This window comes from Bufo gargarizans, chromosome 3 (assembly GCF_014858855.1).
Source record: "Bufo gargarizans isolate SCDJY-AF-19 chromosome 3, ASM1485885v1, whole genome shotgun sequence".
Lineage (NCBI taxonomy): Eukaryota > Metazoa > Chordata > Amphibia > Anura > Bufonidae > Bufo > Bufo gargarizans.
Genome location: NC_058082.1, coordinates 184,608,403 through 184,680,491, shown reverse-complemented (window position 1 = coordinate 184,680,491; position 72,089 = coordinate 184,608,403).

Below are 72,089 nucleotides of genomic sequence, written 5' to 3'. Positions count from 1 at the left end.
TTTTAAGGTGTTTACTCCACTGCAGTTCATGCTTTGCATGCAGGTGCCTGGTCATGCAGGTTGTGCTCAGGTTCAGAACGTTAATGCCTCGCTTCAGGCTCTGATGGCACAGCGTGCAAACCACTCGGGTCTTGTCGTCAGCACATTGTTTGAAGAAGTGCCATGCCAGGGAACTCCTTGAAGCTGCCTTTGGGGTGCTCGGTCCCAGATGGCGGCGGTCAGTAGCAGGCGGAGTCTCTTGGCGGCGGGTGTTCTGCTTTTGCCCACTGCTCCCTCTTTTGCTACGCTGTTGGCTCGGTCTCACCACTGCCTCTTCCTCCGAACTGTGAAAGTCAGTGGCACGACCTTCATTCCATGTGGGGTCTAGGACCTCATCGTCCCCTGCATCGTCTTCCACCCAGTCTTGATCCCTGACCTCCTGTTCAGTCTGCACACTGCAGAAAGACGCAGCAGTTGGCACCTGTGTTTCGTCATCATCAGAGACATGCTGAGGTGGTATTCCCATGTCCTCATCATCAGGAAACATAAGTGGTTGTGCGTCAGTGCATTCTATGTCTTTCACCGCTGGGGAAGGGCTAGGTGGATGCCCTTGGGAAACCCTGCCAGCGGAGTCTTCAAACAGCATAAGAGACTGCTGCATAACTTGAGGCTGAGACAGTTTCCCTGGTATGCATGGGGGTGATGTGACAGACTGATGGGGTTGGTTTTCAGGCGCCATCTGTGCGCTTTCTGCAGAAGACTGGGTGGGAGATAATGTGAACGTGCTGGATCCACTGTCGGCCACCCAATTGACTAATGCCTGTACCTGCTCAGGCCTTACCATCCTTAGAACGGCATTGGGCCCCACCATATATCGCTGTAAATTCTGGCGGCTACTGGGACCTGAGGTAGTTGGTACACTAGGACGTGTGGATGTGGCAGAACGGCCACGTCCTCTCCCAGCACCAGAGGGTCCACTAACACCACCACGACCATGTCCACGTCCGCGTCCCTTACTAGATGTTTTTCTCATTGTTATGGTTCACCACAACAACAAATATATTATTTGGCCCAATGTATTGTATTCAAATTCAGCGGGATATAAATTTGAGGCCTAGTATTTAGGCGCTGGGTGACCGGTATGGATTTAGTGACAGAATTAGACTTGGAAATGCACAGAAGCGTGTGTGTGAAGTTATTCTGAATGACCCTATGTGCACCTTCAATATGATCTACCCTTTTAGGGATAGATTTCAAATAGCTCTGATATAGCAGAAACGACTAAATTATGAAATTGCTAAATTGGGAATTGTATTTCAACCCAGAACAAAAAATGTGCTTTGACGGACACTAAATAACTTTCCCAGCCACAACAGGACAGCGGTAACGAGAGATTTAGCGGGATATAAATTTGAGGCCTAGTATTTAGGCGCTGGGTGACCGGTATGGATTTAGTGACAGAATTAGACTTGGAAATGCACAGAAGCGTGTGTGTGAAGTTATTCTGAATGACCCTATGTGCACCTTGAATATTATATACCCTTTTAGGGATAGATTTCAAATAGCTCTGATATAGCAGAAACCACTAAATTATGAAATTGCTAAATTGGGAATTGTATTTCAACCCAGAACAAGAAATGTGCTTGAACGGACACTAAATAACTCGCCCAGCTACAGCACTAAGGACAGATTTAGCGGGATATAAATTTGAGGCCTAGTATTTAGGCGCTGGGTGACAGGTATGGGTTTAGTGCCAGAATTAGACTTGGAAATACACAGTAGCGGGTGTGTGTGAAGTTATTCTGAATGACCCAATGTGCACCTTGAATATTATATACCCTTTTAGGGATAGATTTCAAATAGCTCTGATATAGCAGAAACCACTAAATTATGAAATTGCTAAATTGGGAATTGTATTTCAACCCAGAACAAGAAATGTGCTTGAACGGACACTAAATAACTCGCCCAGCTACAGCACTAAGGACAGATTTAGCGGGATATAAATTTGAGGCCTAGTATTTAGGCGCTGGGTGACAGGTATGGGTTTAGTGCCAGAATTAGACTTGGAAATACACAGTAGCGGGTGTGTGTGAAGTTATTCTGAATGACCCAATGTGCACCTTGAATATTATATACCCTTTTAGGGATAGATTTCAAATAGCTCTGATATAGCAGAAACCACTAAATTATGAAATTGCTAAATTGGGAATTGTATTTCAACCCAGAACAAGAAATGTGCTTGAACGGACACTAAATAACTCGCCCAGCTACAGCACTAAGGACAGATTTAGCGGGATATAAATTTGAGGCCTAGTATTTAGGCGCTGGGTGACAGGTATGGGTTTAGTGCCAGAATTAGACTTGGAAATACACAGTAGCGGGTGTGTGTGAAGTTATTCTGAATGACCCAATGTGCACCTTGAATATTATATACCCTTTTAGGGATAGATTTCAAATAGCTCTGATATAGCAGAAACCACTAAATTATGAAATTGCTAAATTGGGAATTGTATTTCAACCCAGAACAAGAAATGTGCTTGAACGGACACTAAATAACTCGCCCAGCTACAGCACTAAGGACAGATTTAGCGGGATATAAATTTGAGGCCTAGTATTTAGGCGCTGGGTGACAGGTATGGGTTTAGTGCCAGAATTAGACTTGGAAATACACAGTAGCGGGTGTGTGTGAAGTTATTCTGAATGACCCAATGTGCACCTTGAATATTATATACCCTTTTAGGGATAGATTTCAAATAGCTCTGATATAGCAGAAACCACTAAATTATGAAATTGCTAAATTGGGAATTGTATTTCAACCCAGAACAAGAAATGTGCTTGAACGGACACTAAATAACTCGCCCAGCTACAGCACTAAGGACAGATTTAGCGGGATATAAATTTGAGGCCTAGTATTTAGGCGCTGGGTGACAGGTATGGGTTTAGTGCCAGAATTAGACTTGGAAATACACAGTAGCGGGTGTGTGTGAAGTTATTCTGAATGACCCAATGTGCACCTTGAATATTATATACCCTTTTAGGGATAGATTTCAAATAGCTCTGATATAGCAGAAACCACTAAATTATGAAATTGCTAAATTGGGAATTGTATTTCAACCCAGAACAAGAAATGTGCTTGAACGGACACTAAATAACTCGCCCAGCTACAGCACTAGGGACAGATTTAGCTGGATATAAATTTGAGGCCTAGTATTTAGGCGCTGCGTGACAGGTATGGGTTTAGTGACAGAATTAGACTTGGAAATACACAGTAGCGGGTGTGTGTGAAGTTATTCTGAATGACCCAATGTGCACCTTGAATATTATATACCCTTTTAGGGATAGATTTCAAATAGCTCTGATATAGCAGAAACCACTAAATTATGAAATTGCTAAATTGGGAATTGTATTTCAACCCAGAACAAGAAATGTGCTTGAACGGACACTAAATAACTCGCCCAGCTACAGCACTAGGGACAGATTTAGCTGGATATAAATTTGAGGCCTAGTATTTAGGCGCTGGGTGACCGGTATGGATTTAGTGACAGAATTAGACTGGGATATGGCCAAAAAATAAACAGACTATTGCTGGTTAAATGCACTTGGTGTGACAGCTTCACCCTGATGTAGGCTTTAGCCAAAAAACAACCACACCATTGAGGGTTAAATGCACTTGGTGACAGGCGCAGCTTGCCCCTGATTTAGTATATGGCCAAAAAATGAACAGACTATTGCTGGTTAAATGCACTTGGTGTGACAGCTTCACCCTGATGTAGGCTTTAGCCAAAAAACAACCACACCATTGAGGGTTAAATGCACTTGGTGACAGGCGCAGCTTGCCCCTGATTTTGTATATGGCCAAAAAATGAACAGACTATTGCTGGTTAAATGCACTTGGTGTGACAGCTTCACCCTGATGTAGGCTTTAGCCAAAAAACAACCACACCATTGAGGGTTAAATGCACTTGGTCGCAGCTTGTGCTGGCGCACCACAAGACACAAAATGGCCGCCGATCACCCCAGAAAAATGTGACTGACAAACGGTCTGTGCAGCCTAAAAACAGTGAGCAATTGAGGATCAGCAGCTCAATGATCCACAGCTGCAGATCGATCAGTTAATCAAGTCCTTTGGAGGAGTTAATCTGCCTAATCTCGCCCTACTGTCGCAGCCGCAACCTCTCCCTACGCTAATCAGAGCAGAGTGACGGGCGGCGCTATGTGACTCCAGCTTAAATAGAGGCTGGGTCACATGGTGCTCTGGCCAATCACAGCCATGCCAATAGTAGGCATGGCTGTGATGGCCTCTTGGGGCAAGTAGTATGACGCTTGTTGATTGGCTGCTTTGCAGCCTTTCAAAAAGCGCCAAGAAAGCGTCACAAAAGCGCGAAGAAAGCGACGAACACCGAACCCGAACCCGGACTTTTACGAAAATGTCCGGGTTCGGGTCCGTGTCACGGACACCCCAAAATTCGGTACGAACCCGAACTATACAGTTCGAGTTCGCTCATCCCTACTCGTTAACCCTTTTCCACAGAGCTTGTAAATACAGTGATAACAGGATATATATCACAACATATAAAATGCAGTTACACAGTATTAAACAGTGCACGTTAGGCCTCCTGCACACGACAGTATTTTTTAACGTCCCGCAAAACGTGGTTCCGTTGTACCGTGATCCGTGCCCGTTTTTTCTTCCGTGGGTCTGCCGTGATTTTTGGAGGATCCACGGACATGAAAAATGAAAAAAAAATCTAAGTCAAGTTTGCCATTGAAATGATAGGAAAAAACGGACACGGATCACGGACACGGATCACGGACGCGGATGACAATCTTGTGTGCATCCGTGATTTTCACGGACCCATTGACTTGAATGGGTCCGTGAACTGTTGGCTGTGAAAAAAATAGGACAGGTCATATTTTTTTCACGGCCAGGAAACACGGATCACGGACACGGCTGCCAAACGGTGCAGTTTCCGATTTTTCCACGGACCCATTGAAAGTCAATGGGACCGCAGAAAAACACGTTAAACGGGACAACGGCCACGGGTGCACACAACGGTCGTGTGCAGGAGGCCTTAACCTTTTCAAATGAAATAAAGTAAGAAGTTTATAACTTTGCATAGGGGAAATAGACAAATTTCCACAAATGTCCAAACATCAAAGTACCCCCTCCTCCAAATCTGTGCTGGGCAATAGCTGCTGACTGTACTCAGTAATATCTTACTCACTAAAAAGCGGAGAAGAGCGGGTGGCACAATTCACTTGCCTGACTGAAGGAGCAGAAAAGGAAAAAAGGCAGGTTCAGGACAGGTGAGGTCACAGAACTTGTTCCTGGGCTATGCCAACTAAGTGTGGTGTCAAAGGAACCCACCGGCTCCTGGCTGTAGGTATCTGATGTCACTTGAGATGATGTTGAAGATAGAGTCAACAATTCAATTCCAGGGCAGCAGGATTGGTCGACAAAACACAACCACTCGATGACACTGGCAACTGTGGCACGTTACTTTGGCTGCTGCTACCATCACCCCTTCTTCTGCTGCTACTTCTGCATTTTTCAATTTCCTGTTCCTTTGGATGGCCCTGGCACCTGTTTGTTGGACTAACAGTTATATTACACTGTTCATTCACCCCAATATGAGAATCAAGACCTAATGGAATTGCTTGTCTATCAAATCAGGTGAAGAAAAGGTTGAATGGCACTCCTCAACATGTGTGGGGAGGTGCTCAGTGGTACACAAAGTTCATGTATTTGAAGGAAAGACCACGGCACTCTCTTTTTGTTGTTACATCAAATGCTTATTTTTATTGTCTTATTATATCCATCCAAAAGTTTTTTTGAGCCGCTGGCCAAAGTTTCGGTCAACAATAGACCTTGATCACGGCCGTAGTCATGGTGCTGTGTGGTGGAGTCGGATGGCGTCCAAATCTGATGGACACCACTATAACAATTTTATTACACAGGTTATTCACCCCAATTTGAGAATCAAGGAGTAATAAAATTGCTTATCTATTAAAGAAGGTGGGCACCACAATAAGGGTCCATTCACACTTCCGTCGAATGGGTCCGCATCCATTCCACAATTCTGCGGAATGGGTGCGGACCCATTTATTCTCAATAGGGACAGATACAATGCGGACAGCACTGTTCGCATCCGCATTTCCAGTCCGTGGCTCCGTACTTCTGGTCCACGGCTCCTGAAAAAAAATAGAACATGTCCTATTCTTGTCCACAATAGCGGATAAGAATAGGCATTTCTATAGGGGTGCTAGCCCAGTATATTGCGGATCCGCAATACACTACGGACATGTGAATAGACCATAACAGTTAGATTATACAGCTTATTCACTACAATTTAAGAATAAAGGTGTAATAGAATTGCTTATCTATTAAACAAGGTGAGAACCACAATAACGGTTATATTGCACAGCTTATTAACCCTAATGTAGAGTTAAAGCATAATAGAATTGCTTATCTATTAAGCAAGGTGGGCACTGTTCAATTAGATAGCTCTGTACCCTACACAGGGGATCGATGCAAACGCCACTGTCTCTTATGTATCCCTTCAGCTTACAGAGCATGCATTGAGCTGCAGTCTCCCTATGCTCTCCATATGCCCTCCCTCTGAAAACTCTCACTATGATCTCCCTACACTGACCCTGCACTGTTCCTATCCCAGATTATACTATTAAATGCTTTGTAAAACATTATTCCTGGCACTTGTCACCAGGAGAGTTGCTAGAGTCTCAAAAGATCCAAAGAATATGGCCCAGTTCTCTAAGTCCCCTCCCCCCACACACCACATTTTGCTGTACTTGTTATACAGTAGCACATACCTCTCACATCAAGTGCCTCCAGGTGATGTCTCCTCTGATGTAGATCTTCTCTGTCATCATCTTCTCCATTCAGTCTGGACAACTTCTTTCAGCCGCACCTCGTCTCTACAGAGTTTGACACTGAGGCATCTTAGCTTCCTCACATTTCTATCATTATCTCCCAATTTGGAGTCCCCACAGTGTTATCCTGCTGCTCACTGTGCTCCCCAATGCCCCTAAAGACTATCCTGAAGAAAAATTTGTGCCCCCATTGTAATAGTACCCCTCATAGTCCCACCAATAGTAATTCCCTTCTAGAATGCCCTCATTAGTAATACTGCCCTCTACAGTGCCCCCAACAGTAAGAACGCTCCCCAAGAATGCCTCTATTAGTAATACTGCCCCTACAGTGCCCCCAACAGTGATAAGTATGAAGCACGGACAACTCTAGATTTCCCTCGGAAATAAGGGAAAAAAGAGAAAAAAGAGCGCACAATAGGGTAGTATGTTCAAAGCACCAAATAGGGATATCAGGGTGAGAAATATCCAAACTCACCTTATAGGGTTGTGCTCCGGCAGGCACAACACTACTGTATACTTGATAGAAATAAGACCATTTGAACCAGGGTTGCAGCCGCAGATTTTTGGGATCTTTTGGCTGGGATGTCCAGTCCCTCCAAAAGAATTCATAGGTATCCAACAGTGATAATGCTCCCCAAGAGTTCCTCCATTAGTAGAAGAGCCCTCCAGTATTAACCCTTTCATGACCAAGGGTCATTGATGCCCCAGTGTCCAGGTCAAAATTTACAAATCTGACATGCGTCACTTTATGTGGTAATAGCTTTGGAACACTTTTACTTATCCACGCCATTCTGAGACTTTACCAAAAATTAGGAAAAATTCTCAATTTTCCAAATTTCAATTTCTCTGCGTCTAAAACAGAAAGTGATACCTAATAAAATATTTATTACTTAACATTCCCCATATGTCTACTTTATGTTGGCATCATTTTGGAAATGTCATTTTTTTTTTTTAGGGCGTTAGAAGTTTAGAAGCAATTCTTACAATTTTTAAGAAAATTTCCAAAACCCACTTTTTAACCCCTTAAGGACCAGGCTCATTTTCACCTTAAGGACCAGGCCATTTTTTGCAAATCTGACCAGTGTCACTTTAAGTGCTCATAACTTTAAAACGCTTCGACTTACCCAGGCCGTTCTGAGATTGTTTTTTCGTCACATATTGTACTTCATGACACTGCTAAAATTGGGTCAAAAAAGTTAATTATTTTGCATAAAAAAATACATTTTTTACCAAAAATTTTGAAAAATTAGCAAATTTCAAAGTTTCAGTTTCTCTACTTCTGTAATACATAGTAATACCCCCAAAAATTGTGATGACTTTACATTCCCCATATGTCTACTTCATGTTTGTAGCATTTTGGGAATGATATTTTATTTTTGGGGGATGTTACAAGGCTTAGAAGTTTAGAAGCAAATTTTGAAATTTTTGAGAAATCTTCAAAATCCCACTTTTTATGGACCAGTTCAGGTTTGAAGTCATATTGTGAGGCTTAGATAATAGAAACCTCCCAAAAATGACCCCATTCTAGAAACTACACCCCTCAAGGTATTCAAAACTGTTTTTTCAAACTTTATTAACCCTTTAGGTCTTCCACAAGAGTTAATGGCAGATGGAGAAACAATTTTGAAATTTCTATTTTTTGGAAAATTTTCCAATATAATCAATTTTTTCCAGGAGTAAAACAAGGGTTAACTGCCAAACAACACTCAAAATGGGTTGCCCTGATTCTGTAGTTTGCAGAAACACCCCATATGTGGTCGTAAACTACTGTTTGGCCGAACGGGAGCACATAGAAGGAGGGGAACACCATATGGGTTTTGGAAGGCAGATTTTGCAGGACTGGTTTTGTTTATACCATGTCCCATTTGAAGCCCCCTGTTGCACCCCTAGAATAGAAATTTCAAAAAAGTGACTCCATCTAAGAAAGTACACCCCTCAAGGTATTCAAAACTGGGTTTACAAACTTTGTTAACCCTTTAGGTGTTCCACAAGAGTTAATGGTAGATGGAGAAACAATTTTGAAATTTCTATTTTTTGGAAAATTTTCCAATATAATCAATTTTTACCAGGAGTAAAACAAGGGTTAACTGCCAAACAACACTCAAAATGGGTTGCCCTGATTCTGTAGTTTGCAGAAACACCCCATATGTGGTCGTAAACTACTGTTTGGCCGAACGGGAGCACATAGAAGGAGGGGAACACCATATGGGTTTTGGAAGGCAGATTTTGCAGGACTGGTTTTGTTTATACCATGTCCCATTTGAAGCCCCCTGTTGCACCCCTAGAATAGAAATTTCAAAAAAGTGACTCCATCTAAGAAAGTACACCCCTCAAGGTATTCAAAACTGGGTTTACAAACTTTGTTAACCCTTTAGGTGTTCCACAAGAGTTAATGGTAGATGGAGAAACAATTTTGAAATTTCTATTTTTTGGAAAATTTTCCAATATAATCAATTTTTACCAGGAGTAAAACAAGGGTTAACTGCCAAACAACACTCAAAATGGGTTGCCCTGATTCTGTAGTTTGCAGAAACACCCCATATGTGGTCGTAAACTACTGTTTGGCCGAACGGGAGCACATAGAAGGAGGGGAACACCATATGGGTTTTGGAAGGCAGATTTTGCAGGACTGGTTTTGTTTATACCATGTCCCATTTGAAGCCCCCTGTTGCACCCCTAGAATAGAAATTTCAAAAAAGTGACTCCATCTAAGAAAGTACACCCCTCAAGGTATTCAAAAATGGGTTTACAAACTTTGTTAACCCTTTAGGTGTTCCACAAGAGTTAATGGCAGATGGAGAAACAATTTTGAAATTTCTATTTTTTGGAAAATTTTCCAATATAATCAATTTTTTCCAGGAGTAAAACAAGGGTTAACTGCCAAACAACACTCAAAATGGGTTGCCCTGATTCTGTAGTTTGCAGAAACACCCCATATGTGGTCGTAAACTACTGTTTGGCCGAACGGGAGCACATAGAAGGAGGGGAACACCATATGGGTTTTGGAAGGCAGATTTTGCAGGACTGGTTTTGTTTATACCATGTCCCATTTGAAGCCCCCTGTTGCACCCCTAGAATAGAAATTTCAAAAAAGTGACTCCATATAAGAAAGTACACCCCTCAAGGTATTCAAAACTGGGTTTACAAACTTTGTTAACCCTTTAGGTGTTCCACAAGAGTTAATGGCAGATGGAGAAACAATTTTGAAATTTCTATTTTTTGGAAAATTTTCCAATATAATCAGTTTTTTCCAGGAGTAAAACAAGGGTTAACTGCCAAACAACACTCAAAATGGGTTGCCCTGATTCTGTAGTTTGCAAAAACACCCCATATGTGGTCGTAAACTACTGTTTGGCCGAACGGTAGCACATAGAAGGAGGGGAACACCATATTGGTTTTGGAAGGCAGATTTTGCAGGACTGGTTTTGTTTATACCATGTCCCATTTGAAGCCCCCTGTTGCACCTCTAGAATAGAAATTTCAAAAAAGTGACTCCATCTAAGAAAGTACACCCCTCAAGGTATTCAAAACTGGGTTTACAAACTTTGTTAACCCTTTAGGTGTTCCACAAGAGTAAATGGCAGATGGAGAAACAATTTTGAAATTTCTATTTTTTGGAAAATTTTCCAATATAATCAGTTTTTTCCAGGAGTAAAACAAGGGTTAACTGCCAAACAACACTCAAAATGGGTTGCCCTGATTCTGTAGTTTGCAGAAACACCCCATATGTGGTGGTAAACTACTATTTGGCTAAACGGCAGGACATAGAAGAAGGGGAACGTCATATGGTTTTTGGAAGGCAGATTTTGCTGGACTGGTTTATTTACACCATGTACCCTTTCAAGCCCCCTGATGCCCCCCTAGAGTAGAAACTCCATAAAAGTGACCCCATCTAGGAAACTACGGGATAAGGTGGTTGTTGTTTTGGGACTATTTTTGGGGTAAATTTGATTTTTGGTTGCTCTATATTACTCTTTTTTGAGGCAATGTAACAAAAAAATTAAATTCTAAAATTGTTTCTACATTCGCTATTTAGTTTTGTGGAACACCTAAAGGATTAACATAGTTTGTAAAGTAACTTTTGAATACCTTGAGGGGTGTAGTTTCTTAGATGGGGTCACTTTTTTTGGAGTTTCTAGTCTAGGCTACATCAGGGGGGGCTTCTAATGGGACATGGTGTAAAAAAAAAAACTGTCCATCAAAATCTGCCTTCCAGAAACAGTATGGAGTTCCCTTCGTTCTATGCCCTGCCGTGCGGCTATATAGCCATTTACGACCACATATGGGGTGTTTCTGCAAACTACAGAATTGGGGCAATAAATGTTTAGTTTTGTTTGGCTGTTAACCCTTGCTTTATTACCGGCAAAATGGATTTAAATTTAAATTTTGCCCAAAAATAGGTGTTTTGGCACCGTTTTTATTTTATATTTTTAACACCGTTCATCCGAGGCGTTTGGTAAAAAGTTATTTTTATAGCGACGACTTTTACGCACGCGACGATGCCCAATATGTATGGCTCTCAGACTTTGGAGACACTAAGCAGGCATCCTAAAACTGCGGCCCTCCAGATGTTGTAAAACTACAATTCCCACAATGCCCTGATGATGGCTGTAGGTTGTCTGGGCATGCTGGGAGTTATGGTTTTACAACATCTGGAGGGCCGCAGTTTGAGGATACCTGCACTAAAACTAATATTTTTTGGGGAAAGAAAAATTGTTTTCGTGTCTCCAAAGTCTGAGAGCCATAGTGTTTTATGTTCTCTAGTGAACTGTTGGGGATTATAAAAATTTAGTACTCCATGGAAGTGTGATACTCCCTGAAGCAATCGATAATGCAGAGGCCCGGATGATCGGGGCACGTGTCACATTGAGTGGTGGTGTCCTTCCGTATCCCCCTCTTGTGACACACTCTGCACTTTTTTTGGGTTTGTCCCTTCTTTCCAGTATGGGGGACCACACCTGGAAAGTGTTGGCCAGGGACGATCCGGGCGCCTCCAGTTCCCGAGGTACTCTGGCCTGCTCTTTCCCGGTCCGAAAAGATCAGGTCCTTGAGGACTGCCTCATAGAATTGGAGGAATGTCCCTGTGCTGCCAGCGCTTCGGGATAGTACAAAAGAGTTGTACATGGCAACCTGCACCAAGTAGACCGCAACTTTTTTGTACCATGCCCGGGTTTTGCGCATGGCGTTATATGGCGTGAGGACTTGATCAGAGAGATCAACTCCTCCCATATACCGATTGTAGTCGACGATACAATCGGGCTTGAGGACCGTTGCCGCGGTACCTCGCACAGGGACTGGGGTGGTGCTGTTACCGTGGATTGTGGACAGCATAAGGACATCCCTCTTGTCCTTATACCTGACCAGCAACAGGTTTCCACTGGTAAGTGCACGGGTCTCACCCCTGGGGATAGGTACCTGGAGGGGGTAGGCAGGGAGGCCACGTTGATTTTTCCGCACGGTCCCACAAGCGAACGTGGATCTGGCGGCAAGGGACCTGAACAAGGGAATGCTGGTATAAAAGTTATCCACGTACAAGTGGTAACCACTATCCAGCAGTGGGTACATAAGGTCCCACACGAGTTTCCCGCTAACACCCAGAGTGGGGGGACATTCTGGGGGTTGAATACGGGAATCTCGCCCCTCGTACACACGAAATTTGTAAGTGTACCCTGAGGTACTCTCACAAATTTTGTATAGCTTCACGCCATACCTCGCCCGCTTTGTGGGAATGTATTGGCGGAAACTGAGTCTCCCCTTGAACGCAACGAGAGACTCATCAACCGCGACCTCCCTTCCAGGTACGTAGGCCTGCTGAAATGTGGCCCCAAAGTGATCGATGACCGGCCGTATCTTATACAGCCGGTCATAGGCAGGATCACCTCGGGGTGGACATGCTGCATTATCGGAATAATGCAGACATTTCCGGATGGCCTCAAACCGGTGACGTGTCATGACCATACTGTACAGTGGGGTCTGGTACAGGACGTCCCCACTCCAGTATTGCCTGACACTGGGTTTTTGGACTAGACCCATATGCAGCACGAGGCCCCAAAATGTCCTCATTTCGGCTGCACTGACCGGCGTCCAGCCACCGGGTCTAGCCAAAACTGAGCCTGGGTTTTGAGCGACGAACTGTTGGGTGTACAGATTCGTCTGCTCCACCATCAAATTCACCAGTGGGTTACTGGAAAAAAAACTAAAAAAGTATATTTCAGTAAACCCCACTGTGGGAATCTGGATTCCAGGATTGCCAGCGAAATCCGGAATCTCAGGCTCAAAGTCCACTGGGGGACACCAGCTAAGTTCATCGGCAGGGGGCTCCGGTGGACTTATTTGGTGGGCCGGGAAACCAGTACGAACCCCAGGGCGGCTCGTACTAGGGTGGGCCACAGGATCCCTAGCATGTGCGGCCCCTGGCTCCGCCTGGCGGCGTCTCCGCCGCCTTGGTGGCTCATCGTCATCCGATGATGATGAGGAGGATGCGGATGATAAAAGGAATGTGGGGTCATCCTCATCCTCACTGGGGCTCTCGGAGTCGGAGGCAATCTGGGCGTATGCCTCCTCGGCCGAGAACACCCGGCGGGCCATGGGTGTGTGTGCGTTTAGGTGTGCGTGTGTGGCAAACTTTATTATATGTGCGTGTGTGTGGGGGCAACGGGTGTTCGCGTACTAGAAAAGGCAAGAAAAAAAGGGCAAGTGATAGGAAAAAAAAAAGTTAAAACTTGCTAATCAGCGGTACAACACTGATCAGCGGTGGGGCGGGCGATGCGGACAGTGGACGGACGCTAAAAAGTGCCGGCCAGTCAGCGCACGCAGAAAAAAAAAGTGGTGGTGAGGGGGGGGGGCTGGTGGGGCGTGGGGGGCTGGTGGGGCGAGGGGGGGCTGGTGGGGTGGGGGGGAGCTGGTGGGGGTGCAAGTGGCAGGGGGGGCCGGGGTTAGGGTTAGATGGATAGATGGAAGTTTGGAAGTTTGGAATAAAAGTACTTTTTTTTTTCCTAACTTACTTTTCCCTTCTTTCCCTCCCTAACTGTGCCTCTCCCTCACTGACCCTAACCTACCTGGGTGGCGATGGGTGCAGGAGGGTGATGGATGGCGATTAGGGGGACACAGGAGCTGGTGCTGGACGATGCTGCCGGGTGCTCGTGCAGAACAGGAAGAGGAGGGGAGAGAGGAGCGCAGGAAGTTTGAATCTCGCGCCTCTCTCCCCTGCACCAATCAGCACCCTGGACAGCAGTGTTCAGCACCAGGGCCAGCACCGCCTCCTCAAATCCTCGGACTGCGATTGGTGGTGTAAAATTACGCCACCGATCGCAGTCTTTTTCCGGTTCATCGGGTCACAGGACACCCGAATGGACCGGAAACGCAGAAAACCGCAGGTCTGAATTGACCTGCGGTTTTCTGCGATCGCCGATACGGGGGAGTCCAATGACCCCCCCCTGCATTGTTACGGGATGCCGGCTGAATGATTTCAGCCGAAATCCCGTTCCGATTAACCCCCGCGGCGCCGGAATTACATTTTTAAGTCAGGACGTACCGGTACGTCCTCGGTCCTTAAGGACTCGGGAAATAGGGCGTACCGGTACGTCCTATGTCCTTAAGGGGTTAAGGACCAGTTCAGGTCTGAAGTCCCTTTGTGGGGCTTACATAGTGGAAACCCCCATAAATGACCCCATTGTAGAAACTAAACCCCTCAAGTTACTCAAAACTGATTTTACAAACTTTGTTAACCCTTTAGGCGTTCCACAAGAATTAAAGGAAAATGGAGATGAAATTTAAAAATTTCACTTTTTTGGCAGATTTTCCATTTTATATATTTTTTTTCTTTAACACATTGAGGGTTAACAGCCAAACAAAACTCAATATTTATTACCCTGATTCCGCGATTTACAGAAACACCCCACATGTGGTCGTAAACTGCTGTACGGGCACACGGCAGGGCGAAGAAGGAAAGGAATGCCATACGGTTTTTGGAAGGCAGATTGTGCTGGATTGGTTTTCTGAACGCCATATGTTTTTTATTTTTCTGCCGATCGTCTTGTGCAGGGGCTCGTTTTTTGCAGAAAGTGTTGAGGTTTTTATTGGTACCATTTTTGGGTACATAGGATTTTTTGATCATTCATTATTACACTTTATGGGGCAAGGTGACCCAAAAATTGGCTGTTTTGGAACAGTTTTCATTTATTTATTTTTACAGAGTTCATCTGAGGAGTTAGGTCATGTGATAGTTTTACAGAGAAGATCGTTACGGACGTGGCAATACCTAATATGTATACTTTTTCTTATTTATTTAAGTTTTACACAATAATAGCATTTCTGAAACCCAAAAAATGATGTTTTAGTGTCTCTATAGTCTGAGAGCCATAGCTTTTTTATTTTTTGGGCGATTGTCTTAAATAGGGTATCATTTTTTGCGGGACGAAGTGACGGTTTGATTGGTACTATTTTGGGGGTCATAAGCCTTTTTGATCGCTTGCTGTTGCACTTTTTTTTATGGTGTTTATCGGACGGGGTCCATCACGTGATATATTTATAGAGACGGTCGTTGCGGACGCGGTGACACCTAATATGTGTATTTTATTTTTTTATAGGAAAAGGCAATGTCTTTTTTTTTATTTACATTTTTCTTTATTTATTGATTTATTTTTACTTTTATTATTTTCACTTTTTTTTATCAGTTCCCTCTTGGATCTTGAAGATCCAGTGGGGCTGATAGTTGTACTATACTTTGCAATGCTCTTGCATTGCAAAGTATAATACTTCCAGACTGCCTGTAGGTGGCAGCACTGGACGCCTTTGCCATGGCAACCGGACGCTTTTGCAAAGCGTCCGGTTGCCATGGCAACCATCGGGCGCTGCGATGACAGCGCTGCAGCCCCGATGGTGGAGAGAGGGAGCCCCCTCCCTCTGTTAACCCGATGGATGCCGCAACCGCAGCATCTATCGGGTTACAGGAGAGTGTCAGCATAGAGCTGACACTCTGCTGATGGCGGCGGCTCAGGAATGGAGCCGCCGCCATCACACACAGAATCGGGAATCGGGGGGTAGGGACAATATTGAGGGAGGCTGGGGTAGGAGGGGGCGGCCAGAAAATTAATGCAGGGGGCGGGGAGGGGGCGGACCGCATGCCAATCAGGGCAGGAAGGAGATGAGCACCGGCTGGGCACAGATCAGCGGGGCACAGATCGGGGGGGGGGGGGGACCACAGAGGGGCACCAAAGGCTTGGAGGATCGGGGGGCATGAGGAACACTATCGGCTTTCAGGCTCTGATCTGCAGAGTTAACCTACAACAAGGCAGCTCTGTCAATTAAGACAGCTATAATGACCACTTGCACCAATTCAGAGTAAACTAAAAACCAACCAAGTGGAGTATTGTATCAAAAAAATTTCATTTATTATAAAATATAAAAGATGGAGAACAACGGGATGTTATGATACAGTACACGGAGAAAGCACAGGGTAAGCACATTCAAAAAGAGCACCATGGACCTGCACAAATTGGTGTGCAGTAAGGTACGGTCTAAAAGATAGGATAAAGAGTGAGGCTCTGGGGACCCCAGAAGGTATCTGATATGATGGTCACCCCAATAAGGGTATGGTACACGCGGCACCACAGATACAGGGTGAACCCTGGAGTCTCAGCTAGTATACCCTAATAATGTGGGCATCACTGTCAGTCCAATGTTATAATAGAAAAGTAACAAAAGATACAATAGGTGGACGCCTGAATGTATGGAACCTGGTGAGAACACATACAGAGGACCCCACATAAATCTAGCACATGCTAATGCAGACCGTACCTGAGGACATGGCGGCAGTTGAAGTGACAGACCCTGGGCGCGGGACCTCGACGCGCGTTTCACCTCACGGCTTCGTCAGGAGGTACTTTGCATTGTATGGACAGGGTATATATAGGACGTGATGGGGGTAGGGCAATGGATAGAAATTACCTTGATTCGGCACATCTGTGGACCACACGAACGGGTGCGGGAGGCTCCATGATAGGCAGCGCCATCTTTCAGCGCGTCCACGTCTGCGCACCGCGCATGCGCGGCGACAAAAGCAGACGAGCCGGAGCGCATCGAGATGGCGTCACCCAGCGCATGCGCACCCCGCGACCCCCGTGGAACGCAGGTGAGCCGCGGTCCATGTCTCAGCCAGAGACAGGAGAACGGGGCGTAATCACGCAACTGCCATAATACTACAGGTACACACTGTCGTGACCTCACCAGGCCCCATACCCACAGGAATTGTCATGTAAAAGGAAGAGACATCAGTAAGCCTGTGACATTAGAACAATACGTAATAACCATGACATAATCATGAGTATAACCATTAGTGACGTGGCTACCTGATGTGCACATATAGTGACACATCATATAGCAGAGATAATAAGAAAGGTGACATATAAGGGGTCCGTACAGGTGAAGTCACAATAGTGACTGCTATAATGAGACCCTATAGTTGATACATAATAGCAATAATAATAAACGTGTAATGTGCTGAAGGTTCATAGCAGTGGAACCACATTATAATCAGTGCCGTGCTCATACATTTAAATAATAATATTGTGCATAAGAAAAAAGGAGAAAAAGGAAGAAGATTATATCAATAAAAACATTACGTATATAAAATAATGCTCTCAGTCATATTTATAAAATCATTAGTATACGTGATCCAAAATGGATCTAATCCGGTCATATGAATCAACATTACCAGTGAAACCATAATGCACCCATCGGATATGCATAGCAGTGTAATCTCTCGAGTTACAGGAGAGTAGTCCAAAAGACAGAAGCATAAAGGATATGTGGATCTCAACGATGGGTGCAGTAAGGCGGTAATGCGAATAGAAACAAACATCCACTGATGTTCCTAAGAGAAATAATATTGTATAAAAAGACTTTCTCCGTGTACTGTATCATAACATCCCGTTGTTCTCCATCTTTTATATTTTATAATAAATGAAATTTTTTTGATACAATACTCCACTTGGTTGGTTTTTAGTTTACTCTGAATTGGTGCAAGTGGTCATTATAGCTGTCTTAATTGACAGAGCTGCCTTGTTGTAGGTTAACGGTATTTATATATATTCTTAGGCAATTCCTCATACATGGATTTCCGAGCACGTGACAAAAATTGGTTGTCACAACTGGGAACAGTATTTGGGGATACAACGGCACAGGACACGGAGAAACGTGATAGCAAGGAACTTAAGCTTAAGATCAGAGAGGCCTTGAAAAAACGGACCAAGTTGTGGTGGAACAAGGCCGCATTAGAAAACTACCTAAACAGGAACATTATACCACGAGGCCTTAGGGTCCAAATCTTTCCCACATTGGAGGGGGAGGACCCCATCCTTACCACTAAATGGGAGGAAACTCTCACTAAGTGTTCCCAAACCCTCATTGAGCTCCTTATTGGGGCGGACCGTAGATCTTTGGAGGCTGTGGAGAAGGACATTGACGGCCATAAAGACGGTATCCAGTTACTTCTGACTAAAGAAGAACTGGAATCATTTGATAAAGATTTGGAAGAAGATCTTGCCAAGTGGGAACGTGAGATTCAGTCTATTAAAACCAAAAAATTCCAGAGAGATCTGGGGGATTACCAGCAGAATAAAGTATTTAAGTGGCAACGTACCAACCCCAGACCTGAATCTCGCTCAAGGTCCCAATCCTTGGCGTCCTCAACATCTGAAGAAGAATGTGGCGTGCCTTTTTTAGAAGGACGCCCGGCCGTGGCACACGGTCCGGATCCCGAAAGGGGAGGATACAATCTACGCACCCCAGTACACAAACGGAAACACTGGAGAGGGAATGGCCGAGGGAAGAGAGCACAGAATTGAAGGTAATTAACCTTTCTACCATCAGTCTTACCTTGCCACAACAACAAGTTCTGCAGAAGGGGTTATCATTCTCCCCTGTAGGCAGATTTGACTATTTTGAGGTAGTTAAAGATTTAGAATTGTTTGCTCGGAAGCTTCTATTTAAGAAACATTTCAGTCGTGGTCACGATGCGTCTGCCTCGATGTCACCGGCTGAGAGGCAGGCGATTCGTGACCTGGAATCACTCTTAGAGGACCAGATGGCCATTGTGCCCAGTAGATCCCCCGTACATCTGCACAGGCGCTCACGTACATTCCCCCCCAAAACACTGTGCCCCGCGGTGGATGTCTTTGTAAAACTAGTAAAACAAGATCTAAATATAGACCATGTACATATTGGTAAGGACAATCTGACTCGTTTACAGAGACAGGCACTTCGGGAGCTACAAGATCTGAGAGATGTGGTGATTAAACCCGCCGATAAGGGGGGAAATGTCGTGATATGGCCTGTGCAGATGTACGAAAGAGAGGCCTTTAGGCAACTGAATAACAAGGAATGCTACCGTAGAATTGAGAGCGACCCCACTACACTTTATAAGAACGAGTTGGATGATATCCTTGCAGAAGCTTGTGATCAATGTATTATCACGACCAAAATGATGGAAGGTTTGAGGGTTGACTTCCCGGTCAAATCCACTCTATATCTGCTCCCGAAGGTGCACAAGAGTCGTACTCACCCTCCGGGGCGTCCGATTATTTCGGGCATCGGCAGCTTGTGCACCAATGTGGGAAAGTTTATTGATTTCTTTCTCCAGAAAAGCATAGAAACCCTTCCTTCTTTTGTCAAAGATACCACCGACATGCTGAGACGACTCAACGGGATTCATGTCGATCCAGACGTGGTCCTTGTCACATGCGACATCGAATCGTTATACACGTCTATATACCATGACCAGGGAGTGCGGGCATCTAGATCCTTTTTGACCATGTCAGATTATGACAATGGTATGATTGAGTTTATTTTGACACTATTAGAGTTTATGCTCACGCACAACTATTTTTTATTCAAGGACCGCCTCTTCCTACAGCTCCAGGGGACAGCTATGGGGGCATCTTGCGCCCCCTCTTATGCCAACCTGTTCCTGGGGCTGTGGGAGAGAGAAATTGTCCAGGATACTCCGGGATACGATGCCGCACTCCTATGGTCTAGGTATATAGACGATGTATTTTTCCTCTGGCAAGATACCATTCCGGCCTTAGAGGAATTCTTGGCCCGTCTCAATCAGAATACACGTAATATCCGACTTACTTGGAAATACAGCCTTAGTAATGTCGAATTTCTGGACATAATGATTATCAAGGGATCTGACGGCTATTTGTCCACCGATCTTTTCAGAAAGTCTACTGCCGTCAATGCCCTTCTCCACGCCTCCTCTGCTCACCATCCCAACACGATTCGGGCAATACCTACAGGGCAGTTCTTAAGAACTCGCAGGATCTGCTCCAACGATAAACAGTTCGAACAACAAGCCGGCGTGCTGACACAACGATTCCTCGAAAGAGGGTATCAGTACAATACCACACAGCGGGGTTACGAACGAGCTAAAAAAACATCCAGAGACTCCCTGCTGGTGAGTAAAGTTCAGAAAAGGGATAATCGGGACACATGTGTGAGATTTATCACCCCTTTCAATACGAAATGGAGGTTTATTCAGAACATTCTAAAGAGACATTGGTCGGTTCTTCATACAGATGGTGACCTGGCGGTATGTCTTCCCACATATCCCCAGATCACGTGGAGGCGATCGCGTAATCTGCGCGATATCCTCACTAAGAGTCATCACGTTCCCTCACCTAGGGGGAGTATCTTTGGCAGCAAGGGTCCTAAGTGGGGATCTTTTTCTTGCGGATCATGTGCCGCCTGTAGGTTCATGATTCGTTCTACCGCCTTCAGTGACTCCTCAGGCCGAAAAGATTTTAAGATCGTACACTACATAAATTGCAACAGTGTGGCTGTAATATATCTTATCACATGCCCATGTAATCTCTCTTATGTCGGTATGACAAAGAGAGCTTTGAAGACACGAGTTTTGGAACATGTCTGCAGGATCCGAGCAGCGGCGGGCACTCCTGAGAAGGACTGGGAGTCACTGCAGGCGGTTCCACGACATTTTTGCAGGTGTCATGGATCCGATCCAGGGGGGTTGACGGTAAGGGGTATCGACAGAATCCATCTTGGGTCCAGAGGCGGCAACATTAAAGTGGCTCTACTCCGCAGAGAGACCAGGTGGTTTGTCAACCTCGATACCGTCACCCCATACGGCCTCAATGAATCCAACAGCTTTTCTTCCTTTCTATGAAATATGCGCGAATTTTATTACAGGGTATATAATATTATTTCTTAGGTTTTATTTTATTATACTGTATTTCTTATAATACTGTAATTTTTCTCTTCTTCTTTTTTGAGATCATTATTCATCTCTGTGTGTTATTGGTGACGATGGATAGAGTTACCCACCGGGACGATATAACCTCCACAGGAGAGGATGCTCGTGAGATCTCCAAGCAACATATCCACAGGATATTTACCATCTTCGATGGCGGGGCACCATATTGGGCTCCGCTAATATTATCTTTGTTGTGATGTTGTCCTCCGTAAGTTCTTGTGGGGTCGTGGGGGCTCGGATTGGCCCTACATATGGCTTTTTCGGCGCCTGCGGTGTCGGTCTGCCTGCCCCGGTTCCACCACCACCATTGTCTACATTGCTCCTGGTGTTGTTCCCTGCCTTGGCGGCGGGGGGTGTCTCGGTTGACCCCGCCGGCAGCCTTTGCTGCCGGTGGTGCCACCCCGGTCACCCCTTTCCCGGTTTATGATCGTTTGTGCACCCTTGTGGTGTTCCTGCTGGGTGGTTGGTTGGGGGCGCCTTGGGTGACCCCCCTGGCTGCTTGTTGTTGCCCGGGGTGTCGCCCCACGCGCCCCCATCGCCTCTGCAGCGGGCCCACAGGATAAAGTCTTTTTATACAATATTATTTCTCTTAGGAACATCAGTGGATGTTTGTTTCTATTCGCATTACCGCCTTACTGCACCCATCGTTGAGATCCACATATCCTTTATGCTTCTGTCTTTTGGACTACTCTCCTGTAACTCGAGAGATTACACTGCTATGCATATCCGATGGGTGCATTATGGTTTCACTGGTAATGTTGATTCATATGATCGGATTAGATCCATTTTGGATCACGTATACTAATGATTTTATAAATATGACTGAGAGCATTATTTTATATACGTAATGTTTTTATTGATATAATCTTCTTCCTTTTTCTCCTTTTTTCTTATGCACAATATTATTATTTAAATGTATGAGCACGGCACTGATTATAATGTGGTTCCACTGCTATGAACCTTCAGCACATTACACGTTTATTATTATTGCTATTATGTATCAACTATAGGGTCTCATTATAGCAGTCACTATTGTGACTTCCACCTGTACGGACCCCTTATATGTCACCTTTCTTATTATCTCTGCTATATGATGTGTCACTATATGTGCACATCAGGTAGCCACGTCACTAATGGTTATACTCATGATTATGTCATGGTTATTACGTATTGTTCTAATGTCACAGGCTTACTGATGTCTCTTCCTTTTACATGACAATTCCTGTGGGTATGGGGCCTGGTGAGGTCACGACAGTGTGTACCTGTAGTATTATGGACAGTTGCGTGATTACGCCCCGTTCTCCTGTCTCTGGCTGAGACATGGACCGCGGCTCACCTGCGTTCCACGGGGGTCGCGGGGTGCGCATGCGCTGGGTGACGCCATCTCGATGCGCTCCGGCTCGTCTGCTTTTGTCGCCGCGCATGCGCGGTGCGCAGACGTGGACGCGCTGAAAGATGGCGCTGCCTATCATGGAGCCTCCCGCGCCCGTTCGTGTGGTCCACAGATGTGCCGAATCAAGGTAATTTCTATCCATTGCCCTACCCCCATCACGTCCTATATATACCCTGTCCATACAATGCAAAGTACCTCCTGACGAAGCCGTGAGGTGAAACGCGCGTCGAGGTCCCGCGCCCAGGGTCTGTCACTTCAACTGCCGCCATGTCCTCAGGTACGGTCTGCATTAGCATGTGCTAGATTTATGTGGGGTCCTCTGTATGTGTTCTCACCAGGTTCCATACATTCAGGCGTCCACCTATTGTATCTTTTGTTACTTTTCTATTATAACATTGGACTGACAGTGATGCCCACATTATTAGGGTATACTAGCTGAGACTCCAGGGTTCACCCAGTATCTGTGGTGCCGCGTGTACCATACCCTTATTGGGGTGACCATCATATCAGATACCTTCTGGGGTACCCAGAGCCTCAGTCTTTATCCTATCTTTTAGACCGTACCTTACTGCACACCAATTTGTGCAGGTCCATGGTGCTCTTTTTGAATGTGCTTACCCTGTGCTTTCTCCGTGTACTGTATCATAACATCCCGTTGTTCTCCATCTTTTATATTTTATAATAAATGAAATTTTTTTGATACAATACTCCACTTGGTTGGTTTTTAGTTTACTCTGATCTGCAGAGCGCAGATCAGAGCCTGAAACCGGCATTTTTTCACTGCCGCGATCCGATTGGTTAGTCTGCACAGACTAACCAATCGGATCGATTGCCGGCAAGGGGCCACTCCGATTGGTCCCTTGCCGGCATTACTGCACTGTATGCTGTCCGTGACAGCATACAGGGCAGGGGCAGAAGCTTTAATCCAAGCGCTTTGCAGCGCTTGGATTAAAGAGCTGCCAGAACGTATATATACGTGGTAGCTGCACGGGGTATGTGCAGCTATCACGTATATATACAGATTGCAGTCGTGAAAGGGTTAATAATGCCCTTACAGAGCCCCCAGTAGAAATAAGGCCCCCTATTGTTCCCCCAGTGGTAATAAATCTATCTACAGACCCTCATTAGTAATAAGGCCCCCATAGTGCTCTTAGTAGAAATAAGTCGGATCTGGATTTATAATACCCCTACAGTCCCGCAAGTATTTATACTGCCCCCCTACTGTTATAATGCTCACCCTGTAGTGCCCACCGTGTTTATAATGCCCCCTGCAGTTATATTACTCCCTCTATCATGCAGTCCCATATAAATAACATCCCTCTCCTTCTACTGCCCCCTCCAAAATATAGTCCCATGTAAATAATATAAACTCCTCCCCAGCCGCCTTCAAATTACAGTCCCAAGTGCAATCTTATGTAAACATCACCCCATAAACATTCAGTCCCATGTAAATAACATGACTCCCTCCCTCAGACCCCTGTAACATTCAGTCCCATGTAAATACTATCCCTCCCACACCCACCATCAACATACAGTCCCATGTAAATAACATCACTGCATCCCCGGGCCCCTCTGACATACAGTCCTATGTAAATAACATCACTCCCTCCCACAGCCTCCTTCAACATACATTCTTATGTAAATAACATCACCCTGCCCCAGCCTCCTCCAATATTCAGTCCCATGTAAATAACATTATTCCCTCCCACAGCTGACATAAACATACAGTCCCATGTAAATAACATGACCCCCTCCCCAGCCCCCTCCAACACACAGTCCCATGTAAATAACATCACTCCCTTCTTCTTCCCCCAGGACTTCTCTTCACTGCTGTCCTCTCCTGCACTGGTCACATGATGGTGACATCATCGCAGGTCCTTCTCAACCACCGCCTGTTTTACTGGTCACTTGACCAGTGATGTCACCACAGGTCCTTCATCTCTTCCAGTGCATTATATTCAATTGTATTGCCCTCCTGAAAGGCAGGACATTAGGGGCCTGGGATAAAAAACAGGGGCCCAGGCCCCAATTGTTTTAACCTAGACACTCCCCTGCTTATCACATCTGTCCCTGTGCTCAGTTTACTGTAAAATGGATGAGAATGGGCAGGATGAGGCATTTTATAGGGCTGTGACATCACAGGAGCTAGCTAATTGCTGATTGGCTGACTGCACAGCATTATGGGTGATCCCTCTTTCCCACGCTTCTTACTTTCACTTTGTATCATGTTCGGGAGAGATTTTAGAAAAAATCTGATTCATTACCAACAACTGCGAGGAAATTCTGATTTTTGGTAAATCAAATTTTTTCGGAAATTCAGATCGAATTACACTTCTTTAACTTCAATTCGCTTAACACTAGTCACCATACTGTGTGTTCAAGAGGAAGAGGTAAGTAATTTTTTTTCTGCATAAAAAAGCGGCACATTATTAATGCTGGGGACCACTCTGGGGAACATTATTATTAGTGCTGAGCAAATCAAAGTTGGCGGAGTGTACTCCGATCCGAATTTCAGGAAAAATTTGATTTAATACAAAGCCCAATTTCCTCGCTCTTTGTGGTAACTAATCAATTTTTCGTAAATGGTGGTAAAAAACTTTAAAAAAACATACCTCATCCATTTGCTCACGGAGAGCCCATCCTAGCCATCTTGATTGAAGAAAAAGAAAAAGTGCCAAATCTTGTGCAGCTGACATGTGATGTCACTATTTCAGTGCGCTGGCCGGGTACGATGAAGTGAGTATGTATTTTTTTTTTTTTTTTTACCCCCGATTAATGCCTGAAAGACCTCAATGTGATTGTCAGATGCTATGATCAGCATTGAAGGGGTTTAGCATCTGAGAGGTTCAATGATGGGGCTACACAATCGCCGTTCCCTGTCTGTCACGCCCTGCCCTGTGAGTAAGCTGAGAAGATCTGTCAGACTTGCTGCACGTGAATCTATCTGACAGGTTGCTTTGTTGTGGCTTTGGGCAGGATCCCACCCCCTCACAGGTTCTACTCATTAGTTTGTTAGTGATGCTATTTATACCTGCCTCTCACTATAGTCCTTGTGGTTTATAGTTTCTCCTGGAGTTCTCTGCTGGTGCTTGGTCGATATCCTGCTTCCAGTTCGTCTTCAGTTAAGTCCTCCTTCCTTCCCTTCTGTTGTTTGTACTGGCTAGGACTTAGGTAGACACTGGTTCCTTCATCTTGTGCAAGGAACCAGTTGTCTTTTTGCCTGCTCCCTAGCTAAGGGTTTGTGTCAGTTGCAGCAGGGCTTAGGTTGGCATGCATGAACATTTCTACCATCGAGATTTGTTCATGTTAGTAGCAGTCAGGAAAAGGCTCAGGGATTGTCAGGAGGTGACCTTTCCCTGTTCCATAGCTGTGGGGCCTAACCTGCTGTTTTGTTTAATTTTGTTGTATTTGGTTTGCTTCCTTTCCCTCACCTACCGTGACATTATAAACCGCCCATACCGTAATTTTTTTTTTCCCCTTGCTCTGTGCAAAATGGAAGCTGTTGATGCACTGGTGGATCGCATGCATGGTTTGTCTTTGGAGGTTGCTGACCTCCGCAATTGGGTTGCAAAGTGTCAGAGATCTCTGGCGTCTGGCGCCGCTGGTGGGAACCAGGTCAGCCTGGAACCAAAGGTCACTCTCCCAGAATAACTGTAGACAGGAGTCAACTGATAAGTCACCATTTTTTGGTGCATATGATTTTCACCCTCAGTTTGGACCTTTTTTCGGACTGAATCTTCTGGTATACATGAAGAGGAGAGATTCTCTTCTTTGTTGTCTTCTATCTGGCGAAAGATTCAGGTTAATTTGAAAAAAATGGGCGAAAGATACAAACGGATGGCTGACAAGAGATGTGTGACTGGTCTAGACCTGTGTGTGGGTGATTTGGTGTGGTTGTCCACTAAGAACATTAAGTTGAAAGGACCCTCTTGGAAGTTGACAACTTTGTTCGGTTCAGGGAGTCTTGTAAATTATATTTTCGTCTGCGTCCGATTTCATCTGGAGATGAAAATCAAAGAGTGGGGATGATCATTTCTCTGGTAAAACGTGATCCACAGTCCTGGGCTTTTTCTTTGTCGATCGGTTCGCAGTCCCTCCGATCCGTGGACGAATTTTTCAGAGACCTGGGCCTGGTTTATGATGACCCAGACCGGGTGTTTCTGGCTGATTTTGGCTGATGGGGTGGTGGTATCCGCTCTTTATCCCGAACTGGAGGTGGAAGTGTTGGGGGCTCAAGGTGAGGCACCTGATTCCTGTCCTCCATGGAAGTTGTTTGTTCCTTCAGAACTGCAACACAAGGTGTTCAAGGAACATCATTATACTGTCCTTGCGGGACACCCTGGGAGTAGATCCACGGTGGATCTTATTTCCCGGAGATTCTGCTGGCCAGGTTTGCGTAAATGTGTTGAGGGCTAAGTAGCAGCTTGTGAGACCTGTGCATGTGCTAAGGTGGCTCACAATCGGCCATCAGGATCTCTTCTTTCTTTGTCCATGGACTTCATCACTGATTTACCAAGTTCCTCTGGCAAAACTGTGATTTTGGTGGTGGTGGACCGCTTCAGTAAGATGGCTCACATTGTACCATTATCAGGTTTGCCCAATGCTAAAACTCTTGCTCAGGTGTTTATTGATAACATTGTGAAATTACATGGCATCCCCTCTGATGTGGTGTCTTATAGGGGACACAATTTATCTACAGGTTTTGGAAGGTGTTTTGTACTCGTCTTGGTATTCAGTTGTCTTTCTCTTCAGCTTTCCATGCTCAGTCGAATGGACAAACTGAGCGCACTAACCAGAACCTGGAGACTTATTTGAGGTGTTTTGTCATTAAGAATCGGGTAGAATGGTCCTCGTTTTTGTCCTTGAATAACTGTAGACAGGAGTCAACTGATAAGTCACAATTTTTTGGTGCATATGATTTTCACCCTCAGTTTGGTACTTTTTATGGGACTGAATCTTCTGGTATACATGAAGAGGAGAGATTCTCTTCTTTATTGTCTTCTATCTGGCGAAAGATTCAGGTTAATTTGAAAAAAATGGGCGAAAGGTATAAACGGATGGCTGACAAGAGATGTGTTACTGGTCTAGACCTGTGTGTGGGTGATTTTGTGTGGTTGTCCACTAAGAACATTAAGTTGAAAGGACCCTCTTGGAAGTTGGGCCCAAGATTTATTGGTCCTTAAATTTTTTGGCCATTATTAATAAAGTGGCGTTTTGTCTGGAACTTCCGCAGGCCTGGAAAATCCATAATGTGTTTCACAGGTCCTTGTTGAAGAAGTATGTTGAACCTGCTGAACCATCTTCTTTACCTCCTCCTCCTGTCTTGGTAGATGGTAATCTGCAGTTTCAGATCTCCAGAATACTCAACTCGCGTGTTCTTCGGGGTTCCCTTCAGTACCTGGTGCATTAGAGGGGATCCGGTCCTGAGGAAAAAATGTGGGTTCCGGCTACTGATGTCAATGCTAGCTGCCTTGTGAACGCCTTTAACAAGGCACACCCAGATAAAGTTGTTCCTGGGTACCCGGAGGTCATAAGTATTGGGGGGGGGGTACTGTCACGCCCTGCCCTGTGAGTGACTTCAGGTCAGACAGGACTGCACGTGAATCTATCTGACAAATTGCTTTGTTGTGGCTTTGGGCAGGATCCCACCCCTCACAGGTTCTACCCATTAGTTTGTTAGTGATGCTATTTATACCTGCCTCTCACTATAGCCCTTGCGGTTTATCATTTCTCCTGGAGTTCTCTGCTGGTATTTGGTGGATCACCTGCTCTCAGTTCATCTTCAGTTAAGTTCTCCTTCCTTCCCTTCTGTTGTTTGTGCTGGCTAGGCCTTAGGTAGGCGCTGGTTCCTTCATCTTGTGCAAGGAACCAGTTGTCTTTTTGCCTGCTCTCTAGCTGAGGGTTTGTGTCAGTTGCAGCAGGGCTTAGGTTGGAGTGCATGAATACTTCTACCATCGAGATTTGTTCATGTTAGTAGCAGTCAGGGAAAGGCTCAGGGATTGTCAGGAGGTGACCTTTACCTGTTCCCTAGCTGTGGGGCCTAGTCTGCAGTTTTGTTTAATTGTGTTGTGTTTGGTTTGCTTCCCTTCCCTCATTTACCTTGACACTGTTATTGTGCCTAATACATTCAATCGAATGCAAATCATTATGAAGTAATGCGTAACCAATCAAATTTCTTTGTGAATTTAGGCAAAGCAGCCAAATTGAATTTTTGATAACTTCGCTCATCTTTAATTATTACTGCTGGAGGCCACTATGGGGGACATTATCACTTGTGTTGAGCGAAGAAATTGAAGCGAACTTCAGTCCAAAGTTTAGGAAAACTTTGATTTGCACCTAATTAGAATTTCCTCACGCTTAGTGATAACGAATCTATTGTTCCTAAAATGGCGGTTGCATGTGTTACAAAGTGAAAGTTAGAAAGCCGTGAACACGAGATCACCCATAAAGCTGTGCAGCCAGCCAATCTGCAGATAGTCATCCCATATATCACAGCCCACAATAAACAATAAAAATATACTCATGTGTAACCCACCTCATAATTGAATGTTATGTTCCCAAGGGACCAGCAAATACCTTGACGTGCATTTCGCTCACACCAGCTTTATCAGGTTGTCTTTAGGTGGGTTACACTTGTAGGTTGCATTCATATTTTAATTGTATATTGTGGAGCCTTTTCAGAAATATAGTAGGTATAACTGGGACATCCCTCCTTGTGTAATTTGTAGTGAGGACAATATGGGAGCCCCTGTCTAGTATTATTATTTTGTTTGAACTCTTTTTGTATCTCACCTGTGATTATATCATATGTGGTACATGTTATTGGAGGGCATGTGTTTTCTTTGGGCCTAATACTCGATGTAACAATTGTCTGATGTTTTTTTCTGCCTTTATTATGTTTTCTAATCATGTTTGTTTCATTATATTTTTAATAAACTTTATTTTTTGAATGTATTGTTTTGTGGGTATCAGAGTATAAATATATTTGGTTTCTACACTTTTGTAGGCCCAAGAGAGACAATTCTGTTAGTCTTAGGTAATGCAATGCCCTTCCGCACCTTTACCTAAATTAAATATTTCTGGGCTCTGGCCTGGGTGATGTGCTGGGATTATTGGCCTGTGTTTGTCAATTGGGTTGATATTCTAACTCCATTGAGTTATAATTTTTGGACGCTTGGTCCCCCAACAAGCCACTGTCTTTTTCTTATAACACTGTGTGTGTCTAAACCAGCCCCAATGAGAAGCAATTTTTAGAAACTTCATAATATGAAAAAACATAACACATGCCATGGCCCAGTGTGTTTTTAAGCATGCTGCTTGTTAATGCTGTCGCTATTGTAAGGGACTGTGTACTTGCAGTGGGGTCGACAATGACAGAACCTCAGATTCCTGGGGTTAAATTTCTGAATAGCGCTTTATTAGCTCTTCAGTGCAGCACAATTCATGGCATCCAGGTTAACAGTCACTTGGCAGAAGGCACAGCAAATAACACAACAAAACATAATAAACCCCTGCCTGTCTGGGCTCTAGTACACATGTGGTCCCTATCTCACAGTGCAGATAACACAGGGGTAATCAGGCTCAGACAACTAGCAGGTCAGCTGGATTACCAGGCTTTCTGACTCTGACTAACCATCTGAGGCCTTATTTTATTTCCCAGTAATGATCCCAGCAATCTTTTCAGAAAAATTGAGTCCTAGGAGATTAGAGGGTGTTCTAATAAAAAAATTGGTTTAAAGTTTTTAGAAAATTCAGCAAACCTGAAACAAACCAAATCTCTAAAGGTTTGCTCATCTCTACATTGTGATTTCACAACTAAAATAAAGATTAAATAAATATATTAAAAATAGGAAAAAAAAGACCCCAGATTACAAGTGCATTATATTACATTTGTACTGAATGCTTAAATTCCAAAATCTAAAAAACATAATGGTAAGGTTAGGAAATATCCTGCATTCAACACTGTAAGCATGCTGTAAATGCCATTGGAAAGAGAAATTGGTGAAATAAAAGTACCTGTTCTGCCTGCAGCAAAAAAAATATAGAAATAAAATAGTGACTGGCATGAAAATATTATCATATATGCTCCACACATTTATTAAATGAGCTGAAAAATAAAGGAAATAAACTGAATGTATAAACCATCACTACCTCTCAAAACTTCAATTTGCTGGAGTTTATCATATACATGCTTTTAAACTCACATTAAATTCTGCTCGTTCGCGATTTGCGGAATATGCGAACATATGGCGATGTTCGCATGCGCAATATTCTTTTGCATTGCGCCGAACTTTGACCCATGACACATCCATCAGGTCAGACAGCCAACTGAGACGTTTCAGCACATGGACACACCCCCCACCCTATAACAGAACCTGATCTGGCAGCCATTTTACATTCTGTGTTTTGCCAGTGTAGGGAGAGGTTGCTTTGTGGAGCAGGGACAGACTGTTAGGGACACCAAACGTTAGCTAATAGGGCCACAAAAGTCCTTTTAAGGTGTGATATGCTGAGGGGTGTTATATACTTATAATATACTTTCTAACATAGAAAGTATATTACAGTTAGAGATGTCGCGAACATAACATTTTCCGTTCGCGAGCGCAAATTTTTGCAAATGTTCGCGAACGGGCGAACTGTGCAAACCGCCATTGACTTCAATAGGCAGGCGAATTTTAAAACCCACATGGACTCTTTCTAGCCACAGTAGTGATGGAAAAGTTGTTTCAAGGGGACTAACACCTGGACTGTGGCATGCCGGAGGGGGATCCATGGCAAAACTCCCATGGAAAATTACACAGTTGACGCAGAGTTGGGTTTTAATCCATAAAGGGCATAAATCATCTAACAATCCTAAATGTTTTTGATTTAAAACATCCAGTGTGTGTATACGATCAGGTATGATGTTGTATCGATCAGGTAGGGTAAGGGTTACGCCCGCTTCACAGACATTGACAGACCAAACTCCACTTTTAATGCACTGCAAACAGTCAATTTGCCCAACCGCAAACTCCCCATTTGCACAAGGTTGGATACCAAGCTAGCCATGTCCAGTTGATGGCATTGAAGGTTTCTTCCTCCACCCAGCCACGTACAACACCAAGGGTTCCTGAAAGGTGAATTGAATTGATTTTTCGAACGGGGAGAAAGTTAAAAAAAAACGCTGGCTCCCTCCCCTTTGTTTGAATCCACGGTCACTGCGTCTGCGCTGTGCAATTTACTGTCACACCCGATATGAGTGGTATTTTCTGTAGTTCTATTCTCATCAGTTTAATCCCTGTTACGTCCCATATCAGGGATTGCCTTTTGTGGAAAAAAAATTTAGGCCGGGTACCTTCGACTGCCTTCACAGTGACAGACCAAACTCTGATACACCAAATTGAATTCATTTTAGGAACCGGGAGATGGAAAAAGCAGCTTGGTCGGTCCTCTTACTCCCAAGTTGGGGCACTGCGCGTGCACGGAGCAATGTGCTGTGACACCCTATATGAGTGGTGTCTTAACTAGTACTATTCCAGTTTAATCCCTGTTACGTCCCCTATCCGGGGACGTGTGTCGAATTGATTAACCATTGTCGAATTAACAAACAAATACGACATCCTTAAATAATTTAGTTCTGAGCTCTGTACTTGCTTTGTATTGGAATTGATGGGGATTTTTTTAATTGTCTGCATTATTTTTAATAAACTATTAAGAGACTTTATTATGATTTTTTTATTTTATGTATTAAAAACCCATACAACTTTTAAAAAAAAATGTTTTTTTCTATGAAAAATTATCCAGCCGATCGCTTTTAGTCTGATCATAATGAAGCAACGGCCTTATCATCTGGGGTGTGGCATCATTGCCAACACACTCATAGAGGTTATGATCGCTTCATTGTGATACGCAAGCCCCTTCACCACAACAAGGTACCGATCACGAAGGGGAATTGACACATGTATGTGCCTTTTTTTGTTTGTTTTTGCAGCCACAGTGCAGCACCAGAGGCCAGAAAAATTAGGCATGTACACATGCCTGAAAAATTAGGTATTGTTGCAGCCGCTGCGGTAGCAGCGGACGGGAAAAATTGATGTTTTAAAGGCAGAAAGGTGACTAAAATATTGCGGCTTGAACCCAAGTTGGTGGCGGAGAATTCACGAAAGTCATCCGGTATGCAGACATTAAATACAGCAGCGTGGGGAACATTTTGAGGCCAAGGCATGTCATCAGGCCTTTTGTTAGTCAAACGTATCCCCCACTGTCAGTCCCTTCGGGATCCATGCCTCATTCATCTTAATGAAGGTGATGTAATCAACACTTTTTTGACCGAGGCAACTTATTTTGTCTGTGACAATGCCTCCTGCTGCACTGAAGGTGCCTTTCTGACAAGACACTTGTAGCAGGGCAGGCCAGAAGTTCTATCGCAAACTGGGATAGCTCAGGCCACAGGTCAAGCCTGCACACCCAGTAGTCAAGGGGTTCATCGCTCCTTAGAGTGTCTATCTGCAGTTAAGTCGTTCTCTAAGGCTGGATCCCGAAGGGCTGTGGCGATGTGTAGGACTGAAAAAGCTCTGCATGTCCTCCATCAACAACACATCTGTAAAGCGTCCTGTCCTTGCCGTTGTGGTAGGAGGAGGATTACTTTCACCTCTTCCCCAGTTAGCTTCCTGTTGTGCTGTGACATCCCCCTTATAAGCTGTGTAAAGTATATTTTTTAGTTTGGTTTTGAACTGCTGCATCCTTTCTGACTTTTGGTAATTTGGTAACATTTCTGCTTATACCGGGGGTCTAGTAGCGTGGCCACCCAGTATAGGTCGTTCTCCTTCATCCTTTTTATACGAGGGTCCCTCAACAGACATGACAGCATGAAAGACCCCATTTGCACAAGGTTGGATGCCGAGCTACTCATTTCCCGTTCCTCCTCCTCCTCACTGATTCGTCATTGACAGTCTGTTCTTCCCCCCCAGCCACGTACAACACCACGGGTCCCAGATAGGTGACAACAACGAGCACCCTGGGATGCCTGCTGTGGTTGGTTTTCATCCTCCTCAATGCCACATTCCTCCTCTGACTCCTCTTCCTCATACTCCAAGGCTGTTTCTGGTGGTGATGGTGACCACAACTCTTCCTCTTCACGCTCATCTACAGCCTGATCCAGCACTCTTCACAGGGCACGCTCCAGGAAGAAAATAAATGGGATGAGGTCGCTGATGGTGCCTTCGATGCGACTGACTGACTAGGTTTGTCAAAAGGACGCATGAGCCTACAGGCATTGCGCATAAGCGTCCAGTAACATGGCAAAAAAAATTCCAAGCTCCGTAGAGGCAGTCCTAGCACCCCGGTCATACAAATACTCGTTGACGGCTTTTTCTTGTTGGAGCAGCGGTCGAACATTAGGACTGTTGAATTCCAACGTGTTGGGCTGTCGCAAATCAAGCACCTCACTGGCATGTTGTTTCGGCGCAGAATGTCTGAAAAGTGCGCCATGGCCATGTAGGAACGCCTGAAATGGCCACACACCTTCCTGGCCAGCTTGAGGACGTCCTGTAAGCCTGAGTATTTAGACACAAAGTGTTGTACGATGAGATTCAACATATGTGCCATGCACGGCACATTTGACAACTTGCCCAAATTCAATGCCGCCAACAAATTGCTTCTATTGTCACACACCACTTTGACGATCTCCAGTTGGTGCGGGGTCAGCCACTGATCCACCTGTGCGTTCAGGGGGGACAGGAGTGCTGGTCCGTTGTGGCTCTCTGCTTTCAGGCAAGTCAACCCCAAGACAGCGTGACACTGTCGTATCCGGGATGTGGAATAGCCCCTGGGGAGCTGGGGGGATTCAGTTGATGTGCAGCCAGATGCCGCTGCAGAAGAGGACTCGGCCAAGGAGGTTATGGAAGAGGATGGAGTAGGAGGAGTAGAGGAGGTGGCAGTAGGCCTGCCTGCAAGTCGTGGCGGTGTCACCAACTTCCGCTGCAGAGCCACGCATTCCATGCTTGGCAGCCATCAGCAGGTTGACCCAATGCGCAGTGTAGGTGATATACCTGCCCTGACTGTGCTTTGCAGACCAGGTATCAGTGGTCAGATGGACCCTTGCCCCAACACTGTATGCCAGAGATGCCATGACTTCCTTTTCAATCACTGAGTAGAGGTTTGGGATTGCCTTTTTTGAAAAATAAAATTTATCCGGGTACCTTCCACTGTGGTGTCCCAATAGCGACAAATTTTTTGAAGGCCTCAGACTCCAACAGCTGGTATGGTAAAAGCCGGTTGGCTAAGAGTTCCGTCAAGCCAGCTGTCAGACGCCGGGCAAGGGGGTGACTCTGTGACATTGGCTTCTTACGCTCAAACATTTCCTTTACTGACACCTGACTGTGGGCAGATGAAATGGAACTGCTGAAGGTGAGAGGCGGAGTGGCGGGTGGTTGAGAGGGGGCAAGGAGGACAGCAGTGGTTGATGTGGCTGAAGATGCTGGACCAGGAGGAGGATGGTGGCTTTGAGTTTGTGTGCTGCTGGTACTCATGTGTTGATCCCATTGGCATTTGTGATGTGAGATCATGTGCCTTCGTAAAGCAGTTGTACCGAGGAGGGTGTTGGACTTCCCATGACTCAGTTTCTTTTGGCACAGGTTGCAAATGGCATTGCTGTTATCAGAGGCAGACACACAAAAAAAATGCCACACTGCTGAGCTTTGCAATGACAGCATTCTGGTGGTGGCAACAGCATGCGTTGATTGGCGTGCTGTCTGGCTGACCCCGGGTGCCGATACATGCTGTCTGACTGTGCCACTAGCTCCTTGCGACGACCTCCCCCTGCTTCCAACTCGTCTCCTCCTTCTCTCTGTCTCCCCTTCTGAACTTTCCCCCTCTTCTTCTCTTCGAGCAGGCACCCACGTGGCATCCACGGACACATCGTCATCATCAACCGCTTCACTTGTATCTGACACCTCAGCAAAGGAAGCAGCAGCGGGTACAACATCATCATCATCATCACACTGTACGTCCATGTGTGTAATGCTGCCTGACTTAGACATATCCCTGTTATCTACATCCTCTGGCAATAATGGTTGCGCATCACTAATTTCATCCAACTGATGTGTAAATAACTCCTCTGAGGGATCAAGTGAAGCGGCTGTGGTGGTGGTGGTGGCGGCGGGCGGCAGAGTGGTAACTTGAGAGCAGGTGACAAAAGCTGAGCTGGAGGAGGATGGTGCGTCAAGGTTCTTAGCATAAGCTGTTGAAGATTGGGTATCCTGTGTAAGCCAGCCAACTATTTTCTCCAAATTTTTTGGGTTCAGGGTACGTGGCCTCTGAACACTGGGAATTATTCCAGGGCCAGTGGAAATCACAGCACCACGACCACGACGGCCCCTGCGGGGTGGCCTGCCTCTGCCGGTCATTTTTTTTTTAGATAAGTGGTACTATGCGTGCAAGGTACTGTGCCACCCTATATAAGTGTTGGGCAGTGGGCACAGTACAGTCTGTGTGGGCCTGACACACACTGGCTTGCAACTGGGATTATATCACAGAAAAATATTAGAATTTTATTTTTTCTGCAAAGTATTTGTGAGTGAGTGACACCCTGTAAAGGTATGAGTGGAGGCCTAGCCAGTGACCACAGTACAGTCTGGGGCCAGACACACACCGGCTTGCAACTGGGATTATATCACAGTATTGTCTGTGACACCCTGTATGAATGGTGTGCACACAGTACTGTCTGTGACTGAGCCTACAGCCTCTCACACACGGGCAGCCAGGCAACTGCAATATACATATATATATATATATATATATATATATTTATAAAACACACTGATGTACCAGCCCTGAAAAGGGCTTTTTGGGGTGCTGTCAGGACGCTGTCCTTACAGCAGATGAGTCTGTGGACACAGAACAATGCCCTAGCTAACGCTTTCCCTATTTGATCAGCAGCAGCAGCAGCACTGTCCCTCCTCTCACTGAGAATGCAGCTTCCGAATGAATCTAAAATGAGGTGGAAGGGTCTGGGAGAGAGGGTCTGCTTCTGATTGGCTGGAATGTGTCTGCTAACTGTGAGGTACAGGGTCAAAGTTTACTCAATGATGTATAGGGGGCGGACCGAACATCGCATATGTTCGCCCGCCGCGGCGAACGCGAACAAGCTATGTTCTCTGGGAACTGTTCGCCAGCGAATAGTTCGGGACATCACTAATTACAGTGCATTTGTATTGTGCAGCAGTTGTGTGCAGTTCTACTGCGATACTGAAGGTATAGAGAATGACAAGCGTTATTTGAACAACTATTTGCAACGGGTGCAATATACCTGTTGCAATATACCTGTTGCCTCATAAAATTCTGATTGAGGGGTGTGATTTACCTGCTTCCACAAAATACTGATTAAGGGCTTTGATATACCTGCTTCCACCAAATATTGATTTAGGCCTGCGATATAACAGCTTCCACAAAATACTAATTAAGGGGTGCGATATACCTGCTTCTACAAAATACTGATTGATGGGTACATTATCCCTGCACCTACAAAATGGTGATTATGGGGTTCTAAATACCTGCTTCCACAAATTTCTGATTGAGGGGTGCGATATACCTGCTTCCACCAAATATTGATTCAGGGGTTCTATATACCTGTTTCCACAAAATACTGATTGAGGGTGCGATATACCTGCTTCTACAAAATACTGATTGATGGGTACATTATCCCTGCACCTACAAAATGGTGATTATGGGGTTCTAAATACCTGCTTCCACAAATTTCTGATTGAGGGGTGCGATATACCTGCTTCCACCAAATATTGATTCAGGGGTTCTATATAACTGCTTCCACAAAATACTGATTGAGGGGGTGCAATATACCTGCTTCCACCAAATATTGATTGAGGCCTGCGATACACCATCTTCCACAAAATACTGATTGAGGGGTGCGATGTACCTGCTTCCACAGAATATTGATTATGGAGTTCTATATACCTGTTTCCACAAAATGATTGAGGGGTGCAATATACCTGCTTCCACAAAATATTGATTAAGGGGCTTGACATACCTGCTTCCACAAAATGCTGATTGAGGGGTGCGACATACCTGCTTCCACCAAATATTGATTGAGGCCTGCGATACAACGGCTTCCACAAAATACTGATTAAGGGGTGCAATATACCTGCTTCCACCAAATATTGATTCTGGGGTTCTGTAAACCTGTTTTTACAAAATATTGATTGAGGGGTGCGATATATCTGCTTCTAAAAATACTGATTAAGGGGTACCCTGTACCTGCGATACACCGGCTTCCACAAAATACAGATTAAGGGGTGAGATATACCAGCTTCTACAAAATAGTGATTAAAAGGTTCTATATACCTGCTTCCACAAAATACTGATTGAGGGGTGCAATATCCCTGCACCTACAAAATAGTGATTAAGGGGTTCTAAATACCTGCTTCCACAAATTACTGATTGAGGGGTGCAATATACCTGCTTCCACCAAATATTGATTAGGGTATTCTCTATACCTGTTTCCACAAAATACTGATTTGAGTGGTGCTATATACCTTCTTCTACAAAATACTGATTAAGGGGTTCTATATTCATGCTTCCACAAAATACTGAGTGAGGTGTGCGACATACCTGTTTCCACGAAATATTGATGGCGATGTTCTATATACCTTTTTTTTTTACAAAATACTGATTGAGGGGTATCGACATACCTGCTTCAACAAAATATTGATTGAGGGGTGCGATATACCAGCTTCCACCAAATACTGATTGAGGCCTGCAATATACCTGATTCCACAAATACTGCTCTTCTCTAGGGACGTTGGCACAGGGTCATTTTGAAAATGACAGGCAGAGGAACAAGTTGGTCCGCAGAGGTGGTAGAGGTCGGGCATGTGCACCAGGTCGGAGCCTAAATGGGAAGTTGGAGAAGGTGGGTGCGATTAAGGCCTCATGCACACGACAGTGTTTTTTCTCGGTCCGCAAAACTGGGTTCCGTCCGTCCGTCATCCGTGTCCGTTTTTTCTTCCGTTGTGCATCCGTGTGTCCGTGTGTCCGTGTGTCCGGTTTTTTTGGCGGACCGTCAAAAAACAAGGATTTGAGAAAAAAATGAAATTTTACTATCTCCACCCAGGATACTGGTATAAATCAGGGGCACCTGAGTATGCATTTGTGGCCATTTTCTGTAGTCTTTCCAGAGTACAGAGGTTATTTTGGCTGCTCTCTTTGCTGTATCACCATGTCTGATTCTGAGGACGAGGTCGTGCTGCATTGGCTGGTTTCTCGGCGTTGGGGACAGCGCACTCCTTTGATGGATGAGGAACCGTGTAGAAGACGACGATTTTGGGTCCATCCGATTGTTTCACAACGTTACCGGAAAGGACACTTCCATGCCCTATACCAAGATCTGCGGCTGCATCCAGAGAAGTTCTTTTCCTTCTGTCGGATGTCAGTGGGTACATTTGATCGATTGCTGTCGTCTCTACGTACTGTCCTTACCTTTATGGACACCAATATGAGGCGCAGCATTACTCCTGAGGAAAGGCTCATCGTCACGTTGAGGTAAGCAATATTTTAAACTTAAATTATCACCAGTATAATATGCACTGCTTCTGTCAGGGATAACATGTGCTACAAAATGGCTGCCGTTAGACATGTGCTTCTGCTTGCTGAAGTAATTTTTCTTTGCCCCTAATGGTTTCTGGAAATATTTATCTGGGTTTTGTTTTATACCATTAATCCCTGCCACATAACCTCCCTAAATTGTTGGTTTTTTGTTTGAAAGTCCAAATTTCCAAATTGAGTTCATCTAACAGACTCCAGACACTCTGCACTAGTTTTCCCAAAAATTGTGTTTTATTCGTTCAGACAGCCATGTTACAGCAGGCTGTAACCTGCCTGTCTGAGTGAATAAATATTCTTTTTGGAACTATTACTGGTGAGTGGAGATGATTATTAAAGTGTCTGTGACAATTGGGCCCCTCAGTCAGGATCCCTATCTGCATGCACCTCCCGCACCGAAGCCTAGATACAGGTCTGTACACTATTTAGGTGGATTGTGGTGCTGCCAACCCCCTTGTTTTTTAGTTCACAACCTCCTCATGCATAATGTTCCCATAAACTTTCAATCTGTCTTATTACTTGGAGCAGTCCAAAGGGGCTTAAGTCACTTGTTGTCCCTTAGACTTGTGGTAGTACTGCCCACACCCCAGTATTCGGAAAGTGTTTTCCTCCAAGCCACCCTTTTTTTAAAAGTATTTATTTGTGTCTATAAACGCCAATGGTCAGTGGTGGGGATCAAATTCAAAGCTGAGTTTCTCCAGTATTACCAAAAACACTTTTTTTTTAAATACAAAAGTGACAAAATGGCAATTTTCAGAGAATTTATATAGTCCAATTTAGTTTATATTCCATGTATTAGATCATTGTGCTATATTAGCCTGCTTACATGCAGTGCTGTCTGTCCCGATCCTAGTGCGCCCTGCGCATGTTTTTTTGGCAATCTTGAAGGTAGATTGTAAAACTGAAGACTTTTTCAAGTGTGTGGGTGCCCACAGAGAGGGCCCCGAGTGCTGTCTCTGGCACCCGTGCCATAGTTTTGCCACCACTGACATATGGTGTCTAATATCATGTCTTGTATGCAACATTATAAGTGTTTCATGAATCTTGTTTTTTCAATTTTGATGTCCTGCTTATTATTATTTTTTTTGTCCAACAGATTCCTTGCCACGGGGAACTCATTTGCATCCCTGCATTTTGAGTTTCTTTTGGGAACCTCGACGATATCTCGGATTGTCCGACACACTTGCCAGGTCATCTGGCAGCAACTCCGAGAGACGGTGATGCCGCAGCCCAAGGTGGACGACTGGGTTCGGATTGCTGAGGGCTTCCAAATTTCTGCGCAGTTTCCAAACTGCATCGGGGCAATGGATGGCAAGCACATCCGTGTGAAGAAGCCGCCACACTCAGGGTCCCGATACTTCAATTATAAACAGTTTTTCTCGGTAGTGCTGATGGCTGTTGCTGACAGTAACTACCGGTTTATAATGGTAGATATCGGGTCCTATGGAAGCACTGCGGATGCTCGCATCTTTAGTGCTTCTAGAATGGGTGAGCGGCTTCGTGCCAACCAGCTTGCCCTGCCAGAGTCCAGAAGACTGCCCGGATATGCAGGTCCGCCGGCTCCATTTGTCATTGTGGCGGATGAAGGGTTTGCATTGACTCCCCATGTTATGCGGCCCTTTCCTAAGCGTGGTTTGGATGACCAAAGGCGTATTTTCAATTACCGGTTGACTCGTGCACGTCGGTATGTTGAGTGCGCTTTTGGGATACTCTCTAGCAAGTGGAGGGTGTTTTTGTCATCCATACAGATGGATCCGGAGAATGCTACCCTGGTGATTCAAGCTTGTGTTGTTCTGCACAACTTCACCAGGATTCACGAGGCTTCCTCTTCTGTTGACCTGGAAGATGTTCCAACGTCATCAGATTTGGGTTTGGAAAGGACCCTGCGTAGACGACCTGGGACTGCAGGCATTGCACTTCGGGAACTCTATGCAGACTACTTTTACAGCCCAGAGGGATCCTTGCCATGGCAGAGGGACGCTATTCGTGGCAGTTTTTAATTTCTTCTGGGCTCTGTAGTTTTTTTTTATTTTCTAGATAGATTAATGACATTTATTGCAGTAGTTGAGTGTAGGGACTCGCAAGAGACTGAGGACCCTTGACGTGGGCTTGCGGGCTGAGGTTTTTTCACCATCAGATTTTTTAAAGTACATATCCATACTAATGATGTTTGAATGGAACTGTGAACCCCATTCACATCATTAGAAATTTATGTCATTGGCCAAAAAATCTTCTAATACCTCATGTACACATAATACCCTTTACCTAATCTGTCCCTACCAAATAAATATTCTGTTCATTGAGACCTTGTGTGCGTCTATATGTCTGTATGAATTGCATTTATGAACTGTCAATATTGTTTGGTTAAATATAAAATCAGACGAGGAAATAAAACATTTTGGTTCATTTTTTTTATTGAACACATATCTCGAACCCATAAAGAATAAGGCATTAATGAAACATACACATAAAAAAAATTACAGATCAAACAGTTCTCTGGTAAATGGCCCAGGATGAAAATCAGCTTGTGGCCGCACATGGCCAGGATCACTGGCCCGAGTTGCCATCCTAGTTTGACTACTGGATGTTGTTGGCCCTTGGAACCGCTGGTAGGTCGGTTGCTGTGGGAATGATGGGCCAGGCTGTTGCATGGGAGTCTGGTAGTAGCCTGGGTCACGAACTTGAGGAGCAAGATTTAAGACTCTCCGCCGGAGCTCATTAAGTTCTGTCAAGAGGTCTCCTTCATAATTTGATGAGTACATATGGATTACCATAGCCAGTGCTGTCACGCATTCGGGTTGTTTGGCCAAAGGAACTTGCCTTGCCAGAAAATATTTCCTAGGCCCCTCAGCGTAGACCCCTCAATGCCGTCACTCCTCCTCTGGGCGAAAATTCACCACTCAATGCCTCCTCTGAGTCTTCGGCCTGTTCCAGACTGTCCACAGTACTGTATAGGAAAAAGACAGAAAACATTTTTTTGCAATTTTGACAACTCTGCAATGGCATTTTGACAAGTTATTTGCAAACCCAATATTTTATTTGGGCTTATATATTTTACAAGGCCAATTAGCTTACAATGGCAAATTCCAAAGTACTGAAACCTATGATTGCCTGTGGAATTGGAGAAGCACAAAAGAAGGTCTACACATTCATGGACCAAAATCGGTGCTGAAATTCAGTCCGCCTCATCTATATATAGGGGCTGCTTTGACCTGCCTACCATCTTGATGTAATGCTAATTGTGGAATTCCAAAATTGTGCAAAACAGTGCAAAATTGCAAACTTTCACGCAGAACAAGGCCATTTTGGTAGTAGCAGCTACAATTCAGCAGTACGAACACTGTGGGGGCATCATTATGCTCTTTTTTTATAAAGTGGCTTTATTTTTTGGCTTTCTCTTTAATAAAAATTTAGGGGATAAAAAATATAAGCAGAGTGTTGGATCTTATACCCCAAAAAAAAAAAGGAACTGTCATTTAAGCTCCACAGAGGTACTTGCATGTATGTCCCATGAATTTCAAAATATCCACCAAGCTTTTCAAAAAATTGCTACGATATTCTGTGCCTCACAAAAACAGGCATCTTGTTCAAATTTTAACATTAAGACCAATATACACAGGATAACTACCCCTGATTTTTGGGGTCCATGAAAAATAACCAACCACCATGACGAACAACTGAATGAGGAGACAATGCGTGCAGGGTGCATGGGCCATCTTCATTCCCGATTCCTGCTGTAATTGGCAGAGATCTATGTGAGCTTTGCTGAAAAATGGTGCCACTCTGGGAAAATGAAAATACAACAGGTGGCATATGCGCTGTGCACATGTCGTGTCATCATACTTCTTCGTCATCGATGGGGGATGGTGTTACTAACCCACACCAAAGAATAGGTTCGCACACACCATGGCAAAAGTTCGACAATTGTTCAACGTCCATGGGCGTTACTCTAGGGCAGTGGTGGTGATCCTCTGGCACGGGTGTCAGAGGCGGCACTCCGAGACATATCTGTGACACTCGGCCCCTGCCCAAAGAATATGGGGTATCAATATGCCTTTTAAGACTTTTCACGCCATACATCTGCGCCGGGCACGCTATGAACAGCACAGGCAGAACAGTGAATGCAGGCAGGCTATTCCAGCAGAATGATAAAGTCCATGGGAGATATACTATATTGGACTGCGGCATTTCTGCGAAAATGACGTGTGGGTAGTTTGTATAAAATAATGGGTTTAGGGTTGCAGATTTTGCACTCGGTCTGGAAAAGAATCACCATCACTGCTCTAGGGGGTGCTGAGGTACCAGTCACTTATGGCCCCAGGAGCCTGAGGTGGCTGAAATACACTTGGACCACATTAGAAAACACAATGCACTGAGGGAGGTGGGCCAAAGCTGAACTCTTGCACCAGGCCACATGAGCCGTTAGATATGCCCCTGGCAGTGCCACAATACTCATTTTTGGGTCAAACACTATGGCTTAATTTTAAATTAGGTAGTAATAAATAGCTGGAGAAACACTTTTTAGTAACATCAACCAGACTTACGGCCTCAAATCCATGACCGGGCGAAGAAACATTAACTGCTGGGTGTACAGATATGGCCGTTTCTTGGAACCACCTTCTCCACTCCGGCCCTGTGAATTGATTTCACGCCGAAACTGGTCCCTGCAGCTGTTCCAGCGCGTTTTAGTTTGCTTGACTAAAAAAAAAAAAAAAAAAAACAATTGGTGGTAACAAAAGCCAGGTTCAACTTTTAAAAAATATCATGCGAAATAGAAAAAGGCACAAATTAATATAATTAATAAAGGAAAATTAGAAAAAAAGGAAGAAAAGGACCAATATTTAAAGCACATGGTACTGTACTGCAGGTGTAGGGATACTAATGAACAATAAGTTCAGGAAGGAGGAGATGAGTTGTTCAAGCCATTTGTCCTTCATGAATTTCGAATATGACATTGAGACAAGTAAATAAGATGCTCAATTTAAAAAGGGACATGAAAAAAAAAGTGCACAGACAGGATTGTGACAGGAGTACTGTTTGCTGTAGCAAAGGGAGACTCCACCATTTAACCGAAAAGATATGGGGTATAGCATTTAGTGCACGACAGATCCATAAGCCCTGTTTATGTTGGAAGCCAAATGAAGCTGGACCACAAACTAAAATTTAGGCAGAACGCATGGAAATTATAACATAACTTTATAAGGACAGACTAGGCAAGGACAGTACAATGACATTGCTGGCACTTACCTAAAGATGCACGGCCACGGCCATCTGCTTTGGCCCATTCGTCACGCCTCATGTGACGGGCCACCTGCTCCCACGCAGCATCTTTGCGGACACGGTCCTGGTAATTCCGGGACCGTGTGTCCCACAATTCTGGCCTCTCCTGCACCAGACAGATTAGTTTGTCAACATTCCACCTTGGCATATTGGCAAAAAGCAAAGAGGAAAATGGCACCAAAGATAAAGGACAGTAGACAGACAGATATGTCTCCACAGTCTGAAAATTCTCCTCAGGTGCCTAGCAATTTGCATATCCTGTTTATTAAGCTTCCTGTATCTGTTTTTTTTTAAATTTATTGGCACAAGTTTTGGTTGACAATTTTGCCATGGCCAACATGAGAAATAAAACGGACACGGACGCGGACGCGGATGACAATCGGATGGGCTTCCGCGTTTTTTCACGGACCCATTGACTTGAATGGGTCCGCGAACCGTTGTCCGTCAAAAAAATAGGACAGGTCATATTTTTTTGACGGACAAGAAAATCGGTTCACGGACGCGGATGCCAAACGGTGCATTCTTCGAGGTTTCAACGGACCCATTGAAAGACAATGGGTCCGTGGAAAATGACGGAAAACGGATCAACGGACACGGAACACAACAACGGTCGTGTGCATGAGGCCTAAGTCAAAGAACGCACCAGAGTTGGTTGAGTGCCTTACTCAGCCTTCCGCTTCTGCACCCTATTCATCCTCTGTATCTGCACTCTTTTCACTCTCTGCTGTGTGCACCCTCCTCCACCACCATAGCCCCTCCACTCGAATCAGAGGAATTATTTTCCCATCCATTCCCAGACCTTACCGATGCGCAGCCATTTTTGGCATCGGATGAGGAAGAGGAGGTAGCAACGGCCACCACCCAGTGGTCTGACGACAGTACCCAGATCAGCCCAAAGAGGGAGGTTCCTACTGTTGCCTACTCCGAGATCTCTAATGTCAGTGTTGGTGAAGGTGACGATGATGACGTGTCGATGGACGTCACATGGGTGCCCACAAGAGAGGAAGAGGAGGGGAGTTCAGAGGGAGAGACGGAGTAGCAGATAGCGAAGAAAAGAAGGAGAAGCAGGCAGAATTCACAGTGCACAGGAGGCAAAAGGCAGACTACAAATCCATCTGGAGCGAGCCATCCACTATGCACAGTCACATCTTGCGCTCCCAGGACATGGCACATGGCTCCGCAGTGTGGGCTTTTTTTTTTATGTGTCAGCTGCTGACAATAGTGTTGCCATCTGCAGCCTGTGCTGTCAACGCATAAGTCGTGATAAGCCCAACACTCACCTAGGGACGACCGCCTTAAGAAGGCACCTGGCCTCCCATCAACAAGCCGAATAGGAGCAACGCTGTCAGAACCCACAAAGCCACACTCCTCCGCCGATCTGATATTGATGACCTATCCTGAGGATAGGTCATCATCATCAATAGAAAAATCTCTGAGAACCCCTTTAAATTCTAATACTTGTATTTTAAAAAGTTGAGAATATATGCCTGCATTTTCATCCTACAGCGCATGTTGGAGAAGGGATATGACAAAACCCGGTCCCACGCTGACAAGCGACATATAGTGAGGAGCATCAGAGATAAGTTGTGGAGGAATCATGATGGCCAGCACAAGAGGTTGGCCATCCTGAAGAAATGGTCCGATCTGAAGAGGTGGAATTCTGATAGGATTGGAGAGATCAGCGACAAAATTTGTTCTGATACAATGCTTACATAACTTTTTTTTATCTTTCACCAACACTCTGTAATGTATATGTACAGTCATGCTTTAAGAATTGCTTTTATAAATTCTGAAAATTGTGTCATTATAGATGTATCTGTTCCCTGCGTCTGCCGCAGGACCTCCAGAAAGGCAGTGGCGGAGGCCACTTCTTCAGAGGAGAATGAGGAGCATGCCGGACCCTCTAGGTAGCAGAATGCCCCTACAGTAGGGGCGTAACTATAGGGGAAGCGGCTGCTTTGGGGCCCATCCAAGATTTTGTCAGGGCCCCCTCAACAGTATTACACAATGAAATTATAAACAGTGACCATATAGACAGCGTAGAAAACATATGGAACAGCTGCCGGGCCTGGTCTGAGAGAGCGATCATTACTAGCCACAGGAATGGGAGCAGCATGAAAGGAAGGGGTTGCGAAAAAATTACTGGGGGAGGGGGCCCCATTCAAAAACATGCTGTGGGGCCCAGTCATTTCTAGCTACGCCACTGCCCCTACCCCACCTGATGTGGGTTAAGTGATGGAGGCTGAGGAGGCCGGAGCCTCACACCACCCCGCTTCACCACCCCCAGCTTCTCACGAGGAGGATGAGGAAGAGGTTGCGACAACCCCCCTGCCAGGAGAGTAAATATGCGCTGTGATTGTTTTAACTCGGTCACTGTTCACACACACACACAGGTGACAGTTTAGTCTTCACCACAGGCATAGTTTATTGCAGCAAACAATAATAAACATGTTCAAACTTTACCTTTAATCTTTCTTCAGCCCACACATATTGGATAACATAAAGTCCCACACTTGAGTTCAGTCCAAGCAGGGTACCAAAACAGTAGTATCTCAACACTTTTTACAGTCTTTCAGAGATCATGTTCCTCTCTCAACTTTTTAAGCGTTTAGATCACCTTGTCCACACTTTATCTCCCCAACCATTTTAACCACACCTTTATGAAAACCCTGGATGGAGTATGAGAGGGACCTGTCCCATCCATTGTCTCTGATCATGCCTAAAACCCAGACCCAAAATCCACTTTAATGATAACGTCCCAGTAATCTACAGGGATTAATTTTATTATTGAACAACAACCATGTTCTCAATGAACCCAAAAAACTCATTAATATCAAAGCTGAATATTTTTGGAAGTAGTTTTTAGTTTGTTTTTAGTTTTAGCTATTTTAGGGGGATATCTGTGTGTGCAGGTGACTATTACTGTACATAATTATTAGGCAACTTAACAAAAAACAAATATATACCCATTTCAATTATTTATTTTTACCAGTGAAACCAATATAACATCTCAACATTCACAAATATACATTTCTGACATTCAAAAACAAAACAAAAACAAATCAGTGACCAATATAGCCACCTTTCTTTGCAAGGACACTCAAAAGCCTGCCATCCATGGATTCTGTCAGTGTTTTGATCTGTTCACCATCAACATTGCGTGCAGCAGCAACCACAGCCTCCCAGACACTGTTCAGAGAGGTGTACTGTTTTCCCTCCTTGTAAATCTCACATTTGATGATGGACCACAGGTTCTCAATGGAGTTCAGATCAGGTGAACAAGGAGGCCATGTCATTAGATTTTCTTCTTTTATACCCTTTCTTGCCAGCCACGTTGTGGAGTACTTGGACGCGTGTGATGGAGCATTGTCCTGCATGAAAATCATGTTTTTCTTACCTTGCAGACTTCTTCCTGTACCACTGCTTGAAGAAGGTGTCTTCCAGAAACTGGCAGTAGGACTGGGAGTTGAGCTTGACTCCATCCTCAACCCAAAAAGGCCCCACAAGCTCATCTTTGATGATACCAGCCCAAACCAGTACTCCACCTCCACCTTGCTGGCGTCTGAGTATCGGACTGGAGCTCTCTGCCCTTTACCAATCCAGCCATCTGGCCCATCAAGACTCACTCTCATTTCATCAGTCCATAAAACCTTAGAAAAATCAGTCTTGAGATATTTCTTGGCCCAGTCTTGACGTTTCAGCTTGTGTGTCTTGTTCAGTGGTGGTCGTCTTTCAGCCTTTCTTACCTTGGCCATGTCTCTGAGTATTGCACACCTTGTGCTTTTGGGCACTCCAGTGATGTTGCATCTCTGAAATATGGCCAAACTGGTGGCAAGTGGCATCTTGGCAGCTGCACGCTTGACTTTTCTCGGTTCATGGGCAGTTATTTTGCGCCTTGGTTTTTCCACACGCTTCTTGCGACCCTGTTGACTATTTTGAATGAAACGCTTGATTGTTCGATGATCACGCTTCAGAAGCTTTGCAATTTTAAGAGTGCTGCATCCCTCTGCAAGATATCTCACTATTTTTGACTTTTCTGAGCCTGTCAAGTCCTTCTTTTGACCCATTTTGCCAAAGGAAAGGAAGTTGCCTAATAATTATGCACACCGGATATAGGGTGTTGATGTCATTAGACCACACTCCTTCTCATTACAGAGATGCACATCACCTAATATGCTTAATTGGTAGTAGGCTTTCGAGCCTATACAGCTTGGAGTAAGACAACATGCATAAAGAGGATGATGTGGTCAAAATACTAATTTGCCTAATAATTCTGCACGTAGTGTAGTGTTACTGGCGTATTGATTCCTGGGAATTATCTCAATGAGGCATGCATTCTCATGGAGACATACTGACCATTCATGATTCTCTCCTTCGGGCTACTAAAGTGCACACAGCAATATTAATCTTTATCTATAAAATGGTAGAAATGTTATTAGAAAAAAAAAGGGCAACGATGAAGGTAACAAACACTCCAGTAATATAAAACAGTAACACTATACACTAATTAGTTAATCTACATAAAAAACATTAACTGAACTACTAAATAACACTAGACGTTAATGAACTTTTCCTAACTAAACAACTATAAAATTAATTGAGATGCAAATTATACACTAATCACTAATTTGCTTTTAATATGATCTGAAATTAATAAAAAAAAAATTTTTACACAGTACTAATAAAAAAAATAATAATAATATATATATTATATCTTACAGCTGCAGTGGGAGCACCACCAAGATCTAAGGGAGCTACGGGAGCACCAGCTGCCGAAGTTGCGGGAGCTGAAACTCCAGTTTTCACACAAAGTGATGAAGCTGGAGAAGAAGCACAGTAAGGCCGTGGAGGTGCTGTTAAACCTCCATGACCAACTTAAAGATTTGCCAAAATAACCGATATATACCCCAACCAGGGGATGATTACTTAGAGAAGCAATTGGCATAAGGCCTATGGCATACTACCGCAATATATAAACCTACACAGAAAATGCCAGACCACTTATAATGAATTAATACTTTATTACAAAAATCACAAATGTTTGACAAACATCATTAAAAGAAGAGTATGGTGCAGGAGATAAAAACGACATCACTGGAGGAAACATACAGCGGATTCAAGTCCATATGACAGTCCACAATGTATTACATGAACAAATAAAGTGCTGATGCAAACAATTCATCTATATCAAATGACATCGGACAATTACCCATGCTGTGTCTCCTCCAGGATGGCGCCAACCCCAACGCGCGTTTCGGCGTATGGAGGAGACACAGCATGGGTAATTGTCCAATGTCTTTTGATATAGATTAATTGTTTGATCAGCACTTTATTTGTTCATGTAATACATTGTGGACTGTCATATGGACTTGCATCCGCTGTATGTTTCCTCCAGTGATGTCGTTTTTATCTCCTGCACCATACTCTTCTTTTAATGATGTTTGTCAAACATTTGTGATTTTTGTAATAAAGTATTAATTCATTATAAGTGGTCTGACATTTTCTGTGTAGGTTTATATCATTAAAGCTTTGCCATAGTTTTAATTGTAAATATAATGCTTTTTGATCATGTTAAATGTTAATATAAAGATTTTCTAGTTTAACTTATGACTTTTTTAAAATAATTTTATGGTTTCTGTTTTATTTTAACCAATAGGGTTAGCGTAAGGAACCTTTAGTCCAGCCCAAACTCGTCATTATGACATAAAGCAGCCGCAGGTACATAGAAATGGTGGAGTATAAGGCCTACACATAACTCTGAAGGATCGTTATAATAGCAGCAGTGATTGGTAACAGTGGAGTATAAGGCCTACACATAACTCTAAAGGATAAGGATAATAGCAGCAGTCATTGGTAATGGTAAAGTATAAGGTCTACACATAACTCTGAAGGCTCATTATAATAGCAGCAGTCATTGGTAGCGGTGGAGTATAAGGCCTACACATAGTGCTGAAGTATCAGGATAATAGCAGCAGTCATTGGTAACAGTAGAGTATAAGGCCTACACATAACTCTGAAGGATCATTATAATAGCAGCAGTCATTGGTAACAATGGAGTATAAGGCCTACGCATAACTCTGAAGGATCAGAATAATGGCATTATTCATTGGTAATGGTGGATTATAAGGCCTACACATAACTCTGAAGGATCTGAATAATAGCAGAAGTCATTGGTAACGGTGGAGTATAAGAACTGCACATAATTCTGAAGGATTAGGATAATAGCAGCAGTAATTGGTAACGGTGGAGTATACTGCCTACAAATAACTAAGAAGCATCAGCACAATAGCAGCAGGCAGATGGTTATTTAATATTTTAGTTTAAGGCCTACAAATAGCTTGACCTAACTCAGCAGGATCAGACAGCAGCATGTTATTAGTTTGCAGCAGGAGTGTGATCCCAGGAATGTTCCCCTGGCATATGGGGTAAATAACTATAAAAAAAAATTATACTACCCCAACAGTCGCATCTTTGTTTTTCGGTTACATCAGGAGTGTTCTCCCACGGATAAAAACTAAAATATTTTTCACATGAAATTTTTTTATCTAATTTATTTGTTTAAGATTGTAAAGGCCAATCTAAAATAGTCCAATATATCAGATAACATAAACCGAATACACCGTACGTTCAAACAGAAATTGTGTGCTTATTAAACAGTAGGTAACTTTTTGTTCAACACAATGGGACATTTCTCAAGTAGTGACCAAAGCGAATAGTGCCAAGTTCAAGGTTTTAATACCAAATACGTGCATCACCCAAAATTAAAATGCTTATAAAATTTTCGATAAATAAAATATAATTTTAAAGAACATTTTATACTAGTATTCATACAGTTAACAGATTAATAACTTAACTAACACTGTGTATTAATAACATTAGCTTTATTCATCTGAGTAAGAATTTTTTACAATATTTGAAAAAAAAAAGTGTCATAACAAAAAAAGCTGTTACAAATGAAAAAAAAGTAACGCGTGGGCTAAGAACTAACCGGCATGGATCTGAGATAGCGTCCCGTCTTATTAAGTATGCATGTCGGAGCATAGCTTCCGCCTCTCAGAGCAATAAACATGTGATGCAATGAGTATAATCACTCTCAAAATGGAGACATGGCTTCAAAAACATTATATAGTCCACAGTTTATACTGCTAAGTTTAAAGCTGTGTTTATGTGAAATTAGCATGTGCAAATTATCATGACATATTTGGCAATAATTAACATTTGTGGTTGTGGCAACCAAGAACGTACCCAGTCCTACCTAAGATACCCTACCCCTACACGGTTAGAGTTGTCCCGCAACCGCGCCGTAGTAGGGACGCCTGAAAGAGGGCAAAAAGACACACTGATTAGCAGGAGTAATTTTATTACAACGTAATTACAAAACCAGACTTTGGAAAGCCATTGACATCTCAGTTTTGGGGTGAGGTATGTAACGGCTAAAACATGTGGAGCGCCAACGCCCTAACCTCTGAATGACATGCGCTGGTACCTGATTTTTGGAGGCCGCGGACGCAGCACCTATGCGGAACGAATGTCCCGAGATTGTGGCGGGGTCGCCGCCCAAACTGGCCACTAGGGAGCGTACATGGGACACTAACTGATGGGTGGTGAGTGGTACCATCCCAAAGGGCAATAGTGGACTATTTGGCCCGAACCCAGCTAAGGCTGCTTGTAACTGACGGAGAACTGTGACGGGGCACCATTGTTGAGATGTAGGAAAATAGGATACCGGGACTGGGGGGCCCACCTGTGAGGTCTTGGACGTCCTCAGTAGTAGCACGTAACGTTTTGGACCAACTGGCCGACTGTGAGAAACCTGCTACTACCAGGAGAACAAGTAAACTCCCCAGGTCTCAAGAACCCATAGAAAGCTAGATAGACAGCGGATTTAAGTACCAGGCTAGGTAGAACCCCGAAAGGATTCCTATCCAGGATGTCAGATAGTTTACGGAAAAGGAGCCCGGTGACAGCTTGTCTACGCACTTGGCCTTGGGGCCCACATTTGCTCAAACCCCTTAGCGTGGCTTTGACAGCATGCATGGAGAACACCGATGCCCATTCGGGATGACTGACGGAGAAGAAATGCTGCACTCCCGACAAGTATGACTTCACCGTGTTGTGGGAGAGCTTGAGTTCCGAGTGGCAGTAGCCAATGAACGCCAGGATATACTCTACAAAACTGGATTCTCCCTGAGGATACTCCCCCTGAAACCTGCAAAACGCCTTCCACCCGGTGTTATATGCCCTGGTCGTGTTTGGTGAAAGGGACTTGGATATCAAAGCGTGGGCCGTTTCTAGGTGACTGGCTACGCTAGTATTAACGACTCGTGAGGAGGGATGGTAGCGCCCGCTACATCTGCCTCTGGCATGACCTGCAAGAAAAGGGAGAAATTAGCCCTCGATAAGGCGTCAGCAGCCACATTTTGCGAACCTGGCACATGCGCACTAACATGGAAATGGTAATGTAGGGAGAGTTGCACTAACCGTCTCAAGAGACACATGACATGAGATGACTTGGATAACCCACTATTTACAATATCTACCACCGCAGTATTATCAGTCACAAACAAAACAGAACGATTTACCCAATGACTGCCCCACACATGGGCGGCTACCACAATGGGGTACAGTTCGAACAGAGCCGAAGTTTGGAGGAAACCTGGGATCTGTCTCGCCTCGGCAGGCCATTCGTCTGCGACCCAGTGGGTGCCAAAAATGGCAGCAAAACCTGAGCTCGCAGCCGCATCTGAGAAGACTACAGGAGATTGACATGACAACTCAGGTATAAAACAAGGACACCCCATTCCACTGGCAAAGAAAGTGGTCCCACATGTGTAGGTCAGCTAAGGCCTGACTATCCAGACGCACTGGGCTGTCTTGTTCCGGGGCCGTGACCAGGAGCGCCAGCAAGCGGGAGATGCGCATGGCGAAATTCAACATACCCAGTAGCGACTGTAAATCAGCCTTAGTGACCACGGTTGTGACTGTAAACCTATGAATGACTTCTCTGATTCTAACTAGTTTGTCCAAAGGTAACCTGGCTAACATGTCTCGTGAGTCTAGTTTGATGCCCAGGAAGGTGATGACTGTGGACGGGCCCTCTACTTTCTTGGGGGAGACCGGGACGCCTTACTGGGAGAAACACCTCAACAACTTCCCCAGCCCTAGGGGGGCTGCCCCTGGCCTCTCGATCAGCAGAAAGTCATCTAAGTAGTGGATGACAAATTCACAGTGAATCTTGTGTTCCAGAACCCAATGGAGGGCCTGAGCCAACTGATCGAAGAGCCACGGGCTGCTCTTGGAACCGAAGGTGAGTTTTGTGGAAAAATAGTATTGGTCCTTCCACTTAATGCCTTGCCATTGCAACTTAATGGCATCCGATATATCGGCCTTGGATAACATCGACCCGGGTCCTTACTGCATGATGATGGCAATGGCCTGATAAATTGAAGAATACCTCATGCCCACTTCTTCTGAAGGAATGAGGGAGTTAAGGCTAGGGACCTGGGAACCGTGTGGGGCTGACAAGTCGATGATGAGTCTCTCCTTTTTGCTGAATTTGCCCGTGACCACCCCCACAGGACTGACTCTCCACCGTTGAAAGGGGGGCACTTTGAAAGGAACGATCAAGAAACCTTTGACCAACTTGGACTCTATTAGTATGTCTACGGAATTAGGATTCCTCTCGGCAGACTGAAGGTTCTTGCACTTGTACGTGTGTTCTGGAGTCGTGATTAACCCCGTATGAAAGCCCTCGCGAAACCCTGAGACCAGAAACTGCACAAACCCTGGATTATGGTGACCTCGCAAGTACTCCTGTAAACAACTGGTATTGACCACACTCATGTAATTTTTTTACTGATTTTAATAAGCATGCGACTCTGGGATGGGCCCTGAAGCAGTTGGTACAGATGTGTAATAGACGGCATTGCCCGAAATTACAAAACGCATAATTGTAGTTATTACAGATCTGGGCCCTACCCAGCTGAACAATGGGCCGGCCTAACTTATCAACAGAACTAGGAGGTCTGAAGACATCGAGTGGCCCAGCTGATGACGATGACGATGTACTGGCGGCTGATTTGTGGCACCACTCTGCGGAGTGGAAGATGGACTGACATGCGGAACAGGAGGGAGCTTTCAGACCCGCAAAATGCCTGCAAAACAGTTCTGTATCTAGGTTGGACCAATCTGTAACATGTTGGAACTGAGTGAGAGCTGCTGCTGCCTTGGCTGCAAAAGAACAATGATAATCATAAAACGAATTTCCTCCATACTTATAACCCAACTCTGTAACTCGAAAGAGGTACAGATCGAGTTCCTCCCTCCTGTCCGGCCTAGCAGAACATATGACATCCCTGAAAAGGCTAAATGCCATGACAAACTCCGGGATGGTTAACTTGCGGTTAAGCCTGTGGTCACGGCTTCTCAGCACCACCGAGACTTCCCCGCAAGCTATGACTTTGTTGTCAGATAAGTCCCTGGAGGCTATCAGCAATGAAGCGAGGTTAACATCCCTACCCTCTAAGATGTCTTTCCTGACGCTGATTGGGACAAAATGAGAAGGAGCCACATTGGGGATGGCCTGGACAGTACGGATTTCCCCTACAGCAGAGGTAGTAGCGACCGGAACCTCAGGGGAAGAAACCGGAATGACCGAGCCGCGAGACTCGATTAACTCCAACCTCGCTTGTATCGAAGTGACAGCAGATGTCAGACTGTTCAGCATGACGTGTAACTGAGCAAGTGATGTTTGCACCGTGGTCATGGGGAGATCATCATGACTGGGCACCAAAGAGTCTTTCCACAGCCGATATAATTCCACCTTCCTGGCGGAAGCCAGGAAAGGGTCGCCCCTCTTCGTCAGCTCCGACATAAGCCTAAGGATAGTCCATGCTCGCAGGGACGGTATACTGCCCCTCTCGGACATTCCTGCCACATTCTCATCCACAGACGTCTCAACAATGTCCGATGCGTGTGACATCACAGCTGTGGAAACAGTAACGTAAGTGACCGGCTAAACTGGACAACCACCAGCATCAGTGAAACTGCTTAGCAACGTATGGAAAAGTGCACTGCCCCCGTGTAGCTAGGCACACTAACACCAGAAGGACCGTGAGGGAGTGGCCAGGAACCGAAACCCAGAAATAGCACACAGGGGAAATATGATGTACTTACCTGCTCAGAAATCTACAGACTGACCACCGCGGAAAGCTTGTGAAACGACACAACCCTGCTTTTGGGTACTCTCTTCCCCCTCCCCCAATGTGTACCCCTACTGCCTTGCCGACAAGCCACAATCTCAGAATGAGATCAAGACAAAACTTGGACCTGGAAGCAAAACAATTCGTCGTAAGGAACCACACAAGTAAGACATGAAATGATTGAATGTGAGCTGGCAAGCTAAAGTGCGACCGGAAGAAGGAAGTTAGCCGCTGGCTAACATTTGTTTCCCCTGACTGATCCTAGTGTTGTCACGAATCCCTGCCTATCTATGCGGCACAGCGGCCCGTGTCAGACTTTAGTGAAGGTGAGGAGTGGGGCCAATGCATCTCCCGCACCATTCCACGAGAACCGCGCCCCCCGTGGGGGGCGCGAAGCTCCCTGGCACCGTAGATCAGAGTGGGGGGACCCCTTCTGCGCAATGGCCCCCACCCCACACCAACACAGTACGTGAGCCACGTGGACAGCTTATGCGGCTCCCTGGTAGAGTGCCCAGTGCGGGAGTGCCCTCCTTCGCTTAAGGGGCCGACCCACTTGCCTGCTGGGCACTTCTACCGCGTGATTCAACACTGGCTCCGCCCCACCGGTCGGAAAATGTTGCCACGTGGGGGGCCTCACCGCTCCCTGGCAGTGCGCCCAGTGTGGGGGTGCCCCCCTCTGCCTGAGGGGCCGACCCACCGCCGGCTGGGCACACCCACCACGTGGGGAAACAGCGCAGCCCCCTGGCATTTGAGAGCCGGGACAGGGTGAGGCATTATGTGACATGGCCCCCACCCCTCGCCGGTTGAAGGACGTGCCGCGTGGGGGGCCGCACCGGTCCCTGGCAGGGCGCCCAGTGCAGGGGTGCCCCCCTTCGCCTGAGGGGCCGACCCACCGCCGGCTGGGGCCACCCACCACGTGGGGAAACAGTGCAGCCCTAGCAAGATATCAGGGACGGGGGGAGCCCTTTCCATCACGGGCCCCGCCCCCTCCGGTAAGTGACTGCAGCACCACTGGCCTTCCGAACGGGGGAGTAGGGGAGCGCTACCTCCGTCGTGGCCCCGCCCCCCGCCGGCTTGAGAACCCCCCCAGTATTACCATCCGGAGCGTGGGGGCCCCCACTTACCTAGGGGCCGACCGGACTGAAGAAGCCACTTACCCCGCCTGCTGAGTGGAACTTCCAGGTACGAGCGCACGCTTCCTGCGAAACTCTGCACGTCGTACGATGTGGGAGGGGCGCTGGCCGTTGAAGTAGGCAGCCAAGCCCCTCTCACAAATACAGGCCAATAAATCGGCCTTACACATATAAATATAAATTTTTATATCAATATAGAGTGGATATAAAAAGTCTAGACACCCCTGTTAAAATGTAAGGTTTCTGTGATGTAAAAAAATGAGACAAAGATCTTTTCAGAACTTTTTCCACCTTTAATGTGACCTATAAACTGCACAACTCAATTGAAAAACAAACTGAAATCTTTTAGGTAGAGGGAAGAAAAAATATAAAAATAAAATAATTTGGATGCATAAGTGTGTACACCCTTAAACTAATACTTTGTTAAAGCACCTTTTGATTTTATTACAGCACTCAGTCTTTTTGGGTATGATTCTATCAGCATGGCACATTTTGACTTGGCAAGATTTGCCCACTCTTAGCAAAAACACTCCAAATCTGTCAGATTACGAGGGCATCGCCTGTGCGCAGCCCTCTTCAGATCACCCCACAGATTTTCAATCGGATTCAGGTCTGGGCTCTGGCTGGGCCATTCCAAAACTTTAATCTTCTTCCTGATGAAGCCATTACTTTGTTGATTTGGATGTATGCTTTCTGTCGTTGTCATGCTGGAAGATGAAGTTCCTCTTCATGTTCATCTTTCTAGCAAAAGCCTGAAGGTGTTGTGCCAATATTGACTGGTATTTGGAACAGTTAATATTTCCCTCTAGCTTAATTAAGGCCCCAGTTCCAGCTGTAGAAAAACAGCCCCAAAGCATGATACTGCCACCACCATGCTTCACTGTGGGTATGGTGTTCTTTTCGTGATGTGCAGTGTTGTTTTTGCTCCAAACATTTCTTTTGGAATCATGGTCAAAAAGTTCAACCTTGGTTTCATCAGACCATAACACCTTTTCCCACATGCTTTTGGGAGACTTCAGATGTGTTTTTGCAAAATGTAGCCAGGCTTGGATGTTTGTCGTCGTATGAAAAGGCTTTTGTCTTGCCACTCTACCCTATAGCCCAGACATATGAAGAATATGGGAGATTGTTGTCACATGTACCACACAGCCAGTACTTGCCAGATATTCCTGCAGCTCCTTTAATGTTGCTGTAGGCCTATTGGTGGTAGCCTCCCAGACCAGTTTTTGTCTCGTCTTTTCATCAATTTTGGAGAGACGTCCAGTTCTTGGTAATGTCACTGTTGTGCCATATTTTCTTCACTTGATGATGACTGTCTTCATTCTGTTCCATGGTATATCTAATGCCTTGGAAATTCTTTTGTACCCTTCTCCTGTCTGATACCTTTTAACAATGAGATCCCTCTGATGCTTTGGAAGCTCTCTGTGGACCATGGCTTTGCTGTGGGATGAGACTAAGAAAATTTCAGGAAAGACCAACTAGAGCAGCTGAACTTTATTTGGGGTTATTCAGAGGCACTTTGAATGATGGCAGGTGTATGCTGACTCCTATTTAACATGATTTTGAACATGAGTGCTTAATTCTGAACACAGCTAGATCCCCAATTATAAGAGGGTGTGCACACTTATGCAACCACATTATTTTAGTTTTTTTCTTCCCTCTACCTAAAAGATTTCAGTTTTTATTTTATTTATCTTTGTCTTATTTTTTTACAGCACAGAAACCTGACATTTTAAAAGGGGTGTGTAGACTTTTTATATCCACTGTACATGTGGCAATAAGGCTCCATTCACAAAACTGGATTATAACACGGATGAGTATAACACCAGTTACACCCAAACATGTAGAGAGGTCAACGCGGAATTCAGGCATCCTTTCCAGGTCGACATACAACACCATGTTCAAACCTAAGTCCGTATGTAAATAAAAAAGAATTAACTTTTATCAGTTTCATCATCAATCAGGTGTACAATGTTAAATGCACAGGACCTTTTGACAAGGAAAGGCCACATTCGGTCCCCACCTTGCTACAGTGAGTAGCACAACTGGGCCTCCCCAAACCCAATTTCAGCAAAATAATAAACTATAAAATAAATTAAATTTAAACATTTATATTTTGTGAATGAAGCAGAACACCGCACAATTACATTTAAAAATAAAGTATTTATTGACAATACATAATGAACAGAGCACATGCGCAAATATGAAACATGCACACCAATTTGAGAGAATTCAAATACTCTATATTTGACAAAGTCCTATTGAGAATAAGTGGTCCATGCTGGTTGTCACCACACAATCAGAACAGACAGTATCAACAGGTATTTGTTAACACTGACTGTACTAGAATGCCAACTCATAACTTTGCAGAATAACAGCAGACAGTAGCAGGTAAATGCACTGCCTGTCCCAAAAAATATGCCAACCCAAAAAAATATATTTTTTTTCAAAGGGGTTAAGGTCTGGACTTTGTGGTGGGCAATCCATGTGTGAAAAGTTTTTAATAATGCATTGGCTAGTTCTTCACCCAAATTTAGTAGTTTTTGCAATCTCATTAGATGTTTTCTCGCCTTGATGCATGCCAATGATTTGACCCTTCTCAAACAGACTAACATCTTTTCCATGAACACGAGATGTGTCTTTCGACATGGTTGTTTAAGAAATAAGAGGCAACTCATTACACCAGTCGGGGTTAAATAACTTGTTGACAGCTGAAAGATAATCGCCCATGCAGTAATTATCCAATAGGAGGGTCATGCCTATTTGATAAGTTACATCTAGGTGCCAATTTTTTTTTGGGGGGGAAAGGCAGTGTAGTAACAATACAGTTTAAGGCCTACACATCGATGGGCCTAACCAAGCAGTATCATGTCAAACAGCATCATGTAAATGGTAACTCTGTAGTATTAAGGACTACAAATTTCTAGACTCAACTTTGCAGGATCATTACAGAGCCAAGTAGGTAAATGTTAACCCTGTAGTATAAGGTCTAAACATAGATGGGAATAACTACGCTGATTCAGGACAGGCAACATCAGCAGCACCCGGTAAAGGTAATTGTGTAGTATAAGGCATAAAACATAAATCAGCATTATCATGACAAACAGCAGCAGCAACAGCAGGCTTTTGGTAAAGGTCGAGTCTAAGGCCTACACATATCTCGACCTAACTCAGCAGGACAGGAAGCAGCAGGTAATGGTGTGGTAAAATACCCATAGATAACTCAGCATGAACATAACAGGCAGCAGCAACAGCAGGCTTTTGGTAACGGTCGAGTCTAAGGACTACACATGTCTCAACTGAACTCAGAAGGACAGGCAGTAGCAGGTAATGGTGTAGCAAAAGGCCCATAGATAACTCAGCATGATCATGTCAGACAGCAGCAACAGCAGGATCTTGTTAACAGTCGAGTATAAGGCCTACACATGTCTTGGCCCAACTCAGCAGGACAGGCAGCAGCAGCATCTAAATGTGCAGTGGGAATGTGTTCCCAGGAATGAGCCCCCCGACCAAACCTGGGCAACAACAAAACTAAATGAAGACACCTCTGACCGCAGCAGGTTCTAAGTTTGCAGCACAAATGTGTTCCCAGGAATGGACCCCCCTACCAGACCTGGGAAAAACCCAAAATTTTATAAAACACATGTTACAGTATTAGGTTCAATGTGTAAAGCAGTAATGGGATAACATGGATAGTGAATGCAATGTTTTTATTTTAAATTATTTAAGGTAAACCTATTTTACCTTCTGAACGCACAATATAAATGAGTAACAAATAAACTATTCACTCCGCCCTCACCCTTTTGCTCTCAGTTTTCATATCAGGCAAATCTAGTCTGTAGCAGAACACTGCGTTAACGCAGCCTGCCTCACCAGTGTGCTGATTCCTCCGAGCCATAGGGAGGCAGGACTGGCAGAGTTTAGCAGTGGCTCTGTCATCCTCCTTTTGTCTGTGAGGAGGCATGTGTACCGCCGGTCGACCCACCCATGCACGATTGGCACTGCACACACTCTGGGCTAAGGACATTGGCACTACCCCACTGTCCTCTGCCCGTCAGAGCCCAGAAGCCAGTGAAGAACTTGCTTGCCTTGGGCCGGGGGTGGAAGTGTCCCTGGTTCAGAGTAACAACGGGAATGCTTGCTGGGGGGCTCAGCAGCCATGGAGACAGTGGCTTGCGGAAAAGCAGCAGTTCTCCCCCTGGATACCCCGGGGCGGCACCACAAACTCTGATGCCGCTGATCCCTACCCGACACCTTGGAGGGACACCCAATGGGCAGTAAAGCTGATGTATCATCCCTACCCATGTTTGCTAGTTCAAGCATCCATAGTCAGATGCACCCTGTCGCTGACAGCATGATCCAGTTACAGGGATACATTCTGCACAAGGTGCTGGTGTAGGGCAGGGACGCTGGTCCTGGCAAAGTATTGGCAGCTGGGGACATGCCATCTGGGTTGGGCCTGCTCCAACATCTGCCTGAATGGATTGCTATCCACAAGATTGAAGGGCAGCAGATGTTGGGCGATAACCCTTGCCAGGAGCCCATTGAGTGAACGCACACGTCGGTCACCGGGGGCGTAGGGTGCGGTGCGTTCAAATGCATCTGCAACAGATGGCTGGTGCTAGACGGCAGAGAAGGAGGAGAAAGAGGAGGTTGCACTGGAGGCAGAGGTCTGGCTGCTGGTACCAGTACCCCTAGGAGAAGGAGCGGGGGTAGTGGGAATTCCAGCCACTGTTTGACTCACATGTGCTGGGTGAGGGCAGTGGTACCCAGCCAAGCCACAGACCTCCCTCTCCTCACCCTGGCATGGCACAGCTTACAAATGCCAGTTGTGACGTCATCTGCTGCCCAAACAGGCGACTTCCTCACCGACCTCCTGTCAGATGGGTCAGATGGGTTGGTGCTGACTTGCGCCTGTTGGGGCTCAGTACGCACAGGTTAAGCTGGCTGTTGCTGCTGCTGCCTACTCCTGCTGCCTTTACCAGTGGAGCCCCTGACACTTGGCTCCCTGGTGACCTGCCGCACCATTTCCCCAACAACAAAAAAAATATATAAATAAAAAGTGATTTTGGACAAACTTTATTGGGGTGGGGACGATGGGGAAAAAATGAAATAAAATATATATTTTAAAAATATGTAGAACTAAATTACATTTTATTACACAAACTAAACAGACACAGACCCTAACTAATACAAAAATAAAATAAAAATAAAAGACTACATTATTATTATTTTTTTTATGCTAACAGAAGCAGAAAAAAGTAACACAAGACATAGAAAACCTAAGACTAGAGTTGAGCGGACACCTGGATGTTCGGGTTCGACGAGTTCAGCCGAACTTCACAAAAAAGTTTGAGTTTGGGACCCGAACTTTTGAGCACTGAAATGTCATGGAAAGGGCTAGAGGGCTGCAAATGGCATCACAATGTGGTTAAGAGCATGGCAGGTGCTCTGCAAACAAATTTGGATAGGGAAATTACTTTAAATAACATAAAATACATAAAAATAAAAAATAATAATCTTGATCTAGGAGGACAAGGTCCATATGGAGTAGGAGGCGGTGGATGTGGCGGTGTAGGTGGTAGCGGCGGTGGAGGAGGAGGAGGTAGCCTACACTGCTTTTTAGTTTTAAATTTATTTTTATTTTTTTAAATTAGGATACACCCCAAAACATTGGGAAATATAACCTGTGATAACCCCCTCCTGTCGTGCTAAACACACATTCAGACAATACACTAGCTGCAGGGCAGGCCAGCACCTCCAAGGCGTAAAAGGCAAGATCAGGCTAATTTGCCCAGTTTGGAGACCCAGAGGTTGAAGGGGGCAGACCCGTCATTCAGTATGTGTAGGCATGTGCACACATACTGCTCCACCATGTTGCTGAAATGCTGCCTCCTGCTAAGACAGTCTGCTGGTGGTACTGGTTGTTGTGGCGTGCTGACAAAGCTTTTCCACATTTCGGCCATGCTAACCCTGACTTCTGAGTAGCTGGCAGTACCCCAGCTGTGTTGACGACCTCTTCCTCCTCCCCTGCCTTCGCCTTGTGCTTCCACTGTGCCCCTGCTGTTGGGTGGGAATGCCACCAGCAGCGCGTCTACCAGCGCGCGCTTGTACTCATGCATCTTATGATCACGCTTCAGTGAGGGAATTAAGGATGGTATGTTTTCCTTGTAACGGGGATCCAGCAGCGTGGCCACCCAGTAATCAGCACAAGTTATAATGAGGGGAACTCGGCGGTCATTGCGGAGGCACTGCAGCATGTAATCGCTCATGTGTGCCAGGCTGCCCAGAGGCAACGAATAGCTGTCCTCTGTGGGAGGTGTATCGTCTGTGTCCTCTGTATCCCCCCAGCCATGCACTAGTGATGGCCATGAGCTGGTCTGGGTGCCACCCTGCTGTGAACATAGTTCCTCCTCCTCCATCTCCAACTCCTCATACTCCACCTCGTCATCCTACAGAACTGTGCCCTGGCTGGACAATTGTGTACCTGCCGTTTGTGGGTGCAGGAACCCACCCTCCGAGCCACTTGTGAATGACTGGCCGGAAACTGTATGAAATGATCCCTCTTCCTGCTCCTCATCCTGTGCCACATCCTCTTCCATAATATCCAGCAGAGTTTTTTCAAGGAGGCATAGAAGTGGGCTAGTAACACTGAGAACGGCGTTATCGGCACTGGTCATGTTGGTGGACTACCCGAAACAGAGCAACAAGGAACACAGGTCTCGCATGGAGGCCCAGTCATTGGTGATTAAGTGGTGCTTTTCCGCAGAGCGACTCACTCATGTGTGCAGCAGCTGAATCTCCACTATCGCCTGCTGCTGCTCACACAGTCTGGCAAGCATGTGCAAGGTGGAGTTCCACCTTGTGGTCACGTCGCATATGAGGCAGTGAGCGGGAAGGCCGAAGTTACTTTGAAGCGCTGAAAGGCGAGCAGCAGCAGGGTGAGAACACAGAAAGCGAGCACAGACGGCCCACACTTTATGCAGCAGCTCTGACATATCGGGCTAATTTTTAAGGAATCTCTGCACCACCAAATTCAGCACATGCGCCAGGCAAGGGATATGCTTGAAACCAGCTAATCCCAGAGCTGCTACGAGATTTCGCCCATTATCGAAAACCACCAGGCCGGCCTTGAGGCTCACTGGCACCAACCACTCATCGGTCTGTTGTTCTAGGCCCGTCCACAGCTCTTCGCGCGGTGTGTTTTTTTTCCCCCTCAAACAGATAAGTTTTAAAACTGCCTGCTGTCGTTTACCCCTGGCTGTGCTGAAGTTGGTGGTGAAGGTGTTACGCTGACCGGATAAGGAGGAAGCAACAGGAGGCAAACTGAAGTGCCCTGCAATCCTCGGTGGTGGAAGGACATGCGGCAAACTGCTATCCGCCTCAGGCCCAGTCGCCACTGCATTTACCCAGTGTGCTGTTATGGAGATATAACGTCCCCCCTGACTGTGCTTACTGTTCCATGTATCCGTAGTGAGGTGCACCTTGCCACAGATGGAGTTGCGCAGTGCACACCTGATTTTGTCCCCCACTTGGTTGTGCAGGGAAGGGATGGCATGCCTTGAAAAATAGTGGCGGCTGGGCACGACCTACTGTGGGACAGCCACCGCCATAAGGCTTTTAAAACTCACTGTCTACACCAGACGGAAGGACAGCATTTCAAAGGCCAGTAATTTTGAAATGCTGGCATTCAGGGCCAAGGATCGCAGGTGGGTAGGGGGGTACTTCCTCTTCTGCTCCAGTGTTTAGGAGATGGAGAGCTGATTGCTTTCGTGGGACATTGTCTAGATGCTTGGTGACCCAGATGGTGGTGTTGCTGGCAGATCCTCTGTTTGCGGGGTGGCAGGTGGCACTTTCACTCCAGACTTAACATAAACACTAAACATAAAAGACTTGGGACTTTTTCTGGTGTTTTTTTTTTGCAACAGACACAGACAATAACTAAAACACAGTGACTAAAAGACTTTTTTTTGTTTCTTTTTATTTTTTAGAGGACGCAGAAAACTACACTAAACACTGAAAACTAAAAGACTTTTTTAAATTAATAAAAAACACAGATAATACACTAACTAGACGGACACTAAGACTAAGAGAATCATTTTTTTTAGCAGACAGACAAAACAGACAGCTATACCCTACACTATCCTATTTCCCTAACTAACCTAAACTACACCCTGCCCTGAAAAATATAAGCTTTACTATTCCCTAACTCTAGCCCTAATTCCTAACCTAAAATATCAAGCACTATCTATCTATATTATGTATTATAGCTACCTATCCAACTCTATGACCTATAATAAACCCTGCACTGCATCCTATATGCTACACTATGCCCTAACACTAAATATATATTTCAGCTAAATAAAATAAACTATCTCTAATTTTCTAGACCCTATAAACTATAAAAATACACTATTCCCTACCTAAGACTAACTAGCAAGATTATTGATATTGGAAATCGGATTATTATATACTAAGCACAGCACCAGAATCAAAATACAGCTCCTCCCTCTCTCACATCAAATGCCACAAAATGGCTGCTGGAGAGTGTCTTCATTTATATAATGAAGGGGTAGGCTAGTTTCAAATTGGTTGCTAGGGATGTTGCTAAGCTGTGACAAAGCCTTCTCATTGGCTATTCAAGCTAGGAGAGGGGTGGGATAATGAGTTACCTCATGCACTGTAGAAAAAAATAAATGAATAGTTGTGTTATGAATATAGCGCTATATTCTACATATTCGACAATTCTACCAAGCCAACCAAATAGGAAAGTTGCTTAACGCCCTTACACGATTAATGAGCATAGTTAATTGCAGATTTTTGGCATAAGATAAACCTATAGTAAATAATAAAGAAAATTCTAATTCAGTACTGATTAAGATATTTAAGCCTTCTCACATTGGCCCACAAGTAATGTGAGAAGGCTAAAATATCTTAGTCAGGACTGAATTAAAATATTCTTTAATATAGTTTATCTTATGCGAAAAATTGGCAATTAAATATGCGCGTTAATCGAATCACGTAAGGGCCTTAAGCAACTTTCCTATTGGGTCGGCTTGGTAGATTGTCTAATATGTAGAATATAGTGCTATATTCATAATACGAATATTCTTTTTTTTTTTTCTTCTTTTTCATCTGAATCCATTACATTTACTATCACTAATGGGTTCAGATGAAAAAAATATTTTAACAAATATTTGTGGTAGGGGCTGAGGTGTACATGAGCGTGGAGTTGGGAGGGATGCCTACCACCCTCCAAGATCTATTTGGCTGAACTGTGCCCGGAGCCAGTGCGGGGTAGGCCTGAATATGTGGGCAAGAAGACTACCAACGCTGTTAGGTGTGAAATATTTATTAAACGAACGGGACAAATTACAAAGCCAATGAACCTAAAGCCCTGGAAATCTCGACCTGCAGGTTGGGTATATACTTGGCAAAGCACGAGGATCGCCAGCGCCCCATCTTGCGGATAACATGCGCGGTAACCTGGCGCTTAGAGGCCGAGGAGGCGGCTCCTATGCGGAAAGAATGCCCTGAAATCGTATCTGGGTTATACCCTAATCCTGCCGCTAATGTGTGAACGTGGGACACGAACTGAGCCGCGGTGAGAGGCCTGCCCTGGAGGGGAAGTAGCGGATCCTCCAGAGCAAGAGGAAGGAGAAACTCGGCAAGGACCCCCAGTACCTTGACGGGGCACCAGCTGTTTGATGCGGGAAAGAACTTGATCTCGACGGGAGGACCTACTTGACTAGTCTTGGAAGAAGGGAGAAATAAGGAAAACTGGTCACCCTGACGAACAAGATGGCGTTTAAGGAGGGTGGAGCGTGTCAAGGCACTATAAGTGAATTCCCCCGATCTTAGGAAACCGTAAAACCCGAGATATATTGCAGCCTTGATCGGAAAGGACTTATTGAGGTTAGAACTAAAGAAAACAGGGACATCTTTCTTTAGTTCTAACCTCAATAAGTCCTTTCCGATCAAAGACTTCATTAATTGCAAAACGCAAGGTGTGATTTATAAGATCACCTGCGAGTGCAATTTGGAGTACGTGGGCAAAACGAGGCGTGAACTACGCAGACGCCTGGGCGAGCACCTTGGCGACATTGCCAATCAGAGGGACACCGTTATCTCCAGACATGTCCATGATTACCATCAGGGCAACCCCGGCTGTCTGAGAGCAATGGGAATCGAGAAGGTGGCGCATCCAATTCGTGGGGGTGATTGGGACCGTGCTTTACTCCAGAGAGAATCCCGCTGGATTTATATTTTAGGCACGGTCTCACCCACCGGCCTGAATGAACAGCTTAACTATAGCTGTTTTATTTAGGCAACCTATACTGGTCCCCCTATTTTTGCATTTATTGATCTATACGGCCTCTATATATTCCTCACTTAACTTATTATTATGCCATTTGCCTCCTCTCGTTCTGCCCTCCTGTTTTATTTGTATAGTTTTTTCCTCATTACCCCTCCCTCTGTCTATGTGTGTCCATGTATTGTCATCCTAGCCAGTATTCCTTTGATCATTATGTTTGCCTGAATGCCTCATTCATGTCTGCACAGCTTCTCAACCTGAAGCTGCGCTATCCGGCGGTGTCAGGGAGTAGCGTCCCGGTAGCCTGGCAACTGCCGTTTGGTCTTGTGTAAACAAACGGGATCGGGCGCGGTGACGTAACCACGTTCACAGGCGTCTGCTGAGTGACCTCCCTCCTCTGTGCGATCCGTCCGTTCGCACATGCGCGCGCTCATCGCACTGTCTATCACGGGTGGGAGTGTCTTGACCAAGCCTCTCTCTGAGGCTCGGTCTTGGTTTAAAAGGTGGCGGATTTGAGCGCTTCCCCAGGCTACATCAGCCCATGCGCCATTAGTGTTTAGCAGTGATTGGGACAAGTATCAGTTTGCCCTTCTCACTGTGTATTAGGTTTGGCCACATTCTCTCTATATCTGGACTGTGGTCTAAACTTTGCCTCTGTGCAGTGCCCGCTTTTGAGATTTGTCAGCGCTCCCTGCACAGTCTCAGCCCAGGCTCCGTGTTTCCCCTGATGAGCCATTCACTCATCTATGTTTGCGAAACATGCGTGTAGGGACTAGGCAGCTGAGGGCTTATTAGGGCGCACCAATTCCAGGGGTAGGTTCCTGCATTGGCTGATCGCGGGTAACCGTGGTCACGCCATTTAGGTCATTGTAGGGCCCTAGGGTAACATTAGGGCCAGCAATCCTAGCATTCCTACACCCTGATGCACACGTCTGCCGTCACCAAACGGTGTGTATATCTATCAGCACTGGACGGGCAGTCGTGATTCCAAGGAGCTTCTCATCTAAGCGGTAGGACCACCGGGTTTAATTTGAGTGCCGCCGAGCACCATTTTCTGTTTTTGGGTTCTGGTTGATTGCACCTGTTCTCCGTGGGTGTACCACCGCGTTGCTCCTTTTAGTTTCTATAATTGTATCCAATCATCATGGGACCAAATTTTCTATATTTTGTGTATTAAACGTTAAGTTTTAAATTGATCACTTACCTTATACTTTCACCTACATATTACTATAACATTATGCACGGCAACTGAGTGTTGTCTAATCACGGACCAACATCATTCTATACCCCTTTGGGTATTGCAATTGGACTCTGATTGCCCATCTGGGATTAAGTCCACATTTTGTACACGAGATAGTGTTTGTACCACCACTTGTGGTCATTATATTGTCTGTTTGTGCCGTTAGGCTTTTATGCCAAATTGGTTGTATATGCATAATTTTATGTATGTATAGTTTTTATGTGAGTTTTTATATCAGTTATATATTAAATGTGATTATTGATGCCTCTTATTGGTCTTCCCTTGATAATTGAGTGCCCTCCAACTGTTTACATATTTAGCATTGAATTTATCTGTTGAAAAGCCTGTTGTGTTCTGTAAAAGTTTCAAAAACTAGGGCCTAATTGCAGTTGTGCCGTGCAGTGATATACTCTAAAGCCCTTTTTTGCGTGTATCAGTTAAATATATTTGCTGCGCAGCGGTGCAGTGATATATTGTAAAGCACAGTTTGCCGTGTATTAGTAGAAAAATTAAAATATATTCGCCGTCCAGCGTTGCATTTATCTGTTGAGAAGCATTTTGTGTAGGGTAAAAATAGAAAAAAAAAATAGGGCCTAATTGCCGTTTAGCGGTGCAGTGATATATTCTAAACCCCAGTTTGCTGTGTCTCAGTGGCAAAATAAATAAAAAATTGGTCTAACTTTTGGTAAAGAAGTTCCAGGCCCTGCAAATGGGCGTGGCAGAGGCCTAAATGTCGCAAGCAGAGGTCACAGCAGAGTAAATGGACTGTGGCAGAAGGGGTCACTTCAAGAGGCTGGAGCTCCCAGCGTCAGCTAGCGGTTGGGTCGTTTCAAGCAACCCAGCGGTTCTTGAATGGTTGACTCGATCTTCGACTTCATTGCAAGTGACATCAGACACCCCCAGCCAAGAGTCGGTGAGTTCATCAGACACAACCCATAGTCAGCATGTCTTGGAGCAGGCCCTGTGCCCTCACCTGTTCTCAACCTGCCTCTGTCCTTTTCTGTCCCCTCACCGTGAGAAGTATTATATGCTGTAGGCTCGGATCCACTTTTCAGCTACTGCCCAGCCAAGAAGTGGAGGAGATATCCGCTGCTTCCTCCGCTAGGCGGGCAAGTAGTGATGGGGTGTTACGACTATTATATTGGTCGTGACTCTTTGGGTTGCATGCAGTTGTCAGCAGTCTGCTTGTTGTCTTACGCAGGTGAGGGCAGTTACTATGTTGTCTCACGTGTGGTTGCCGCTGGCAACATGATGTTGTTGGCAGTGTAGCAGCCTGAGCTGGTTGCCAGACGGCTCGCTGTCAAGGCATGCGGTTGCATCTGGCAACGTGTGTTTGTATGTGTTCACTTTCAATGTTTGGTTTGCACAGGATTTAGTTGTGTGTGCATTTCCCCTTTAAGTGACACTTACCTTGGCTGGTGTTGGAAGGGTTAACTCCTTTCCTAGTATGTGTGTGTGTGGCTGCTTGGGCTATTTAGCTCCTGCTGGATGCCTGTAGCTGAGGGGTACTCCAGCCATGCTTTATGCTGGAGTCATCCTCCTGGTCTCATATGCCATCTATCCAGTGAGGGCCACCCTTTTGGTCATACTATCACGGCTGAGAATGGGGGAAACCCTCAACCATGCAATGTCAATAGGATAAGGGTAGCTCCTAGTCCAGGGATTTCCTGAGGGCTAGTAGGGACACTAGGTTCCGGAGTATGAGCCCTCCTACCATCAGGGTTGGGTCAGAATTAGGGACGCGCTAGGAGGTGACCTGCTCCCTGATCCTGTCGTCCTGGCCTAGCAGCTACCCTTATCCTGTTGACATCGCACGGTTGAGGGTTTCCCCCATTCTCAGCCCTGATATGGGGAGAGTGGTGTGGGAGGCTAGTGTTGACAGCGGTCAGAGATGGTTGAGGAGGACATCAGTGACATGCAGACAGTACATGATGATGTAGCTGATCGCACTTTGAGAGCTGGGTGGCACAGGGGCTTCATCATCATCTGGAGAAGAGGGTGGCAGCTTGCCCGTGAGCCAGCAGCGGAGCCAGCTAGTTGCTAGCATGGGCGGGAGTCAGGAGTGTGGCAGCAGGGGGAGATCATTAGCCAAACTCACCTGGGGTAGACCACCCGCTTTGTGGGATTCTACCTGCCATGGAAGTAGTGGTGCAGGGATTCAAGGAGGCAGCGGTAGTAGCAGTCAGTCAGTGCGTAGTGTTAGGGGCAAAATTACCTACTCGGCGGTGTGGCAGTTTTTTTTAAGCCGCCGGAGGTGAACGTGGGCATATGTAGAATCTGTGGGCGGAGGGTGAAGCATGGCCAGGGTGCCAATGTTGGCACTACGGCCCTGTGTCAATGTGTACAGTGTTGCCATAAAGTGGCCTGGGAGAACCATGGCTCCGATGTGGTGGTCCAGCCTGCCGCAATAAACGCTGCATCACCCACTGGCACGCACCTATTTTCTGGCAGTCAAGGCTCCACCACCTCAGCCGAAGGGAGCTGTCTGTCCTTCCCATCATCTGCGGGTCCTGATGCTCCTGATTTTCCTCCTACTACTCCTTGTCATGCATTCAATCAGCAATCGATTACTGAAGCGATTGCCAAGAGACAACAGCGTGCACTCATCCAACGTTGCCTAAGTTGAACGTGCTCCTCGCAAATTGCTGGTGCTGCAGTCCCTCCGTTTCCACGCGGTGGACTCTGCACCTTTCAGAGAACTGATGGCTTGTGCCAAGCTGAGGTGGAGAGTCCCAAGCCCTCATTTCTTTGCCAAAAAGGTAGTACCAGCCCTGCACAAATATGTAGAACAGAAGGTGGGCCAGTCATTGAGCCTGTCTGTGTCTGCCAAAGTGCACGGCAGCGCCGACATGTGGAGCTGTAACTATGGTCAGGGATAGTACATATCCTTTATGGCCCACTGGGTGAATGTAGTTCCTGCACAGCCACACCAGCAACTTGGCCAGGTGACGCCGCTTCCGCCTCCACATTGCCATGCCGTTGGTCTAGCGACAATGCTCGCCTCCGGCTTCTTATCCTCCACCATGTCCTCAGCCTCCACTGCAGGGACAATTCACAGTGCCCCTCCAGAATACCACATGTGCAGGATATGGCGGGCCATGCTGTTCTGCACCAAGATTGCCTGGGCGAATGGAGTCAGACAGGGGAGGAACTGCTCCATCTCCTTCAGCAAGAAATCATATCCTGGCTTTCTCCATGACAACTCAAAATCGGAACCATGGTGACCGACAACAAGAAGAACATTATGTCGGCACTGCGTCAAGGAGGGCAGAGCCCTGCGCCCTGCATGGCACACGTGTTCATTCTGGTTGTCAAGCGCTTCCTGAAGTCTTCCACCCATCTGCAAGACATCCTAAAAATGGGCAGGAAACTTTGCATGCACTTAAGCCACTCGTACATCGCAAAGCACACCCTCCTTGCGCTGCAGCGGCAGAACGGAATCCCCCATCATAGGCTGATATGCAACATTTCCACGCATTGGAATTCCACCCTTCATATGTTGGACTGACTGTACGAACAGAGAAAGGCCATTAACGATATCCTGATGATCCAAGCGGACAGGAGTAATCCCCTGTGTAACTTCGATGTCAGCCAGTGGCAACTTATGAGTGACACCTGCAGTTTGGTCAGGCACTTTTAGAATGCCACATTATTTGTCAGTCGCCAGGACTACAGGATAAACAACACAATTCCACTGCTTCATGTCCTGGAACAGATGCTGGTAAATCTGGCTGGTCAGGGGACTGGAGACATGGCGCCTAGATCTCACGACCACATGAGCCCTGTGGGGGG